We start from the raw sequence: 60948 nt of genomic DNA on the forward strand, positions 1-60948 counted from the left end.
ACTGCACTAAACTGAAGGTGCTTGTCCATGTATCAACAGGTTAGTAGTTGCAAATTTGGTCAATTAATTATAATGTGAAGAATATAATTAAATAATTGATGATGGATAGCATATGTATGTGGGGAGAGGGGAGGAGTGATAGTAGAGGATCCACACAAAATGGGTGTCTCACTGAATGGAGTGCAAGGACTCAACATTGTTGAGGAAAAGAAGATTGTGGAGAACAAGGTGAAGCAACTTCAACAGGATGGAGCCTCAGAGGAAGAAATCAAAATCTCCATGAAGGACTTAGGCATGGAAAGGTGATTTATCTATATATCAATCAATCACAATCTAATTAATTCATGTTAATTAAGGAATATACTAACAAATTAAACAACAGAGCAAATGAATATGGATGGCCAAACACATATGTGTTTACAAAAGCAATGGGAGAAATGCTAGTTGAAACTTTAAAAGAAGATATGCCAGTGGTTATTCTACGTCCTACAATCGTTACTAGCACCTACAAAGAACCTTTTCCTGGTTGGGTGGAAGGCGTAAGGTAATTAACTAATTCATTTAATAATTTTCTTTCCAAGCTAAGGCAATGAGTTTAACTGTTAAATATATGTGTTGCAGAACCATCGATAGTTTAATTGTTGCGTATGGTAAAGGAAAATTAACATGCTTCCTTGCGGACCTTAAGAAGGTGTTTGATGTGGTAAGTAGAGTGAGTAATAATTAAGGTTGATGATGTTGTTATTGCATATATATTAATGAATGAATTGAAATGCATGGAGGAGCAGATACCAGCAGACATGGTAGTGAATGCAATCCTTGCAGCGATGGTGGGTCATGCGAGCAATAATGAAGCATGTGATGAGATGATATATCATGTAGGGTCGTCGATGGCAAATCCAGTGAAATACCATGATCTGCGTGACTATGGATTCAGATATTTCAGCGCAAAACCATGCTTAGACAAGGAAGGAAATGCCATAAGAGTTGGCAAGGTTACGGTATTGGAGAGCATGGCTAGCTTCCAGAGATACTTGTTCATTCGTTACTTGGTTCCATTAAAGGGGTTAGAGCTAGCGAACTTAGCATTTTGCCACTACTTTGAGGGAACCTATGTAGACATCAACAGGAAGATCTCTATTGTTAAGCGTTTGGTTCAACTTTACAGGCCCTACTTGTTCTTCAGTGGCATGTAAGTATAAATATAATTTATTTCTTGGTTCTTATTATATATAAATATAATTGTTTATTTGATTTGGACGCACAGATTTGATGACATCAACAGAGAGAAATTGCAAATGGCAGCCAAGCAAGGTGGAGCAGAGATGGATTTGTATTATTTCGACCCAAAAGTCATCGACTGGGAGGACTACTTTATGAATGTCCACTTCCCTGGCATTGTCAAATATGTCTTCAAGTAGTGAAAGGAATATATATTATTATACTATAGACTCATTGATTGTAGTTTATGCTAAAAACAACGCCTAGGATCATCTCACCATGAATGCATTAACTAGGCCTACGGGCTTTATTCCTTAACCATGGGCCTTATGCGGGACTCTATTTCAATCAAGGTTAAACCATATACCTCTTAATATGCTGGATTCGGGTTTAAACTGTGATGAGTTCATTAAGTATTAAATATGAATTTTTAAGTGTTAGTGTGGATAAATGTGTAATGTAGATTGTTATGAAATCTAATATTGGAGTTGTCCAATCTACTTAACAAAAAAAGATCAATTATATTATTTGAATATTTATATCAATTTATATAATCAATTTTCGCTATCACAAAAACAAACTACGTCAATTTAATATGCTTAATGCTATGATGCTGAAATGAATGATTTTTAGCACATGCTAAAACGATGCGGATACATATTACAAATGACGCGTATTAGTATTGATGTAATAGGAAGAGAAATTAATCGAGTGAAAATAGCAGTTGGCAAAAATTTATATGAAACACATGAGATAATTATGTGAGCGATTAATTGAGCGAATTGGGTGATTAATTATTTTTTAATTTTTAAAAGAATTGAGTTGTTTTATTTTAAGGTTGTGTGTGGGCTTTTTTTTTTAAGGAAAAGTTTATTTGAGAAGACCTTTGGATAGTTTGAACATAGCCCATGAAACTTTTTTTACTAACTTATATCTAACTGCTCTCATAAGACCGTCTCTTATAATAATTTATTTATTATTTAAAATATTTTTTTAGATAAAAAAAATTATTTTTTTATTTTTTTAATATTTTTACTTTTATTGTTTAAATTTTTGTCAAATATATTAAAACATAAAAAATTTTATTAAAAAAATATTTTTTTAATAACTTAATAATACTTAAATAAATATTATAACTAAGAACGGATTTAGAGAGATTTCTCTCCAAACTTTAAAAAATTATATTTATATATAAGATATGTGTTTAAAAAAATAAAAAATATTGTATAATTTAGTAGTTATATATATATATATATATATAATATTTTTTATTATATGATAAATTTATGTCTTTCACTAATATTTTTTATTTAATTAATTTAATATCATATCTCAAATTTTTGTACTTTTTAAATTAGATTTTATACAATAATTTTTATATCTATTTTTTTAATTTTTTATATTAACATATTTAACATTTATATTAGTATATAAAATATTAATAATGACTTACGTAATTATGTTTTGATGATAATCACATTGTATACTTTAGATAATCTTTTCTTATAAAAAAATACTCATTTGTTTTTTAAATTTATATTGTTAAAAAAAAGATATCTTGTATTATTTTATAAAAATACTGTGTCTTTCAAATAATTAATAATTTATAATTTATTTTCAAATTTTTTAAAATTTTTAAAAAAATTAATTTAAATTAATAAGATATATGATAATTTTTTAACTAAATACACTATAAATTATTAATATTTTATAATTTTATAATATACTATTGAAATTAGGTGATGTTTATGGTGCCTAGTTGTTTTCCGTGCCTAAGTGTGGCTATACCAAATTGACCTGTAATGATACAACACACGGTGAATTGACTAATAAATTTGACGCATGTGACTATTATTGAGGCATGGTAAATTGGTAACTTTGCTAATTAAGAATGGTAATTTTGAGTGTGCGTATTTAGTCTAAACAATCAATTAAATTCTTGCAAAAATAAAAGGAGAAAATTTCTCTTTTCACTTTTGAAGAATGTTAAAATAATATTTTTTTTATTTGTAAAATATAAAAAAATTTTATAATTTAAAAAAAAAATAATCTATTTTAAACTTTTTGTGTTAACTAATGTTAACTTTATCCATTTTTCAAGAAAAATAAATTATTTTTTTAAAAAATTTTCTTTAACAAAAATTTTATTTTTTGTTATTAAATTTTTTATCAAAATATCCTTTAATAAATTATTTTTTTATTGATTAAATTATATTTTTATCAAAATCTTTTTTAAAAAAATTAATAATTAAATTATTTTTTTAAGATATTTTCCAATAATTTTTTAATTATTAAATTGTGATTTTACCAAAATTTTTGTTAACAATTATAGTTATATTTTACTATTAATTTTCTGATATCAATATATATTATTTTAACATTAAATAAAAAATTGATAAAATTATTTTTTGATATCAATATATATTAATTGTTAAACATATTAATGGTGATAAAAGATTTTTTATTTAATATTAAAATAATATATTGATATCGAAAAATTAATTGTAAAATATAAAAAAATTTTTAATTAAAATTTTGATAAAATCACAATTTAATAATTAAAAATTTATTGAAGGATATCTCAGAGAAAAATAATTTGATTATTAAATTTTTTTAAAAATATTTTGGTAAAAATACAATTTAATTAATAAAAAAATTTATTAAAAAATATTTTGATAAGTAAAATTTAATGAAAAAAATTTTTTGTTAAAGGGTATTTTTATGAAAATAATGTATTTTTTCTTGAAAAATGGATAAATTTAACACAAAAAATTTAAAATTGATTAAAAATAAAATTTTTTAAAAGTTATAAAATAGGATAATGTATTTTACAAATATAATTACTGTGTTTAGACACTTAAATACAAGTAAGAACAACAATATATACTCCACCTGTCACTATTTTATTGTTTAGTCAACCCATAGTTGATGCTAGCCACCATTACTATGGCGGTCACCAGAGTTGCAGCCTTAAAATTATTATATTTTATATTGTTGATGTGAAAAAGAATTTATATATATATATATATATATATATATATTTTGATAAACTTTTTAAAAAATTAATTCAATAATTATATGTTAATTATTTTTATAGAATAAAAAATAAAATAAAAAAAAATTCATCTAAAATTTGACCTCTTCATATTAAAATTTTTGAATTTATCTCTATATATAACCAATTATAAGATTGATATGATTTGAAGATATTATAATTGAACTTTTTCTTTTAGTATATTCAAACATGTTAATTTGGATTAAATAATGTTTGAATTATTGTAGTAAAATATTAAAAAATAAATTATATTAAATTAGATTTGAGTATTTATGTGTCAAGTGACTAACACGTATTATGTGAGATTGTCTTAAAGACAACACCTACATATAAATTAGTGGAGAGAATTTTATAAGATATACTTGAACTATATAGAAGTCTTCGCATAGAGACTTTTCTTTCAAAAAAATAGTCCACACACAACTTTCACAAAAAAAAAAAAACCAATTTTTTTTTAAAAATTAAAAATAATTAATCACCCAATTCACTCAATTAATCACTTGTGTCTCCGACAAATTTCTATCAATTACTGTTTCCACTGAGTTCATCTCTTATCCTATCACATTCACACTAACTCATGGTTTATAATATATGCCTGCGTCATTTCAGCCGGTATTTCAGCACCATAACATTGGGCTTCAATTAAAGCCACATGTTGTAGTAAAAACTAATGAGCAATGTTAGGACCAGTAACTTTTGTTATTGATAGCCATCAAATAGTCATCAATGATGAATTAATGGTATGAGATTGGTGTGATGTTTCATCTAATGACTCACATTTCTCTGCTGGTTACATGCTGACCAAAATTCAATAAAATTGCTGGCCCTTAGACTTTTCCAAAATTAATAACGATAATGAAATCTAAGGGCGCTAGTTTTAATTCCAACAATCTGTATTATATCATGGCTTATATATTATTTTAGTGGCAAAAATGCCTTTTCAGTTTTCACACAGCTTCATCTATGTATAAACTCATACAAGTGCCCCTTTTATTTCACACACTCAACTCAAGCCTTACTATTTGCAAATTTGGAGCCTTTAGTTTCTTTCCCCTTACTTCTAGCTAGGTTGGACCTTAGAGTTCGATTAGGATGCATAGGTACATACATATTTCAAATTATAATATATTTAATCATCATATTGCAGTAGAGATAATTCCATTAACTAATTCCTCATGTGAGATATATATACACAAGTTGTTGATATGTCAAGTAGATGTTTAACTAAGTCACCCACCAATATAATATTCCAAAACAATAATTTAATAAAAAAAAAACCTCATCAATGCAACATTGCAACTTATACTTTTTCTACATAATATGATAATAATTCAGAAAAGGATAGGTTTTCGATTTTCCTTTCTCGCCTTTGAACATCAAAAGTCTCACGCCTCTTTGACCATGAAAAAAAAAAAGGAGCGATGACATAGTAGAAATGTAAAATACACTGAATCGAATTTTTCCAACAGAGCAGAGGCCTAATTGGTATTTATTCTAACAACACAATTACATAGTAGACGTGCCTGATTTAATTGGTAATTAATTTAAAATACTACAAGTGGGTTACTAATTGAAACGATTCAATCAAAGAGTAGCTAGTCTATTAAGATCACTTATGCATCAATCAAATTTAACTCTTTTTCTCTTTTTAGAAAAATATGAGGAGTCAATAAAATATTTATACAATGTGTACAATAAAAATTTAGGAAGTATTAAAAATATAACTATTAGTATTATATTTTTTTATTAGCTAAAATTTTTAGGATGAGTGATATCATAACATAGTATTAGAATTTTAAATCCAAAATGTTAAGAGTTCGAAGCCAAAAATATATAGGGAATCTTCATTTGTACAATACTATTGTCTTTCTACCGGAATTTTTTTTTTTTTTACTTTTTCAACAAATGGCAATAGGACATTTGCTAACAACATTCTTAACAAATCTAGCTATGAGCATATATGATACATATATTTAGCATTTGCTACACCGATAATCATCATCATTTACGTCATTTTTGTTGTAGAATTTGGAACTGAAAAATAAAGAACCATATCTAAGTTCAATGGGTACGTCATACATGATAGGTGCCAATGTCGACATAGGACACGTGGTTTGATGTTGTGGGTTCCCCGTATTATTATTCTTCCATGGAAAATAGGGATAGTTGAAAAACATAATTGTTTTTGTAATTCTATTAAATAATAATAAACCTTTTAGAACAATCAAGAAGAGAAAGACATATGGACAATATCAAGATATAGATATGGACAAAAACCATAGGGTTGTAAGTGTTGCCGATGAATCGTATGTACGACTTAGCCACTAAGATAACAGCCGAAGTTGAATTATGGTTATGTAAAACGTGAAAATCATGTGTGTAAATAATAATACTAATAAAAAAAAGAACAACAGTATTTGTTTTTCCACAAAATAGAATGTTGTGTTTGTGATTGTGTGACATGCTAGAGAATAGTAGAGTTGACAATTGAGAGAGCCGTCATCAGTCATGCATGCCGAAATAGGCAGTCATCTATCTCTTAATTATCTTTATCATGTTGACATTCATGTCTATTATATCTATCTATATTCTGACCTCCCCGACAAAATTCTATATAATTATTATCATGTATTCACGTTTTGATTTTCAAATTTTGAATGTCCTTATTTCCCTATTAACAATCTTTGGTTGTAGATGTAAACAATATATACTCTCGATATAGAAAATATGAATTCAAATCTTAGAGTAAAAAGAAAAACAAATAAAATAAATAAATAAAAAAGAAAAAGTAATTTGGAGGTATTATACTAAAAAACAAAGAGATATTAGGCGTGATCCTAAAACATATCGATGGGCATTGCGCGTGTGGGGTGTGTGTGTTAGCTGGTCCATATATCTTATCTGGCTATTACAAATTGAACATCACTATCTGCAATCTCCATGCAATTCAACTACAATGCTACAATCATATCAATTATTGAAATGTCATTTTACAAAACGTGCGTGCTATACGTACATATTATTCTTTCCCCAGGTCGGCAACACTCATCACTCACTAGCTACTTCTTCATAACCCGCTCCAAACACGGATCAAACAACAATCATACTTCTTCTTTTTTTTTTTCTAATAAAAATAATTAATAAGTTCTAGCTAGTTGGTGTTGACAATTTCTATTCTGGTTTTTGTGGTTTTCAACAGTCTTGTATGTATGTATGTGTTGTAAATTAAAGTAGTCTCTAAATAAATAAATGTGTGAACGAGAAATATTAAGCAAGGTAGCCGTGCTAGTCATGGAAGCAAACAAAAACAGGTCACATGTCATCACTAAAAGTAATATGGATCAACTTATGAAGGGAACGCACATCGTTTATGTCGACGGATTAACAGCTCCTCATTTAATTGAAATTCTTCATCCGGCCACTATATAACACATGCTATAATTAAAACATATGCAGACACGACAACGACATTCACCGCCGCAACAATAGTACCACTGCTCACCCTTGTCTTATTACATGTCCACCTTTCTTTTCTCATCGAAACTTTCTCTGTTTTGCTGGACTATATATTACATTTATATTAATTTCTACGTACAAGTATTTTGCATTTACAAGTTTTACAAGTCTGAATGAAACCCACCCATTAAATGTGCTGTTTATATTACGTGCCTTTTTAATAGAATTTTAAATTAATTCAAATCAATTAACACACATTGGATTTAGTGAACCAGTTACATGATACACTTCGACTGGTCAAACTAACTAATGATAGAGAAGATAGAGTCGTGTGAAAATTTGATAAACAAAGAATATTTTCTACTAACTCGTTTGTTCAAGTTTTGCAGGCGAAAATCATTTCGAAGGATATAACAAGCTACAACTTTATCAGGACAATTTGGAAATGGCTAGTGCCGCCGAGAATTGAACTTCTTGTCTGGTTTGTATTGACGAGAAAGGTCAACACGAAAGAGAGACTGAGTCGGTTTGGAGTTATCAACCAAGAAGATGTTACTTGCACGTTATGTAACAAAGGAGTTGAAAATGATCACCATTTGTTTATGAGTTGCGAGTTTTCTTGGCAGATTTGGTATACTTGGCTATCATTTGTTGGTAGGCAATGGACATACCCAGGAACATTGAAGGAGCATTTCCTAAGTTGGACCGAGATATCCCATAGCAAGGAGGTGCGTAAGAATTGGATGGTGTGTTTCTGTGTGATTATTTGGAATATTTGGCTTGAAAGAAATACAATAATTTTTCAGCATAAAGAAAAACGGGTTGAAGAGATTACTCATTTGTGCTGTACAAACTATAAGGAGTGGCTAGGTGTGGATCCTTTTTGTTGTTGATGGCAATGTCGGAGATGACAAATGATAAAATTTATCGTTCTTGTGTTGCCTAGTTTCGTTCTGATAGTTTACTAATTCTGTTTGCTGTTCTTCATACGCTCCACTTGATGTGTTGAGCTACTTTGTTTAAAAAAAATTAACGTACAAATATATAACTTTCATTTTTCAAAAGATTTCATTTCTTTTTTCGAATTTCTTGCCAAATTTATTGGATCACCTTCGTGCGTTCTCTCTTTGCTTTGAAGATAATGAAACTTCAGAAATACACCCAAACGATTACATAAATACATCCAAAAGATTACAGAAATACACCCAAACGGTTACAGAAAGGATTAAAGAAATACACCCGAAGGATTTAAGAAATACACTCAAAACAGGAGGAGACAATATATTTCTTCTTGAAATCTTTTAGTGTTTTGCTGGTTAAGGATGAGGCACATGGCAGAGACAATTTAGAAGAAAAACCTAGAAGAACAGTAAAACAATACCTTGAATAATGTTTTTTCCTTTTTTCTGGTGATTTTGTATGGAGATTTGTATATTTTCTTCTTGATTTCTTCAACTCTTCGCGAGAAGTTGGAACATTTCTGCAGAATCGTAATAGTTTGTTTCGAATGTCCCTTGAATCTTGATGATTTGCGTTTTGATTGAGGAAGAAGAGGAAGAGTGAACGTGTTGTGGAAGAGGCGCCTGTTTTTTTTTTGATATATAGTTTGCGTTTTGATTGAAGAAGAAGACGAAGAATAAACGTATTGTTAAAGGGGCGTGTATTTTTTTCTTGGACTTGAAGTAACTTGTATAACTTCTAAATCAAAAAGGCTTGTACGTGTAGCACGCCTCATTACATTTTATTTGTTTTCCATAATTTTTATTATTATTCAATCAGTGTTACATTTTAGAGTTAATAGACTTATATATTATCGTCATTCGCATATATATATATATATATATATATATATTGAACTTGCTCTATATAAAAAAAACCATATACATTTACTTTTTCAAGGTATATACCTGTTAGTACAAAGAAAGTTAGACCAAGTAATTTCGACAACAAACAATTAAGGTGGATATCCAGTATCAATTAGGCGACATGATAAGTAAATAGGAAGTTTTGGCCAAGGTGCCAACTAAAGAAAAAAGTAATAATTCTGGAAGTTGAAAAGATAGGAAAGCTCATCACTATAATATGGACTAGTATGGCAAAATAGTCGAACAAAAAGAGAGAAAAAAAACCACAAATAACACGTGTTTAAAATTTGAGCTTAATGGATAAAATCAGTATGAACGTGGAGAACATTACTTGGTTCTCAAGTTGTGGTAAGAAAGTGGTTAGTAGTACTTGTAAAATAAATAATAGTAAGATCGTGGATAAGTCTACATAATTAACGAGAAAAATTGTTTAAGGTTTTTTTTTCCTCTATAAATTGGAGAATTAAAAAACTTAGAAGGAGAACTTCTATTCAAATACCACAAATTATACTCGCCGGTCTTACGAACATAATAAAAGATCATAGAATACAAGTACGAAAGTAGTGTTAGAAGTTAATTTACTTTTTGTTCGTCATTTTATTCAAGTATTTTTTTTTAGTTTGATTCTTTGGTTCAATTTCCAACTTTATTCATATTTAAGCAATTTCTTTTCTTAAGTTTCACTTTAAGTGTTGGATGTCTATTTGATTTTATTTTAATCTTTATTTTTATTGAATATCTATTTGTACAAGTTTTTTCATAATACAAGAGTTTTAGTATTTCTCTACTACATGCAAAGTTTATATCGATATTAAAATTGATAAATTTCGAATTGAGCTCTCTTCTATAAAGAGAGTCATATTTATTTTTTGAATTGAAATTATTGATACAAATTTAATTGGCATCTGTATCAACATCAAATAAATATCAAATGAAATAAATTAGTCACTTATATAAAATATATATTAAAAAATTTTAAAATTATATATATATATATATATATATATATATATATATATATTCATACAAAATATAAAATAACTGATTTTAATATACAAATAAATTTTTTAAACTAATATTTAGTGGTTGATTTAATATAACATTTCTATTCTTGCGAACTCAACATACACACCGTCCTAAAGATCAATAATGTAGGACCAAGTACGCTAATAATCAAATACCATCAACGGTAAGAGAATGCAATGCTAGCCTTAAATCAAAGATACGATCGAATCCAATCTATTACATAAAGCTAGCAAGGTTTAATCTCACATGAGCTTCCTTTTCATTTTTGTCTTCACCATGACACGAGATGAGTTGAGATATGATCGTTCATGATTTCATCTTATCTTGTCTAAATCCCATATATTATTTTCCGAATGTGGGACTAGATCTGCTGACTTTCAATACCACATGAAATAAATAATTTTTAAATATTTAATATTTATTTTAAAACTCAAACTTAGCAAATTTGACATCAAATTGAAAATAAAGTACCAAAGAATTTGCGTGTATAGTATGTATACTCACAACAGTCACAATGCAAGGGTAACACACTAATACCTACGAATATCCATTAAAACCTGTTTTCACGAATTAATTAACTAACAAGATAATTTTCCAACACTTTCTGAACATTAGAGAATAATTGAGATAATATTAAATGAATAGATTAGTTATTCTTAAATAAAAATAGTTTAGTAAATACACATTTGCGATAATAATTGATTCTATATTTCTTAACTAATGCGTAAATATCTAAAATTATAGGCAACGGAGAGGAAGATATTATATTAATATCTGCTAGGATCGAAGTACACCATTTCATTTATTTATTAATTGGATTTGACCACACAATTGGAACCTAGGGTTAAGTTAGTAGTAGTCAAGTCAGCTCATGAGTAAGATCAAACTCAATTCGTTAATAGTTTGATAAACTAAATTCGTCAATTAATGAGTCAAGTTTGAATCTGAAATTGAACTTGTAAATTAAATGAGTTAAACTTGAGTTTAGATAAATTCAACTCATTAATTTGTGAGTTGTCTCGATTATATATATATATTAATAATTTTAATTATTTAAAATTTTATATTTTTTATATATAATTTTGATATAAAATATAAGAAATTTTTTTATAATTTATTGATCGATAAACAACATATAAAATTGATCTTTTTAAATATTTTTAAAAATATATAAGTTATAATTTATTGATATAAAATTATAGATTATGTTCTTATTATTTAAGCCAACTCGTGAGCTCGACCCAATTCGTGAGCTTTTGGTGAGTCGAGTTTGAACTTAAAAATATATACTATTTGATTTGATTTGATTTAAATATTAGTTAAAAATATTTCAGTTATCTATTTTATTCATAGATTTATTACTTTAATGACTAATAAATTAATCAAATTAATTAATTAATACATATAATAAATTTGGTTTAATAAATTAAAAGAAATAAATTAAAAAATACTACCAAATTAAATTGATATAAATTATAATAAATTATATGATATTTAAATATCTAATCAAATTAATTAGTTAATATAGTTAGTTTATCATAATAACTTATATTTAATGAGTTAAAAAAAATGAATCGAATACCACTTTCAGAAGCATACTATGTCATCTCCATCATTAAGTAAAAAAACCTAATTTTTATATATTATAGATTCTCTTTAGATCAGTATAACTATTATTTTGATTTTTTTTAAGTATACTTATAGAACTAAATAATGTAGAAATGAGTATTCTAGAAAAGAATTAAATAATATATAAGAACAATAATTACATTTAAATATATTAATTTATCAATATTCTATAGAAAAAGGTTATTATAAATCGAGAATAGCATTTATAAGCTTTCATTAAACCCATTTTAATTTGTAATTAGAACATAAAGAGTAATTATATATATAGAATGCTCAAACGTGATGCATACTTCATTGATCAATATTTTAGTAAACCAAAGAAACAAACAATTAAGAAGATGATTGGTTCAAGGCTTAATAATATGTACGTGGTCTATGACAACTATATATATGATGCTTCAATTTGACCATGGGATTAGTTGAAGTCTTTCCAAAACTTACTATATACTAGTCTTGAAATAAAATAATAAAATATATAATATAAGAGTATATATAGTAATAATAAATTAAAACATAGCATATAGGATTGGAATCCTTCAATATTTTGTGGGGGATGGAATTAGCGTCCGTGAACATGTGATATTTAAAATAGAAATGAATTATATAAAAATGAGAAATGTGACCGAATTACGCCGAAGAATCTCAGCCGCTGGAGAAAAAAATAGACCCAACATATCTAGTAACTTGTTTAATTTCTGTTTTGTGGCATTTCAAATTGTCAAAATTTGCAATTATGATAGTGTACGCTACTACATTTAATTTGCTTCCAGAATTAACTCTTGCGAATTTCTAGAAATTTGACGCGGTTTGTAAGGCAGAGAACAAAATGAAAGAGTATGTAACATTTGTTTTCTCAATAAAATTTACCTAACATATATTCTTATTATTTTAAATTTTTATTTAATCAATATAAAATAATAATTAAAATTTTAAATTTTATATATTTTTAATAAAAAAATTTAAATTTACAATATTAGCACATGCTTTTAAAACAAAAGATAGATAAATCCTTCTCAATATTTAAGGGGAATGTATAGTGGTATGCATGTTTTAATAGGATCTCTAGCTCATTCATCGTAACTTGTGTAGGCGTGGAAAGTAAATGATTACTTTAAGATACAAGTTCCAATTACTGTTTTACCGAAGAAATTAGGGCATTCTTCTTCCTATATCAAGTATGACGTGTTCTATATAGGATTTGGCTCCTCTGAAGTTATTCATTTATTTTAAAGAGAAAAGTAACGCAATCTAAGCCATTGATAATATAAATGGTTCTGATCATCTTAAATAAATAAATACATTAAAAGAAGTTAAAAATAGATTTGTTAATAAGATTCCTTAAAAATTATACGACAACTGCAGTAGCTTCCAAGACCGCATGATTTTTTCCTTTTATTTCATTTTATTTCTATTTTATTTAGTTTTTTCTTTCTTTTTCTTCAACAAAAAAATTATTTTCGATTATATTTTTTCACAATATTTAATTCTCTTTTTATGTTTTATTATCATATTCTTTTATAATATTGTTATTGTTTTGGTTATCTTCTTTTTTTTATTTTTGTTTTCTATAACTTACATTTAAAATTTGGATTTGACTCTTCTAAAGTTGTTCATTTACTTTAGAGAGAAAAGTAACGCAATCTAATTTATTGATAATATAAATGGTTCTGACCATCTTAAATAAATAAATGCATTAAAAGAAGTTAAAAGTAGATTTTTTAATAAGATTTTTGGAAATTGTGCGACAACTACAGTAGCTTCGAAGACCGCGTAATTTCTTCCTTTTATTTCATCTTCTTTCTATTTTATTTAGTTTTTTTTCTTTTTCTTCAACAAAAAAATTATTTTCGGTTCTATTTTTTCACAATATTTAATTCGCTTTTTATGTTTTATTATCATATTCTCCTATGATATTGTTATTGTTTTGGTTATTTTCTTTTTTTATTTTTGTCTTCTATAACTTACATTTAAAGTTTTGTCATAAAAGAGATTAATAGTGATCACTAATAATTTTTTATCTTTTATGAATCTTGAATAATTTTTTAAAAAATCTGATAAAAAAATAAAATTAATTAATTTAAATTAGGTCAAGAAATTTTTTTTATTTTAATATAAAAAACTCATGTAAATGTACTCAATCTTTTTTAGATAAATGTACTCATTTTTTTTATTTATACTTGAAATAAGAATCTAACTGAGAATAAACTAAAGAGTGTTTAGAATAACTAATGATGTGATGTTGATTTAATAGATCTCTAATAAATTTATATTGATATACATTAAATTAAATTATTTATATGTTTATATATTTTTATGTGTTTATGATACTTATTTTATGTCTATTATTGTAGTTTAAATTTAAATGTATGACTGGTTAAAGAAAATATATTATCATCAGAATAGAGTATATTTATCTAAAAAAGATTGAGTACATTTACATGAGCTTTTTTTATATTAAAATAAAAAATAAATAAAAAAAATATTTTTTGACCTAATTTAAATTAATTAATTTTATTTTTTTATCAGATTTTTTAAAAAATTATTCAAGATTCAAAAAAATGAAAAATTATTAGTGATCACCATTAATCTCTTTCATGACAAAATTTTAGGATTTGGCTCCTTTGAAGTTGTTCATTTACTTTAAAGAGAAAAGTAACGCAATCTAAGCCATTGATAATATAAATGGTTCTGATCATCTTAAATAAATAAATGCATTAAAAGAAGTTAAAAATAGATTTTTTAATAAGATTCCTTGAAAATTGTGCGACAACTGTAGTAGCTTCCAAGACCGCATGATTTCTTCCTTTTATTTCATCTTATTTCTATTTTATTTAGTTTTTTCTTTCTTTTTCTTCAACAAAAAAAATTATTTTCGATTCTATTTTTTCACAATATATAATTCTCTTTTTATGTTTTATTATCATATTCTTTTATGATATTGTTATTGTTTTGGTTATCTTCTTTTTTTTATTTTTGTTTTCTATAACTTACATTTAAAATTTTGTCATGAAAGAGATTAATGGTGATCACTAATAATTTTTCATTTTTTTGAATCTTGAATAATTTTTTAAAAAATCTGATAAAAAAATAAAATTAATTAATTTAAATTAGGTCAAAAAATATTTTTTTTATTTATTTTTTATTTTAATATAAAAAAAGCTCATGTAAATGTACTCAATCTTTTTTAGATAAATATACTCTATTCTGATGATAATATATTTTCTTTAACCAGTCATACATTTAAATTTAAATTACAATAATAGACATAAAATAAGTATCATAAACACATAAAAATATATAAACATATAAATAATTTAATTTAATGTATATCAATATAAATTTATTAGAGATCTATTAAATCAACATCACATCATTAGTTATTCTAAACACTCTTTAGTTTGTTCTCAGTTAGATTCTTATTTCAAGTATAAATAAAAAAAATGAGTACATTTATTTAAAAAAGATTGAGTACATTTACATGAGTTTTTTTATATTAAAATAAAAAAAATTTCTTGACCTAATTTAAATTAATTAATTTTATTTTTTTATCAGATTTTTTAAAAAATTATTCAAGATTCATAAAAGATAAAAAATTATTAGTGATCACCATTAATCTCTTTTATGACAAAACTTTAAATGTAAGTTATAGAAGACAAAAATAAAAAAAAGAAGAAGATAACCAAAACAATAACAATATCATAGGAGAACATGATAATAAAACATAAAAAGCGAATTAAATATTGTGAAAAAATAGAACCGAAAATAATTTTTTTGTTGAAGAAAAAGAAAAAAAAAACTAAATAAAATAGAAAGAAGATGAAATAAAAGGAAGAAATTACACGGTCTTAGAAGCTACTGCAGTTGTCGCACAATTTCCAAGAATCTTATTAAAAAATCTACTTTTAACTTCTTTTAATGCATTTATTTATTTAAGATGGTCAGAACCATTTATATTATCAATAACTTAGATTGCGTTACTTTTCTCTCTAAAGTAAATGAACAACTTTAGAAGAGCCAAATCCTTCTATATATTGTCTATATATATTAAGTAATAAAATTAGTTAATAAAAATAAAAAAATCTTTGAGTGAATAATAGGAAAATAAAAAATGTACAGAAAATATTATATATTAATAAAAGTACTCTCATTTTATAAATTTTATTTTCCAAAATTATTCCACAATTTTAATAAAATTATTCTATAATTTTAATGGTATTTCATCGTAGTTCACCATATTTTATCAATATATAATATTTTTTATACATATATTTTTATATTTATATTTTTAGATAATTATTTATATAATTAATAAAAATAATAATTATTTTTTATAATATAGTATTGTACGATTAGATACAAATATAAAATTATTTCATACTTGCGGTGTATTAAGAGTAAATTCAACAATTAAACCTTTTACCACTTTTTAGAGTTGACCAATTTGATCCATAAAACTTTAATTTATGCCCATTATTGGTCAAAGTTTTTAATTTCTATATATCATCTTTCTTCTTTTCATTAGGGGATGAACATTAGTATATTCTTATTTTTATTATATAAAAAAATAATTATAAATAAGGGTGTTTAAATTTAAATTTATTTAAATTAAATTACTCATTCAATCAAATTTAAATTAAAAATTAATTAAAACCCTACTAATTTATAATTGGATTAGTTAAATGTATGCATGCTTTTTATGGTAAGTAGACCTTTTAGTTGGAAAATTAATATTATTTTTAGTAATAACAGATTTTTTTGTATATTAAAAAAGAAACATATCTAACAAGTTGGACAATAGGCAAATATTTTAAATTAATTGACTATTGTATGTATAGTTGAATATATATATATATATATATATATATATATATATGCTTATAAAAAAATTAATTTTATCTCTCACCATTTATATTTAAATCATTTTTAAAAAAATTGTAGGTACTATAAAAATGTTTATTAATTATTGATAAAAAAACAAAATTATGAATATTTGAAATTTTATTTTAATGAGACGGAAGAGTTTGGAGGAGTTGCATGGAAATTAATTGGGAATTGTCATGAAGAGAGAGAAAGAGAAAGCAGCCGAAAAACGAATGAAAAAGGTTGGGCCACAAGAAACAATAGAGTCACGTGGGCAAAATAATAAAAGGAAAGGGAAAGCAATGACGTAGTAGAAGAGTAGCTACTTTGTGTAGCGCACGCGTTAATTATGCCCCCTCCTCCTCCTTCTTAACCCCACTTGCCCTCTCTCTCTCTATATATATATACCTAATATGTACTCCCATCCCCCCAAATTCAACTAAAGAAAAAAACAAAGAAACAAGAAAGATGGAGATGCTGCATATCATGACTACCTCAGCCATGTCCACAGCCCTCTTCCTCTCCTTTTTTACTTTTACACTCTTTTTTTCTGCCTTTTCATTTCTTCTATTCATTTCTAGGATCAAACCATGGTGTAATTGTGATACGTGTCGCACTTACCTCAATATTTCTTGGATTGCTCATTTTCCAAACCTCTGCGACTGGTACACTCACCTTCTTCGTACTTCACCTACCGGAACTATCCACCTCCACGTCCTCAATAACACTATTACTTCCAATCCTGATAACGTCCAACACATTCTCAAAACCAAGTTTCACAATTATCCTAAAGGCGCACCTTTTTCTACTCTCCTTGGCGACCTTCTCGGCAACGGAATCTTCAACTCCGATGGCCATTCCTGGCAATTCCAGCGCAAGATGGCCAGCCTTGAGCTCGGCAGCGTCGCCATTCGCTCCTACGCCCTCCAAATTGTCAACCAAGAGATCCAAACCAGGCTGATTCCTCTCCTCCAATCGGTTTCCGACCAAGAAGATAAATTGTTGGACATTCAAGACATTTTTAGAAGATTTTCTTTTGACATCATTTGTAAATTTTCATTTGAAATGGATCCTGAATGTCTCATTTCTTCTTTGCCGGAGTCTAAACTGGCAGACAGCTTTGACCTTGCATCTAAACTTTCCGCAGAACGAGCAATGTCGCCGTCGCCGCTCATATGGAAGATGAAGCGATTATTCAATATTGGTTCGGAGAAAAAACTTAAAGAAGCCATTGGAATAGTGGATAATGTGGCTATGGACATCATAAGACAGAGGAGGAGGGAGATGTTGACTATGGCGAGTTCAAACAAATCGGACTTATTGTCTAGATTTATGGAGACCATTGAAGACGACAAATACCTGAGAGACATAGTTATCAGTTTCTTGCTGGCGGGTCGGGACACAATCGCAGCAGCGTTGACTGGATTTTTCATTCTGCTTTCGAAGAACCCGCATGTGGGGTCAACCATCCGGCAGGAGCTGGAGCGGGTGATGGAAGCCGATCAGGAATTGCCGACCTTTGAGCAAATGAGGGGCATGCATTACCTGAATGGAGCGCTTCACGAGAGCATGAGGCTGTTCCCTCCGGTTCAGTTTGATTCAAAGTATGCTCAAGAAGATGACGTCTTGCCAGATGGCACTTTTGTCAGGAGAGGGAGTCGGGTCACTTACCACCCCTATGCAATGGGTCGGATGGACACTATTTGGGGCCCCGATTCCGATCAGTTTCGACCCGAAAGGTGGTTGAATACGGATGGTGTTTTTGTTCAGCAGTGTCCCTTTAAGTACCCGGTTTTTCAAGCCGGGGTGAGAGTCTGTTTGGGAAAAGACTTGGCCTTGATGGAGATCAAGTCCATTGCCGCCGCCATGCTCCGCCGCTTTGATGTCCGGGTTGTTGGGCCTAATACGGAGCCCTGCTTCGCTCCAGGCCTTACTGCCACTGTACGGGGCGGGTTGCCGGTTCAAGTTACCCAAAGGTGTTGATCATGATGGTCATGAGATCCAAAAAAGAAAGCATCGATATTATTATGGACTTATTTATAGATACACAGATTATGTATATAATTTCGCAAATGAATTAATTAATGCCAAGCCAGCTTTTTCTTTTTAGTTTCAGTTGTAGATTTGGAAGTATATTATAGTATGCAAGAGCACATTGCATATTATTATTATATATATATTTTGGAATTATTGCCTTCTTTCTTTGGGTTGTGCAAGACTGCAAGTTCTACAAGCTTTTGGATTTGCTTCATGTTATATATAGAATTATGTTGAATGTGAGGAAGCTTTGAATTTGATAATTTGTCTTGAATTTAAATTTAGATTCCCCATGGATTGGGTATTAGAAGAAAAATATAACTGCATCTTTGCTTTGTTAAATTCGTATAATATAGTACATCAAGGGATATGTGAAAATGACATGCTTTACCTCGCACGTCACATCCATCCTATTTTGGCCTCATAATATTTTTCTTTTAATTTTTGACAACAAAGTTAACTTGTTCTCCTTTAGCATAATGACCTAATTAGTTTAGAGAAATATAGTCCAACAACAACTGATAATTCATTGTCTTTAGGACCGGAGAATCTCTATCTAAAATTGTCAACAAAATAAATAAATTACGACTGAATAGAGTTATGATGGTTTCCGCTTAATGAAATGATAGATGCTCATATTTTTATTGTCAACTTAAGATATATATTACGAATGTTGCAAACATTTGATGTTTTTCAATTGAATAAGGGTGTCGATCTAGTTGTTACTTAACTCTTTAAAGAAGAAGAAAAAACTAATAACTGAAAGTATTATTATTTTATAATTAAAATAATTGAGTATTGAAACTCCTTTTTGTGCTTAGACTGCAAATTAATTATATTTAAATCATTTGATAATTGATACCTCTCTATTTTGTTGCCATCGATCAATACAAAAACAATTTTCATCTTTCCTTTTTGTCATGTTGTAATAAAACGAGGTTCATCATTAGCGTTACACTTTTATCATATTTTAATAATATTTTCACACTGCGTATTTAATAAACAAAATTATTTTTTATTACAGTTTAAATAATCATAGGTTTATGTTGTGTGTTATTATATGTACGATATATAATTTTATTCCAACCGACCACACACCCCATAATTCATTGCCAAGTAGAGTGAGAATCATTGCATAAAAATTAATTGATAACAATATTAAAAAAGTTGTGGCTCAATGTAGAGGGGAGCCGGTTTTAATATTTGTCAAATAATAAATAATATATAATATATAAACTATAAAGTACGCCAAAGATGATAAATTAATTAATATATGTGAAAGTGTTATTGGTACCCCTAATCTCTTGTTTACATTTCCTCTAATTGAGTGAGGAAAAGGAAATACATAAATGGTACAGCCACACTTTCCTCTCCTAACTTCCTTTTCCCCTTAAAAATAAAAGATAATATTGGGATTTACGCAGTGAGGATTATAAGAATGTTATCTTGTAATGGAAGTGTGTAGTGACTAGTGAGTAAAGAATTGAGAAAGATAAGGTGCACGCATGTTTGGATGAAGAAGAAAATTAAAGGCTGATGAATGGGGTTTGAAGCACGATCACATACAATTAAGGAGATGAGAGAAATGTGCTCCTAAAATTTCTCCTAATGTTTGCCATTATCAAGACAAGCTAAGTAAACTAATAAGGTAACAATTTCTCAGCGTGCATGTAATTTAATTTTTAAAGTTATCTTCTCATCTTTCATCAATAATAACAAAAGTGTTATCTTGTTTAAATTTATAGGATTATACATTGTTCATCCATATATGTAACATTGTATTCTCCCCCCAACACATCGTTATATAGTGGTAACAATTACTTCCATGTCTTTACAATCTTTGTGTATTGTTGCATGTATCAACTATCAAAGAGTCTCGCCTTTACTTGAACAGGTTATGAAAAGTAAGAGATACAATGACAAGGATAATTTAAAAAAGAAAAAAGTGCTGCCGAAATAATAATAATAATAATAATAACTTTTGGAAGCTTGCGGGATATAGAAAATTCGAATCCATGTTCGGTGACCACACAAAGTCCCAAATCCATCCACCTTGATCAATAATGTCAAAGTGTTGGCACATGGACGAAATCTAATTAATTTGTCTTCCTCTATTATTATATCATTATTTAGTCTTCTATAACATGAAAATAGATTAATTTTCATGTGAACAATAATCCATGTGCTTGCTCTTTGTCAAAATGCGGAATTCCTTTTTTTTTTTTTTTTTTGGGATAGAGAGAGAGGAGGGGGGGGGGGGGGGTTTGTGAAAATTAAATTCGAGGCATTCGGAAACAAAGGTTTTGATGTAAGTGAAAAAAAAAGTAAAAAACCATGCATTTGAATTATATTATGTTTCTAATAATATGTATATGCATTTTTTAGTAATAGAAAAAAAAAAGTATTTCATGATCATTGGCTGTATTTGTCATTCTATTATTGGGTCTTATTCGTTTTCCCAAATGTTAAGATCACTACTGGGGTAGTGTCCCAACCACAATTAATTAAAGCTCATTAAGGGTTCACTAATTCACCTATTGGGTATGGTTTCATTTGTTAGTATTGATATAGTGGTAGGTTGAAATAAAATATGCTATTCTTGAGTATCACTTCATAGGTAGTGTTCCGGGGCTTACCTAGAACCGGACGGTGGTTGGACTTGTTTGAGGTCTAAGCGCTGGAGGAGTGTGGTCTCCGACTTGGTTTATGTCTGGGAGCCGCCTCCGAGTTGTGTGTTCCAAGAGATGGGGGGTGGTACCTGCAAAGACATTCCGATGCCTAAGTCAGCATGGGGTTAAGCAGGTTTAGAATGTATTGAAACTTAGAGATACCTGAGGGGTGTCAGGATATTTATAGTGGTGATCCAATAACCACCGTTGGAGTAGTGCCACCTTTTTAGGTGGATAACCGTTCCTTTTATCTAGGGATTGTTGGGATATGACTTCTAGAAGTGGGTTGAGAGATTTTAGGGGCAGTTACTTATTTGAATAAGTGTTATCTGCCAGCTATTTCTTGAGCCCGACTTCTTTGGAAAGAAGTCTGTGTTGAGTCCGACCTCTTTTGAAGAGGTCGGTGAATAACGAAGGCCAATCTTTGGATTGGGCCTTTTGGTGTATTTGGACCTGGGCCATACCGTTGGGTCAGGGTAGGAACAGTGCCCCTACTCGAGTCCAATCTCTTTTGCTTATGAGTTGGATTCGAGTATTGAACTTGGTCTGTAGCTGACGTGACTTTTAAAACTGACGTGATTTTAAATTTCTTAACCGCCAAGTCTAATCAAACGTCGTGTCTGTTGGAGTTTTCGCATTTACACGTGGGAGCAGTTACATTGGTAACAACGCGTTTCTTTAATGATCGCATCAATTTACCCTTATGCCCCTGGCGTGCTATAAATACTTTTCCCTCTTTAAACGACTTGTTTTTTGCCAAGTATTTTTTCTAAGACTGATTAGTACAACTCGTTCTTTCTGAGTTATTTAAGGCTTGTAGGCTTTGTATGACTGGTTTTAGCACATCGTGCTTAACCAGAAAACATTTCTTATCCTAATTTTGTACAACTCGTTCAGTTCGAGCTGTTTTGAGGATGCATGACTTGTTTTAATACAAATCACCTTTCTGAAACTTATTCTGATTTCTTACGACTTGTTTTGATACAAATCGTTTATTTCAAAACTCGTAATTATTTTTTAGTATAACCTCATATAGCTCGTTCGATGCGAGTAGTTTTAAGGTCTTACGATTTGTTTCATTTCAAATCGTTTAATTAAAACGTGGCTATTTCTTGATCTAATTTCATACAACTCATTTAAATTCGAGTTAAACTATCAGATCATCTTTATAACCATCGGACTTCGTTGCTTTATCCATTATGCCCCTGCTCGAGGTCGAGCTTTATGAAGTCGGACTCGAGCAATCAAGCAGAAAGGATTTTTGAATGAAGCCTTTTTTTGTTGAACTCATTCATTCTGAGTTTTCTAGATGACTTGTTTTTTATACAAGTCACTTTTTTGAAGCACAACTTGTTATATATCAAGTTGTTTTGCGCAATTTAAATTACTTAGATCATATGGTTATTTTTTACTTGATTTTGTTCAACTCATGGGCTTGAGTTGTTTTAAATCATCAAGCCGTATTATAACCATTGGACACCAATTTATACCTCGTCGCTTTATCCGAGCGACCATTGAAAAGGCCAGCTCGTGATTTTTGCGCTTTGTCGAGCATAAATTGGCGCCTTAGGTGAAGGGATTATATGCTTATTCCCTCCCCTTTCTAGTTTTTACAAGGTTGTCGTCCTTGTGTATGATACAACTTGTTTTATCCAAGTTGTTTTGGAGGATAGTTTTTACGTTTCGATTTTGTTCAAAAACGTTTACAATCCTTCCTTTTTAACTCGTTTCTATACGAGTCGTTTGAAGTGATTCATTTTGATACAAATTACTTTTAAAGCTTTGCTTTTAGATAGACACGACTTGTGCTTAACACAATTTCGTTGAAAATATGGTTGACTGGCATAACTCGTTTAATCCAAGTTATCCTTATGTTGTTGTGAATGCTAGAACGAGTTTTCTTGGAACAACTTGTTTTTGTAAAAGTGTTCCATTTTATACGACTAGGTCGTTTATTTTTAGAACTTGTAGAGATGAGATTGTGGGTTTGAGATTTTGTACGATCCATTTGTTATCCGTGTGGATCGAGTTGTTAGATCGTATTTATGCCTCAAGGGGCATATTTAATTAAGTTACTTTTGCGACTTGTTCTAAACACAACTTTTTCAACCCGTTTGGCTCGAGCTGTTTCGAGGTGTTTTCTTTCCAATTCGCATATGTAACTTCTTTCCACCAATTGGTTCTTCATCGCTTCATCCAGGCGATTTCTATATGATCGGCCCGTGACTTTCGCGGTTTATCGAGCTTCAATTGGTGTGTGTTAATTGTAGAAAATCAATTTTCATAAGGAATTGTTTTATCTCCTTATGTTGGAGGTGTGTTGCGACCTGGGTAGTTTTTCACCCTTGAAATTAGACACTTTGTAGTAGCCTTTTTCTAAGATTTCAGTAATCTTAGAAAAAACCTTTTTGATCTTTGTTTTGAAAAACCTTTTTCTTGGCTGACTGTCCCTTTCTTTAAGTTAAGTTTTCCTTAACAACTCGGGACAGCCTTTTGCCTTAGTGCTTTCAATAGGTTTCCTGATCTCTTTTTGGTATTCCTTATACTCAATTTTTGATTTATTGAGCTCTTATGATTTATGTTATTTTTGCGATGCGTTTCCTTTTTTCTCGGTTTTTCCGACTTGTAAGTCAGATAATTTTCGAGTTTATTATGATCGACTTTTATAACCTCTTTACACCGACTTGTACCTCGTCGTTTTATCCTGACGACCATCTAGGTCGGTTCATGGGATTTTCACGCCTTGTCGAGCTTAAGTCGGCGCGTTTCGTAGAAAGAAAGAAAAACGAGAAGGAATTTATAAGAGATAAAATATCTTTATTTATTTGCGAAGGTACTTTCACTGCTACTAAGGGTTTTTCACTATCTATGATCCCTTAGTCTCTACTATGATGCCTCGTTAAAAACCCTTCTTCAGAAAAAATCCTTTAATTTTTTGGGAAAAAATCATGAAGTTGGAAAAAGAGTATATCAGGGAGTAGAGTTCGCTTTTAGCTATAGTACCTTTTCATGTTACAAGCATGCCACGACCTTGGTAGCTCGGTGCTGTTTAAGTCGGTCACCTTGTAATAACCTTTTTCTAAGATCTCAGTAATCTTGTAGGGTCCTATCCTTTTTGTTGTCAGCTTTCATTCGCCCGAACTCAGTAGCCTGATATTTTTTCTTATCAAGATGAGGTCTTTTGCGGCGAATCTCGTAGCCATCCTTTGTTTCAAGAGCTCTTTCCTTATCTGAGTTTGCTCTCAGGTTTCTGGAAGGGGGTCACGTTCTTCTTTTCGTGCTCTAGCATCATTGTAGAATGTTGTCTTTAGTTTTTAATAATTTTGGACTTAGCTTTCATGATAAGCCAGTGCCCCTACTCGAGGTCGAGCTTCATAAAGTCGGACTCGAGTATTCAGTCATGCCATTCTTGAATCTTACTATTTGTTACTATGTGACTTTTACAAGTTATTTTAGACTCTCTTTTTGGGAGGTCGGATAACTTGTTTTATACTTGTTGTGTCAACTTAGTAAGGTTGGATACTTATCTCTTGGCTTGAGGAGGCATTCTTATAAATCGCCATCCTTTCTCAACTTGTTTTAAACAAATTGTTGTGATGTCGGGTTTACATCCTCTTCGTGTTGATGTTTGATTATGATCACGTTGTCCTTAAGTTATTTGTGCAATTCGTTTTAGGCTTTGCCCCTTGCCAGTTTGATTTAGTACAAGTGGCTTAATAAGGTCGGACCATGATTTGCATTTATAACTTCTTACGCCACTTTGGATCTCATCACTTCAAGTCAGAAAAAGTGTGCATTAAGGAGTAAGGTGCACTTTCTAGCTGTAGTATCCCTTTTGTTGTAAACATGGCACAATCTAGGTAGATTGTTTTCGAGTAAGTTGAGTATGTTGTAGTAGTTCTTTTTCAAGTCTTAAGTGACTTTGTTGGATCTTTTCATTTTGGTGTTGGCTTTTCTTCGTCCGCTTTTGGTCCGATGTCATTTTGGATCAAGACGAGGTTGTCAGTTGAGAAATTTCTTCGTATGACCTTCTCATGGCCATTTATGCTTGGGATCTGGTTCTCGAAGTTGTACCTCAAGAAAGAAGTCAGACTTTTCTTTGTAAGCTCTTAAAGGAAGTCGGATTTTTATTTGTAGACTTGAATCCTCAGAGGAGGTCAAATTATCTTCATAAGCTTGGATCTTTAGAAGAGGTCGGATTTTTCTTTCTAAGCTTGGAAAGAGGTCGGATTTTCTTTCTAAGCTTAGAGGTTTTCGATCTCATTGTAGACTCTGATCTTTAAAAGAAGTCGGAATCTCTTTCTGATATTCTTCGAGGTTTTTGACCTCATTGTAGAGTTGATCGTGAAAGAGGTCGAATTTTTTACAGACTCCAAAACGAGGTCGGATTTTTTCTTTGTCGGATCTAAAGAGGTCGGATTCTTCTGAGCAATGAGGTTTTAGACTTCATTGTAGAGTCTAACCTTTAAAAGAGGTCGGACTTTCTTCATGGGATCTAAAAGAGGTCGGATTTTCTTTGTGAGCTCCCAACTCATCCGACCTTGTTGTAAAGTCTAACCTTTAAAAGAGGTCGGACTTTTCTTCATGAGCTCTCTAAAAGAGGTCGAATTTTCTTTGGTGAGCTCCCAACTCATCCGACCTTATTGTAAAGTCTGACCTTTAAAAGAGGTCGGACTTTTATTCGTGAGCTCTCTAAAAGAGGTCGGATTTTCTTTGTGTTATTCACTGTTGTAATTGACAGGTGAATCCACTGAAGAAAAAACTGGATTCATCACTCCATTGTCGGATTGGGTTGCGTTCAAATTAGCTGATGCTGTGTATTTGGAACATGCAACTGTTCCATTTCATGAGTGGGTATCATGGATTTTTCCGAGATTGTAAGTTGGCAAAGATGTCATTGTCCATCCTATTTCACGAAGAGGTTGGGATTAGTCACGTTCCCTTTTCCTCTTTTTTTTTTTATTTTTTTTCACGTAACTTCTTTTGCCAATTGAATTTTCTGAATTGAAAATTCTTTTATTCAATTGGCTTTCGAGTTCATTTTTTTCAAGTAACTTCTTTTGCCAATTGAATTTTCTGAATTGAAAATTTTTTTATTCAATTGGCTTTCGAGTTCGTATTTTTTTTTTCACGTAACTTCTTTTGCCAATTGAATTTTCTGAATTGAAAATTCTTTTATTCAATTGGCTTTCGAGTTCATCTTGGTTTGCTTTCTACAATGGCCTTGGGATGGTGCTTTCTTCTCTTTTAATCCAATTTAACTGTAGAAGTAGAATCATCATCCCTATTTGATATCCTCTGTCCATTGGGAGAAGTTTTTACGGGATTTCTGGTATCCATAGAAACTGTATTCCAACTTCTTTTTAACATGCTTGCATCTTATTCATGTCGAGTGGTTGTCTGACTATGTTATTGATCATCCGCCATTATCAAGAGTTGAGCTCCAGGTCCCCGGCAACGGCGCCAATGTTCCGGGGCTTACCTAGAACCGGACGGTGGTTGGACTTGTTTGAGGCCCAAGCGCTGGAGGAGTGTGGTCTCCGACTTGGTTTATGTCTGGGAGCCGCCTCCGAGTTGTGTGTTCCAAGAGATGGGAGGTGGTACCTGCAAAGACACTCCGATGCCTAAGTCAGCATGGGGTTAAGCAGGTTTAGAATGTATTGGAACTTAGAGATACCTGAGGGGTGTCAGGATATTTATAGTGGTGATCCAATAACCACCGTTGGCGTAGTGCCACCTTTTTAGGTGGATAACCGTCCCTTTTATCTAGGGATTGTTGGGATATGACTTCTAGAAGTGGGTTGAGAGATTTTAGGGGCAGTTACTTATTTGAATAAGTGTTATCTGCCAGCTATTTCTTGAGCCCGACTTCTTTGGAAAGAAGTCTGTGTTGAGTCCGACCTCTTTTGAAGAGGTCGGTGAATAATGAAGGCCAATCTTTGGATTGGGCCTTTTGGTGTATTTGGACCTGGGCCATACCGTTGGGTCAGGGTAGGAACAGTGCCCCTACTCGAGTCCAATCTCTTTTGCTTATGAGTTGGATTCGAGTATTGAACTTGGTCTGTAGCTGACGTGACTTTTAAAACTGACGTGATTTTAAATTTCTTAACCGCCAAGTCTAATCAAACGTCGCGTCTGTTGGGGTTTTCGCATTTACACGTGGGAGCAGTTACATTGGTAACAGTGCGTTTCTTTAATGATCGCGTCAATTTACCCTTAAGCCCCTGGCGAGCTATAAATACTTTTCCCTCTTTAAACGACTTGTTTTTGGCCAAGTCTTTTTTCTAAGACTGATTGGTACAACTCGTTTTTTCTGAGTTATTTAAGGCTTGTAGGCTTTGTATGACTGGTTTTAGCACATCGTGCTTAACCAGAAAATATTTCTTATCCTAATTTTGTACAACTCGTTCAGTTCGAGCTGTTTTGAGGATGCATGACTTGTTTTAATACAAATCACCTTTCTGAAACTTATTCTGATTTCTTACGACTTGTTTTGATACAAATCGTTTATTTCAAAACTCGTAATTATTTTTTAGTATAACCTCATCTAGCTCGTTCGATGCGAGTAGTTTTAAGGTCTTACGATTTGTTTCATTTCAAATCGTTTAATTAAAACGTGGCTATTTCTTGATCTAATTTCATACAACTCATTTAAATTCGAGCTGTTTTTTAGGACTTCACAACTTGTTTCAAGTACAAATTGTTTATTTTGAGTCCTTTTAAACGATCAGATCATCTTTATAACTATCGGACTTCGTTGCTTTATCCATTATGCCCCTGCTCGAGGTCGAGCTTTATGAAGTCGGACTCGAGCAATCAAGCAGAAAGGATTTTCGAATGAAGCCTTTTTTTTGTTGAACTCATTCATTCTGAGTTTTCTAGATGACTTGTTTTTTATACAAGTCACTTTTTTGAAGCACAACTCGTTATATATCAAGTTGTTTTGCGCAATTTAAATTACTTAGATCATATGGTTATTTTTTACTCGATTTTGTTCAACTCATGGGCTTGAGTTGTTTTAAATCATCAAGCCGTATTATAACCATTGGACACCAATTTATACCTCGTCGCTTTATCCGAGCGACCATTGAAAAGGCCAGCTCGTGATTTTTGCACTTTGTCGAGCATAAATTGGCGCCTTAGGTGAAGGGATTATATGCTTATTCCCTCCCCTTTCTAGTTTTTACAAGGTTGTTGTCCTTGTGTATGATACAACTTGTTTTATCCAAGTTGTTTTGGAGGATAGATTTTACGTTTCGATTTTGTTCAAAAACGTTTACAATCCTTCCTTTTTAACTCGTTTCTATACGAGTCGTTTGAAGTGATTCATTTTGAGACAAATCACTTTTAAAGCTTTGCTTTTAGATAGATACGACTTGTGCTTAACACAATTTCGTTGAAAATATGGTTGACTGGCATAACTCGTTTAATCAAAGTTATCCTTATGTTGTTGTGAATGCTAGAACGAGTTTTCTTGGAACAACTTGTTTTTGTAAAAGTGTTCCATTTTATACGAATATGTCGTTTATTTTTAGAACTTGTAGAGATGAGATTGTGGGCTTGAGATTTTGTACGATCCATTTGTTATCCGTGTGGATCGAGTTGTTAGATCGTATTTATGCCTCAAGGGGCATATTTAGTTAAGTTACTTTTGCGACTTGTTCTAAACACAACTTTTTCAACCCGTTTGGCCCGAGCTGTTTCGAGGTGTTTTCTTTCCAATTCGCATATGTAACTTCTTTCCACCAATTGGTTCTTCGTCGCTTCATCCAGGCGATTTCTATATGATCGGCCCGTGACTTTCGCGGTTTATCGAGCTTCAATTGGTGTGTGTTAATTGTAGAAAATCAATTTTCATAAGGAATTGTTTTATCTCCTTATGTTGGAGGTGTGTTGCGACCTGGGTAGTTTTTCACCCTTGAAATTAGACACTTTGTAGTAGCCCTTTTCTAAGATTTCAGTAATCTTAGAAAAAACCTTTTTGATCTTTGTTTTGAAAAACCTTTTTCTTGGGTGACTGTCCCTTTCTTTAAGTTAAGTTTTCCTTAACAACTCGGGACAGCCTTTTGCTTTAGTGCTTTCAATAGGTTTCCTGATCTCTTTTTGGTATTCCTTATAGTCAATTTTTGATTTATTGAGCTCTTATGATTTAGGTTATTTTTGCGATGCGTTTCCTTTTTTCTCGGTTTTTCCGACTTGTAAGTCAGATAATTTTCGAGTTTATTACGATCGACTTTTATAACCTCTTTACACCGACTTGTACCTCGTCGTTTTATCCTGACGACCATCTAGGTCGGTTCATGGGATTTTTACGCCTTGTTGAGTTTAAGTCGGCGCGTTTCGTAGAAAGAAAGAAAAACGAGAAGGAATTTATAAGAGATAAAAGATCTTTATTTATTTGCGAAGGTACTTTCACTGCTACTAAGGGTTTTTCACTATCTATGATCCCTTAGTCTCTACTATGATGTCTCGTTAAAAACCCTTCTTCAAAAAAAATCCTTTAATTTTTTAGGAAAAAATCATGAAGTTGGAAAAAGAGTATATCAGGGAGTAGAGTTCGCTTTTAGCTATAGTACCTTTTCATGTTACAAGCATGCCACGACCTTGGTAGCTCGGTGCTGTTTAAGTCGGTCACCTTGTAATAACCTTTTCCTAAGATCCCAGTAATCTTGTAGGGTCCTATCCTTTTTGTTGTCAGCTTTCATTCGCCTGAACTCAGTAGCCTGATATTTTTTCTTATTCAATTTATATTTGAGTATATTAGGCTTGCTATAGGATTATTTTCCTGAGCGTCAGTCATGGTTCATTTTGGACTGTGATAGGAACTTACCCCTCTCTAGAAGTACGTTACTGACTTACTGTTACCCTAAATAAATGTCTTATTGTACGAACACTTGTTTAGCATCAGAATATTTTTACAGGTGACTTCACCCGCCGATCTACCAACGCTCGGGATAATATCTCCGTAAAACTTGTGCCTAAATCCAGAAACATTTTCGATCAACCTGTTGCTCTTAACCCAAAGTCCATCTGATACACAACTCTAGCGAGCAACCGAAAACTTATTATTTGCATAAGGAAAAGTATAGGGTACCAACATATTATTTGCCAACTTCTTGCCAATAATGATTAATTATTATATTTTAAACACATATATAAAAAGACACATCCAAAAAATATATTTATAAAAACATTTCTATTAAACATAGTCATGAAAAAGGCATTTTTATTAGACACATCCACAAAGACATTTCCATTAAATACAATTATAAATAAGAGTTGGCAGAAGTTGGCAAAAATGCTGTTGGTAACGTAGCGGAGTTGACGCCTTTGAAATTTGAATAGTTATATAAATAGTATATGTGAAAGATGCATAAGAACAATATTTGAATAGGTTAATATATATACAGCAAACAACAATTATTTAAGCTTTTGTTGGTCATAAAACGTGCGACAACAGGCATATGTTGTTTTCACGTTTGAACACACCACTTTAGGAATTAATCCAATTTGGCATTGTTTATTATCTTAGTGGATTCATGTAACATAAATCTATATAACAAATAATTAGAGTGTTAATAAGTTTAGGGCGTGAAACAACACTCAAACTTATTCATCGAGTCATTTACTCATTTTATTAAAAGAAATTAAGGTAGAGAAGAAAATTAAGGATGATTAACATTTAACAAGAACACATGAGTTCGACACCGTTGCAGGTTGGCAGTGGCATCTCTAAGCATTATATATGTTAAATCTAGCATTCCTGCTTTTTGGTGTAAGACTGTATATCATCAGCTTATGTTGTTCTATAAAATACTCTGTATGTATCATGGATTCATGTTTCTTTTCTTTCTTTTATATTTTTTTGGGCTCAAATGAAAAGAAATACAAATTGTCGATGAACCATTCAGATGACGAAATTCACCAACAAAAAAATGAAATTAAAGAAATCAGTATTGAAGACATTGTGACCTAAAGTTCACAAAAGATATTTAGCATTAATACAAAAATATGAACTCAACTATGGATAACTTTAACTATTAACTATTAGATAAAAATTTAGTCAAATCAATCAAATCATTTAACGGCTTTTAAAATTATTGATTACGCTCTCTGATCCAGTCCCACAGATGAATGGAGGAGGGGATGGTTTCTTCTTTATGAATATGAGTGTTGCAGATGGTATCGACCGGTGACTATGACAGCGCCCAACGCGTGGCGCGATCATTGTGTGTTTCAAATAAAATAAAGATGAGACACCGGCTCGCGTTCCTCGTGTCTTGATTCTGCTCGGCATTAAATCTTACACTTGTACACACAAGATCATTTTTGTGCTCTTTAATTTGGTTTATAAATAAGTTGTGAATGGTTAATTGTTATTTAGAAAGTTACATCGTTTGTTAACTACTCCAACACCATCTGTATTTCAAATAAAATAAACACCAGGCACCGGCTCGCGGTCCTCGTGTCTGCCTGCCTTAAAATATTGATTCTGCTCTGCGATCCGATCTTATCCCACACTTGCCTTCAAGCAGTAATTAATGGAGGAGGGGCTGTTTCTCACGGCGGTTGGACTACTGATGCTGGCGGTGGGGGGATGGAAGCTGCTCAACTGGCTCTTCCTGAGGCCTAAGAAGCTTGAAACCCTTCTCAGGGAGCAAGGCTTCCATGGCAACCCCTACTCCCTCTTCTCCAACAACAACAACAACTCCTCTTCTTATAACATGAAGCCAATGACTTTCTCTGATGACAAGGACATAGCTCCACGTGTCTATTCTACAGCCGATCATGCTATCATCAAATTTGGTTCGCTCCTACTCCTACCTATATTATTCACATTTATTGCATATATCGTATCATACGGAAGAAACAGAGAGTTAATAATGATGTGATGGACAGGGAAGAATTCATTTTACTGGGAAGGTCAGACACTGAAGGTCAACATCACAAACCCAGAGCATATTAAACAAGTTTTTACCAATAACAGTTACTTCAAGAAAGAGAAGCCTAAGCTGGGGCGTGTGGCCAAGTTATTGGGCTCTGGACTTCCAAATTATGAGGACCAACAATGGCACACACATCGAAAGATCATCAACCCTGCTTTCCATATGGAGAAATTGAAAGTTAGTTTAATTTGCTTTTATTCAAACATGTATATATATGTATATATGTTAAGCATTACTGAGTGTGCTACTAACTATGTCTATAGCTTCTAACATCAACAATGGTCCAATGCTGCCATGATGTGATTCATAAATGGGAGGAGATGCTGTCTTCAGAGGGTAAATGCGACATTGATGTGGAGCCTTTCATCCAGAATCTGGCTTGCGATGTTATTTCCAGAACAGCCTTTGGAAGCAGTTACCAAGAAGGAAAAAGAATATTTGAACTCCTTACTAAGCAAGCTAGACTTATAATGAGACTAAAATATATTCACATTCCAGGATGGTGGTAAGACATATAACTAACCATTTTAATTAAGTTCAAATCTTTCTATTTAGGTACTCATCATGTATCTTGCAGGTTGCTTCCTACTAGTGTTAATAGGGGTATGGTTAAAATTGATAGAGAGATGCAAGCATCACTTGAAGCTATCATCAGGAAAAGAGAGAAAGCAATGAAGGATGGTGAGGAGGTTAACAAGAGTGACTTATTAGGGATACTTTTGGAATCAAACAGCAAAGAAATAAAAGAATATGGAATGAGTAATCGAGAGATAGTGGAAGAATGCAACACATTTTACATGGCAGGACAAGAAACCACGGCTGTTTTGATAGTATGGACAATGGTGATGCTAAGTAGGTATCCAGAATGGCAATCACGTGCGAGGGAAGAAGTCTTCCAAGTCTTTGGAAACCGAAAGCCAGACAGTGATGGCCTCAATCGCCTTAAAACCGTAAGCATGTATCCATAATTTGTTTTACTTGCTATAATTGTATTAGTGTTGAGGTGTTGATATTGTTTGGCATATCTATATATATATATAGGTATCAATGATCTTAAATGAGGTGTTAAGGCTATACCCACCAACCCTGTTTTTCAGTCGAACACTCAACAAAGATATAAAGATGCAAAACCTATCACTACCTGCTGGAGTTAAAATTTCATTACCAATACTTTTGATCCACCATGATCGTGAGCTATGGGGTGATGATGCAAGAGAGTTCAAACCAGAAAGATTTTCAGAAGGAATTGCTAAAGCGACTAAAGGTCAGGTCTCATATTTTCCATTTGGATGGGGGCCTAGAATGTGCATTGGCCAAAATTTCTCCTTAATGGAAGCCAAGATATTCTTCACATTGCTTTTACAACGCTTCACATTTGAGCTCTCCCCTGCATATACACATGCTCCAGTCAATTTCCTTAATCTTAAACCAATGCGTGGAGCTCAAATCGTCTTACATAAATTGTAGTTTCAATTATTGCACAAGAGGAAAAGCTTCTTCCAAATTTAAGTAACGTGCAAAATAAATTCCATGCATCTTTCGTTATTTTCTTTTCTTTGTAAAAGAGACCCACTTGTGATGTTTCATAGATCATGGAGGTAACAGAGGACCACTTTTCTTTCTTTCTTTTATTCTTCAGGAATATCATATTTTAGAATGATGACCAATTTCTTATAGCTATTTTGATAGGTGCATAGTCCGAAATTTTAAAATTTTTCCATATCCAAAATAAATTGAACTTTTAACGCTTAACTAAGAGAATGAATCTTTTCTATTCGATTTTATTATGCGTTAAAGCACGACTCATATATATATAAATTTGTATGGAGTGCTTGGATAAAGAATTCCGATTGTTGCTATATCTTTTAGATAAGGGTTTTTCAATTTTTATTATGTTTTATATATTAAGATTTTATTTTGAGAGAATTTATTTAATTATAATGTTTTTCAAGATGAGTAGAAAACAGTGAGATGGTTAATGTAATAATTTTTTAATATATATGTTGCTTTCTGATATGTATTTTTTTTAAGTTTTATATTAAACAGCTAAGCAAGCACGATACTAAATAATACTTTATAGTTGCCAGCTCCGATGTTAATCTGGATCGGATTCTCGAATCCAATCCAAATGACAAACCTTATCACGGGTGGTGCTTCTCTCACTCTAGCGGGATTTCCTGCATACACAAGGTTTCGAAAGTAATACCTCACTGCTTATCACTCGAACCAACCCTATCATCATTGGTAGCACAATAGTTAAATTATTGATACTCTAATCTTTTGGATTAAGGTGCGGTAACACTAAATTTAAATGGGTTGCGGTGGCATGCCGCTATATTCGGCAAATATAATATGACATTTAAAAAGGAAACTTTTGCATTTTATACACTAGTCATTTGCGCTTTGATATATAAACAATTTCGTCATATATCGATTGTTTGAAAGGATTCCATTGAAGGCTGAAGCCTGATACGCTTCTAGGCTAAATTGATAACGATAAACATTTCATATACACATTTCACATCATGCATGCATGTATCAAGAATAAAAGAATTGGTTACAACAGTGCCACCGAGCGCATCCCTGTGCACATTTAGTTCCTAGGTGTTTTGTTGAAATATTTACAATCTAAGTTCTAAAATCCAAGAGGTACATTCCTGGAGAAGTTGGAATTTCTGACGAAAAGCTATGTTGAAGAAAACCTGCATCTTTGAGCGAAATTCAGTAACGTCTTCCTTGCACCTAAATGAGCCAGCACAAGCACACTGCTCAGACAAATGTGCAGCTTTGACCTGGTTGCACCTGAGGCACACCAGATCTTGAAGGTGGTAAAGCCGCTCTCTTTGTCGTACGATCTGAAGAAGCGCATTCTCCATCACCTCGCGGTCATAAGGCTGGCCACACTGTGGCACCGCACAACGCCACTCCTGAGTCAATAAAGCCGAGTCACGGCACAAGTCCAAGTCTCTGCAGTCATTACAATAGCTGTCCCAAGGGAGGGGGGAACACAACAAAAGAGTTATATATATGTGAATAAGGGAAGCATCGATATTTCTTCGTAAAGGAAAAGAAAAAAGGTTAGAACTAACATATATAAAGACAAACTGAATCAGGTTATGAGAAAAACGTAAAAATGACTTTAACTTTCTTCAATTCCTCTCTTTGCATTAAACCCTTGAGCAAAAAAATTACACAACCCACCAACTTACTCCTAAAAATGGATCTTCTAAAGATAAATGTTTCACATGATCTTGTGTGAAATCATTTTATTTTTTTATGTCACATGTCTTCTCTATGTCCTACCTTCTAAATCATAATGAAAGATAAAGTATAATAAAACTATATGGAACCCCGTAGAAATTTATATAAAATAAAAAAGCAAGATATGAATGGTGACCAAATTATATGATGATTTTCATTTGACAAATTTAATAGTTTTGAGTTTGGACACTAATTAATACTTCATTCATTCTTTTTTTTTTTTTTATCACTTAGCATTAAGAAACTTAGAATCACTAATGAAGAGATAGAATAGTAGAATATTTTTCAATACTATTATAAATTAAAAGCATAATGATACTTCAACAATAAATAATGCAAAGAAAAATGAGTGACAAATAATAAGGTGCTGAGGGAATACAAACACGAGATAGAAATCTATTGATATTCTGAAAACTTGCGGGAAAAAAATTGTATTGTTGCGTAATAGAAATCTATGTATTTCTTTGATTTTTCTGTTTCTTTTAGTAATGATAGGATCACTAAATGATTCATTTTTGTTTATTCATTTAGTATTTGAGACTTATCACCTCATTATCTTGTTACCCACACTTCATCCTATTGTGATCATTCGTAAGTAAATACACAGGAAATGATTTATGCAAACATTTCTTATTTAATTTCCTTCTTTACCTGCAAATGACATTGGATAGGATGAAGGAATGACATGGATCACGAAACTCAGCTTCCGGAGCAAACTCCCTAACACGAACATATTTTAACAAATTCTTTCTCATGACCTGTGAAGGGTACAATGAGACTATCAATTTGCAGACCAAGAATATACATAGAGAAAAAGATCAACAGCCCATGGAAAACGAAGCCATTCCAATTTCATTATACATGGATAGCTGCAGCACATCAATTTAACTTTATCTTCTTTTCTCCCCCCCCCCCCCCCCCCCCCCCCCCTTCTTGGACTCAGGAAATATGCGAAATCATCCTATTGAACAATACCAGACCTTTAACAAATATAACTCGGGAAAACAATTATTACCAACACATCATGCTGCACACTTTGGTCGAGGGCCAACACAGCACAGACATGCTTGATAAATTCCAAGGATGCATCCCCTCTATGTTGATCACCCACAATTTGAGGAAGGCCAGATGATGTACTTGGGTCATCTTCTGATTTGCTTGCCCCTTTCATGTGAAGAACAATATCACGAACAATTCGCAAAAGATTGTCCGTGAAGTAAGAGCTAATCTGTGGAATAGAAGGCAAAATAATATAACAACTAATATTTTGAATCAAAATATCAGACAACTTCAGTCCCTACTCCTCAAAGCTCTGTAATTGTTTTACCTGTTCTTTGATATATTCTATCATTTCTGATTCCAAAGCCTCTGCAGCTCCAATGTTAATCGATGGGGTGCAGGAATCACCATTCAGCATTGATTCCCTGATTCCTGCTTGCTTTTGTGCATAGCTCCAAGGAATATACAAGAATTGAGAAACAATGACAATGAAATGATCCTACAGGGAGACATAATATAACTAAACAAATTAGAGATGAAGAATACAAATATAGCTTCAATATTAAAGGCTAACCAATTAGAATTCAATAAATCAATTCTCCATAGTAGCAATTCTTTGCCTTCAAACTTATATTTAAAGTAAGATTCATGGAAGGCAACTTGCCTGGATTTTCTTTGGCAAGTACTCAGCAATATTCCAGCTTGATATAATGTCAACTTGAGATTCATCTGATTTTGCTGGTATTCCGCCATAGTTATACTACAGGAGGAAAAGAACAATAACTAGGCAATGATGCTGATTTGAATTAAATAACATAAGAGTGAAACAATTGCAAGACTGCACAACTACATGCACTTCAAATTGCACAAAATTACATTATGATTCACAAGTAATACTTAGATGCATTACCAACAACCAATAGGGGGAGGACTAAACAATTAACAAAATGCATGATGATCAAACCTGATCCATGAATAGCAATGACCGCCAAAACTGAAGTGGTTCCAACTCAATCCATTCAAATAAGTCTCTACAAAATCAGCAAGACATAGTAAGAGCTTGTGGACAATATTGTTGTTCAGTAAAATATTGTAGATTTTTCACTTTTAAAGAAGTCAACAAAAATCTCCTAAAAGTAAATAGGTTTAAATGTGATTATCCCAACATTTTTCAGCCAACATCACAGCGTTAGAACTGGTGCTGCGACAGTGGGAAAATTTTCTCTTGTTTGGGAAGTCACGGCACCAGAAGTTTCCTTTTGTTCGTGCAGTCGTGATGCCATGGTGCTAGAACCAGCACCTTGACGCCATATTTTTTGAAGTTTGGATGCGCAACACCACGAAAGTTGGCTGATTATTGGCCGGAGAAAGTTGGCTCCATAACAGGACTGGGAAGAAAAATATTTATCTTATGGCTTTTACAAGACAGACCTAGACTGTATAGTTCTTAACAAACTGTCACAGTAAGCCTTGGCTGCAGCAAGATCATATTTCCCTGTGTCGATAATAATCTTTGAGAAGTTTGCAAATACAATTGTTGCACCCAACTTGCGGAACTCTGCCAACAACAGTGCAAACACTTTTTGCATGACCTATAATACCAAGCAATAAAAAGACATTATAAAGAAAAAAGTAGTAAGAGATTTAAACTTAAATATTCAAGTCACAATGAAATGAACTGACAAAAGGCCAACAAGCATAAAACCAAAATAATGGAAAACCTATTTTAAAGGTGGGAACAAGTTGTAACATCTCAGGGGTTATCCAATTCACTAAACCTTCTTATTTGCCCTGTCAAGTTGGCTATACATTTTGGAAAGATTAAAAATATTAAGATAAGGAGGAAAAGAAGATGAATGTTGTTACCTTGTGAAGTAGCTGGTGAAGAGCTGGATCGTGAAGTTTTGACTGAGGGCTGCAATATGGGAAGGAATTTAGTAGCTATACGTGTAAAAAAGAGGTGAGCAGGAGACAAGTAAACACAGTAAAAACCTGCAAAGCCATCGATACAGATGTTGCAACATTGCATCCGCATATGTGTTTTGAGATGTAACTGCATCTGCAAGGCACCGCTGAATCAATTGTTTCAGGACTCGAAAGGCATGTGTACATGAGGCAGCCTCATCAAAGCCACTCTGATCAATAGCGGGATTAGCTCCAGAATTAAATTCATTATCGAATCCTAATAAAGCGCCTCCTTCCATTTCATTGACTTGGTTGCTTTTTAAAAGGGCATCCACAGCTAGGTGGTGTATCTGTAACATAAACAAATAAAAATATTTATAAACGTCACCAAGTTGTATGTACTTCAATCAATTAGTGAACATAACTCTGTTAATATCAAACCTTTAACTCAACAGTAACTTTTCTGTAAGCTCCAGGATATGTAAGAACAGGTTGGTGGACCTATATCCAGATAGCACAGCAGTCAATTTCAAAAGAACCAAAATGAGCATGCTCATTAATAAAATAATCACAGCATTAGCGTGGAGAAACTATTCCTACGTACAATCTTTCCCAGCAAACTTTTTAAGTAACCACAATTGAAACCTGATCATTTTGTCATGGAGAGTGGCTGCTTGATTCATTGTTAAGTTGTTTTTAAAACTTGCAGATGCTCCCCCGACAATATAGCAGATTTAACAAATTAAAATGAATACAACTGGTTATTATATCATAAATAGCAGTTACTTCATCCTCCCCCCCCCCCCCCCCCAACCCACCTCCCCTCACTCCGCAAAAATTAAAAGGAAAAAAAATGTAGCAGTATAGTCAACATTTAAAGTCTCATTCTGGAATGAAAAATAGGTGTCTGAGGTACTTGGAAACAAGTTTGTTCCTGAATAGTAATCATAATGATCCCTGAAGAACACAAGGTTAAATCTCGGAAAAAGTGAAAAGAAAAAACATTGAAGCTTTAACAAGTTAAATATCTATGGACCTACCTCGTCAAGAAAACAGGTCTCTTCATCATTAATGCCACCTAAATCAGGAAGACCGCCATCCGATATCCAAAGTACCTATATAAGTATGAATAAAATTTCATAAGACAAATGGGGCTATGCCTAGTTATTAATTTATGAGAAAAAAGAGAGGGGGGGGGGGGGGGGAGGGAATAATATTTTCCTTTAAAGAAACACAAACAACCGACACCTATCTGGACATAAACATTTATAAAATCATCAAGTGCAGGGAGGGACATCAAACAATAGAATCAAGGATGAACCAGTAAGTCATGAAGTTTCAGTTTGCAGATAACATTCATATACATAAACTTAAAATCGGAACCTGTTGACTATCACGCAAAGCTCTTGAGAAGAAGGTATCTGCTGTAAATATAAGCCAGTCAAGTTCAAAATTCCCAAGTGGTACCTGCAAAAGAAATTCATATGCATATAAAAACAAAATGCAATTGTGAAAGTTGCAAAACAGAACTTCTCAATAAATTACTTCCACTTGAAGAACAATTAACCAATCAACAGGTTAACAATGGGCATCAAGTTTTATTGAGTTTTTACTTGTGACTTAATTAACAAATTTAGATTGGTCAAGTATTCCTAAACTGGCAATGAGCAATAAAAATGAATCATCTATTTCTTTTGTAATTTTTCCAAATATGCCAAGGATTTCTAGTGCTTACATGGGCATATCTTGAGAGAGCAATTCTCTCATTTAGCCATTGGCCTGATGCAGCACAACGTTGCATTCCAATTTTTCCAGCAACTTGTTGCCATCCAAGAATCTACAAGGAGCCAAAATTAATTAGCATGTTGGAAACTAAATTATAGGTAGCAAGATAAAAGAATTCAAGTTAAGACAACCACCTTGGTGAAGACATTGTTGAATACTTCTTTTAAACCAATATTTTACACACACACACACACACACACACAAGAGCTTTAAATGCAAACACCCATGAAAAGAACCAAGTTTACCTGATATTGACTATCACGGGCATTACAAGGAATACTCAGGCATGGAAAATCATCTAGCGATCGAATACCCAATTTCAGAAGTTGAACATTTGGGCATTCAATGATAGCAACCATAGGTCCATGATATTCATTCCTATGATAAACAGTATCAGAGAAGACAAAAGATAATTCAGTATAGAGACAGGTAGTGGAAAAAATGAATTTTGATATTTTATAAATATGAGGCGTTTACAACAAACATCATAAATTTTATGGTAGAGTAGTATAGCTTCAAAACCTTATTAAGGTAGAAGAAATTAAGCATCTCTAAATTTCAAATGCTAATCACTCTTAGTGTTCTTTCAAACATTAATATAAATTGTGTACACAAATGTTATACCACTGCACTAACATTTAATGACACTAATATAACATTGTAGACACAAATGTTATACCACCACACCAACTTTCAAACCCTAAACCTAGTCCCCTGAGATCATAATGTGGCTCTATCACAAACCAACTTCCTTGTTGGTTACCAAAGCTCAATTAAGGTCATGGCTTTTATTATTGGATATTAGGTTTATGGTCAAGATGCAAGACATCACTTGCATGTAAATTATATTAGAAGGAAATTGAGAATGACTTGTTCCAGAATTTTCGTAACAGATTATGGGAAAAGGAAAAGTTTGTACGGAGTTCAGATACTAATTACTATACTCTGAGAGACCAAATGAAGAAAGAAACGTCAATATCAACTGATGGCAGTCATGGAAAGGAGATTTATCAATAGGGTTGCCACTTGAGAGTTTTGGCACTGCGGTCAACTATAATTGAGATACTTATATACTAATTATAATGCATTCCATAAAGAAAAAATTACATTGTATCCCGTTAATTTTATTTGCACTAAGCAGCTAAAGGAATATTTAGAGAACAAGGAAGCATCGTGAAAAAGGGCAGCCTAATTCTGGTTCTTTCTTTAAAATAAGATATGAGAAGAAACCTGCGATCATTTATTGCTCTTTGCATCAAAGTTTCAGCATCCTTGACATGTGAAACATAGTCCACCTGAACATAAGATATAATTATAACAAAAAACATGGAAATGGATAAGTATTCATACACTTATATGGAGAAATGCCAAAAGATGGAAATAGTTAACTCCTATTAACATCATCCAGAGATATAACGGCCGACACCACAGTTCCTGAGAGACTCATGTCAGCAATTTAGTCCCTCAATGAATCAAAGTGTCATTGTTTTACGCCTCAATAGATTTTCAGCACCAAATTAGTTCTTCAGCATTGTAAAGTATTATCAATATCAATTTAGACCATCAAGCAAGCAAAATGTCATCAAATTAGTCCCAAAATTAGAACTCATTTCTTAGTTTGACAAAGAACAACTAATTTAATGACTTTTGTGAATGAGGAAGTGCCCTCCAACCTTAGATAAATTTTTCTAGATTAAGTTTTCTGGTTTTGAGAGTAGGAAAGAGGCAAAAGCTACAAAGCAATGTATTGTGTGCCATTGTTCCGAGTATTTGGTTGGAGAGCCATTTATACACCTTCAATGACAGATTTTCAGACAAGAAAGTTTTATAGGATAAGCTTAGATATTAGGATCTATTTGGTGTAAAGCTCATGATCTTTTTAGGAGACTTCCCCTCTTAGAAATATTGAATAATTGGAAAGTGACACTTCATTCATAGTCTTTTCTTTTGTGGCCTTTATAAGGAAATTCTTTATCTGCCCATCTTCTTGTATTATTCTTAGTCTTGAATTAATATTATTCTTTTATCACCAAAAGAAGTGGTGACACCTATATCTTTGAAGGATTGAAGCACCATTTTAAGCAATAGTCAAAAGAACATCTACATATTAGATATTAAGATCTACTAAAAGGGAACAAAATTATGATCAGACAAGTGTTGTTCATCTACCTTAAAACTAATGCTATTCCGGGGAGGTGGCTGAATAGACAAAGCTTGGCATGCATCGTGAAACTGTCTTTCAAGATAAGCCAGTGATAAATCCTTGTTTTGATATGAATTAACTACCACAACTGTTATTGATTTTGATGCTGGAAAATATCCAACGTATATAGCCCGTCCCTCAGAGATACTGAAGTCCATTAAAAAAAATGTTAAATATAAACACTACTATAATTTGCAAAGTAATGAAAATGCATGAAATTTATTTTTGAATAAAATATAATCCAGCTTTTAGCCAACAGTTTAGTGACGAAAATTGTTGAGAAGATATCTTGGTAAGTATTGAATCTCCACTTACCTATGATACAAGTAAAAAAAGGATATCAATTGTTCGAGATAAGAACATTCGGTTGTGGTCTTCATGTGCAATTCACTCAAATTCCATGAGTCTTGTAGACTTCTTTGTTTGGCACTTTTATCCACCTTACATACACAACCAAGCTGGACTATAGCATTAAACTCCAGTGGCACCTTAGTTTCATATATTCCCTGACCCAAAAATAAAAAAAGAGGAATCTTTTAAGTTGAGTTCAGTACTTGAATATAATTGCATATTTGCAACAGTCACTTAATCCTATATGCGGACCTCAACATCAGGATCTGCTAGAAGAGCTGCAAGTTTTTTGCTTGCTTCCTTAAATTGAACTTCGTCAATTGAAACCTGCAAAATTTCCAAAGCACAATTAATACCTTGCTTTGAAGGAAAAATAAAAGAACAAGAAGAAAATGTTTTTTAATATATATATATATATATATATATATATATATATAAGAAAATCACTAGTACCTCATACAGATTATAACTTTGCTTTCCATGAGGAAGTGTCTTCTTGACGCTTTTGCCAAGAAATTCTTCAGTAACTGGTGATCTTGAGTTGAGGTAAAAGACTCTAGGAACCGAAACAGGAATCTTTAGCATAATCCCATCAACAACTACCCAGGCAAAAAATTGGCCAATCTGTGAGCTCTGAAGTAGTTGTATTATCTGAACCACAGGAAAATTAGATAAGGAAATCAAGAGACCATAGACTTATTTTAAAACCAATTGGTCTTTACAGAATTTAATTGCACTTACCTGCCAATGGTACCGCTTCAGGGCTACTTCATTCGTTCTAAAATATGAACTGACATTTGTTCTACCAGTTGTACCATTCATTTGTTCAGGAACACCATTCATCCTATCAGCTTTCTTTGAATTCTCCAATCTGAAAAAGTCAACTCGCTTCCTTAATCAATAATAATGGGAAGCTCACAAAAATAAAACCACAGAGATGAACATTCAGATATTAAGCAGGACTTAGGAGTTAACCCCTACAAAGTGGCCAATGGGTAGGGTACAAGAATGACAGGGTCTCACCAGCGAAGTCAGAGAACTTTTTTTTTTTTTTTTGGCCCTTTTGCTGGTGCTGGAACTAAGTATAAGAAAATTTTTAGGCATTCATAATGATACAAATTTCATTTCCCCAAAGTTTAGGATATCTTAGCAATTACTAAATTCTGAAGAGATATACATAAGACTTTCTTCAAACAAAATCCAAAGACAAGTAATTGCCCAACATATGGGAGCATGAACCTCCACAATTTGGCTGTGACCCCTTTTGGGCATTCATTTGTGCTGTCGTAGTTAACTGTCACAATCATAGTGGTGGGTAACATCAATGAACCCAACACAGAAAACAAATCATTTTTGGTAGAAGATCCAAACAATCCATCATTGACTTCTGGTGCTTGATCTTAGAAGAACCACTCCAAAATATAATCATAGATATTGATATAAATGGACTTCAATACTAAGATTGCAATGAGAACTTTACCTTCGCTTTTTTCTCTTTTCCAGGATACTTTTCCACTTTCTCTTCTTTATTTCAAGCCATCCTTGATAATCAACATTTCTGTCAACATTTTCAGATGATATTTCCTTTTGTTGAGAAAGTGAAAGTGACTCGTCCTTGCTGCTATTATCAATATGTTGTTGCTCAGAATTTCCATGACCACTGAGCTTAATTGAATTCCCTTCATTATTAGCTTTATAATGCCGTATAATTGGTCTAGGACCAATTGGCAAATTCCTGGCCTTGTTTCCAAAATCCTCCAAGTCAATCACAGTCTCTTCATCAGCCATAAGGCTGACACCATTAGAATCACTATTCCTTTTTGAGCGATCATCCCTTTTAAATGAGTTAAAGACATCAACTAATTTTCGTTGACGAAACTTGTCCTCTTTTTCACGAACTTTCTTATGCAACCAATCCGGATGAGCTACCCGAGGAACAGGATTTGCAATCTGTAAGTATTAAACCCCTCAGAGAACATACAAAAAATACAAGAATCAATTACTTCAATATGCCAAAAGGAAAACTTAAAACCTTTTGCATGGCAGCGGGAATTGTGACAATTTTTTGAATCGCTGAAGAAAGCCGCTGCTTGTAGTAGGACCAGTCAACTATGGACCGAATGCCAACATCTGATGAGGCCTTGCACCATCTTCGAACATAGTACTTCATTACTTCTGCAAACATTATGCAAATGCTTCCTTGTTTAAAATGCAAAGAATAGAATTGTAATTTGTTAATCATAAAAACAGGAAATTTTACCAGCTTTTGTTTCAAATATTGCAACAGGAATAGCACGCTCACTTACAGGTGTTCCCTGCAGAGACGATGAGTTTTTCCTTATCACTAAGCAATTAACTAGCAAAATATTGTGGGTGGATGCAAAAGAGATAATTTTTTATTGTACCTTAGGTTCACTTGCTACTATGTACTGACATCGAAGACCTTTATCTTTGACCATTGTATCACCAAGAAAGTCAGCAAGACGTTTGGCAGTGGTGACAGCACAAGATTTTTGCTCACCATAATCAGCTAATGACTTGCTCATGGTACTTGATTCTGAGATGTAATCAAGCAACTCACTGTCTGTAATATCCTTCCCTTGGTTCTGTATGTCAGAAAGCAATGACAAAATAAGGAAACAAAGGTTATATCAAATCCTGACAAATATATCCTCAACAAACTAATTTAAACAAACAAATCCCAAGGCTCTTAATACAAAAATCAAATTAGACAGTAAACCATGGATCGTTAGCATACATCAAGAAGATCAAGCCAGCGATTTGCCACAGAAGCAACAGCTGAATAGCATTCATCTAAGGTTGAGCCATGGAGAAACTTGTCAAATAGCTCAGCCTGTGACAAGAATATGTGTTAAAGAAGAAATAAAGTCATAAAATCATTCTAAACATAAAGAGAACTTTCACAAAATTATCACATGAACCAAGTCAGTGATTAGGCAGCTGCCAAGTTTCGAAATGATAATAGGTAAGTTACAGTATTTGTATTTTAAAAAAAATAATATCAGGAAAGAAATAAGCAAATGGCTGAATAGAAATTGCCAAAATAAATATAACTTGTCTTCCACTTTCAACTTTCACTTGAATATGTGTTCCATCAAGAAGAAAGTAGGAACAGATATCCTCAATCCTAATGATTTATCCATATCAAATACTATGATGCTTTGTGCTTGAAGCTAACGATCTTAACCAATATTACCTGGAAAACTTTTATTAGTTTCAGTTCACCTCTTCGCTTGATCTCAAAACCTTTAAGCTCTGCAAGGGTTCCATCATCATTAAAAACAGCATATCGTTTTTTAATTAAAATTCCTTCTTCTTTGGAAGCAGGAAGAATCATTGCCTACATCAAAGCAAACCATATATAAGTCATTCACAAATAGTGGAGCACGGGAGAATATTCAAATCATAAACTACAGTTCTAGTTTACCTTGTATGGTCCATCCACCTCAAATTCTATAGAGCATTCGCTACGAGTAGTATATGTTTTCCTTATTGGATCTGTGAGTGTCTACCAGAAAATTGGAAATATAACATATGAAGTACTTAACTTTTAAAATAAATAGAAGTAAAGAAAACAGTAGATTGCAAATCTATTAACTGCAAAGCACCAAATCTAAGCACATGTAGCATATTGCGAATTTAGTTATTTTTTACATAAAAGAATTCCAAGCTTACCTGGTACTGATCATTTGTATTATTGATTGCCACATCAACATTTAGCATAACACAAGGGTATGAGATTGTCAACTTCCTTTTCGAATCTCTACAATGCAATAAGTATGAAAAAGATTCTTCAGAATTCTAACTACCAAGATTCTAAACCGTCAAAAGTAGGCAGAGAAAATTAAGTTTTGGAAGAGAGACAAAGAAGGGTAAAGATTAAAAAGGTGAAGCTGAATGAATTGCCTACACCCTAACAAACAATCACCGAAATCTGGCCTACAAATTTTAGCACAGTCAACAATTTCTGAAGTATTCCTCAACAAGAACAAGTGAACAATTGTACCTTGTCCCAGTAACAGGATCAGCTTCCTGGATCTAATAATGGCATAATGTTCTATCAAAAATCATGTTCATGTTTAAACCGTTAAGTCTCTTTTAATGATTTGCATATGGTTTCTTTAGGTCCCCCCTACCTTTAGCTACAAGATTTCACCAAACATATTCAAACCACCTAATTCTACCATCTGTTCTACAAGTGGCAGTACCCCAAATCTCTTTCTAATGCATCCATTCCCGATTATATCTTGTCTACTCAACCCATTCATTTATTGCAACATTCCATCCATGCTAGCCCAAGACCTAGTCTCATACACATTGTCAATATGCAGTTAAGATTTATTTTTACCCTTAAGCTTCAGTCGTACTTTCTATTGCAAATAACAGCCAAAGCACTCTCCAATTTTACCACTCAGTTTGGATGCTATAGTTTAATCCTCTAGAGTTGCCATACACATCCAAAGCTTGTCTCCACAGCTCTAGTAATTCATTTATTTATTCATTTTATCTTGATTCTCCTAATAGGACTATATGCTCCATGGCACCCATCTTGAATGTGCTTTAGTGAGCATATCCAAGACCAAGGTGAAAAGATAGAAATGATCGTTAGTGCAGTCCTAAGTACTCTAAAAACAGAAAGCAGAACCAAAGATTACAGGTATATTATATTTCAAGTACGGTTATAGTCATTTAAATAAATAACCACACAAATCATGAATAAAACATACTTTGTTTTAAAAGTAAAATTTTCTGGAAAAGACCCAGGAAGTGCACACCAGATACCATCAGTATCTAGTTCAAGTGGTTTCCCTATTTTTTCTACCAGCAAGCGGGCATTCTGAATTATTTTTGCTCCTGTATATGTGACTACTCCAGCCATTTCCATGGAGTACCATCTAGCACCCCTATAAAATAAATATGGATACACAAGATGATTAAAAGAAGAATAATAGATCTTATTGAATAGATCCCGTGTATGAAATTTTCAAAAAACACAGAGATCAATATACTCACTTGCGCATAACATATCCATAAAAGGAATTAAGTATACACTTGTGAGCAAGTTGCAATGAATCATAAAGCACAACCATGTCCTGGATCACAAAATAATCAAACAAAATGAAACCCAACATAAAAATGTATTGACCATATTAACCTGACCATGAACAAGCCTATAAATATAATCCATACTTGTGCTTCCTGGATCTTCATAGGATTTCCACTCCCCTTGGCTTCTGACAGTTTTCCTTTCCAAACCTTGTTAAGACCTTTATATTCATATCTTCTATCTCGGAAACTTGAACCATGAACCAGATAGCACAAAACCAAGGCTTAGAAGTTATAACAGAAAGCAACCAACCAATGGAGCAACTAGCAAGGAAAATTGAGGAGATTATGTTTGAAGTTGAAGTTTAATGTGACAATATTAAATTTATGAACTTATATTACCAAATATGTTCTGCAGATTATACACCATAAGGGCATATTATCTATCATCAACTAAATACTGCAAAGGTTAACTTACTACTCAATCAATATACAATTATCTTAACTCACCTGCGAACAGTGTCAACATAAAATGGATTTTCACGCATGCAGATTCCTGCTTCACGGAGTTCTGTAACTGGTTTGTTAAGAACACGCTTGTATGCCTGTGAATGCCATCTTGATTAAGTATGGCCTCTATTATGAAACAAAGTTGTTAAAAAAACAATACCAACCTTCTGGCAGTATTTCTTTAAACGGTCTTTCAGCCTTGATTGTTGCTCTGCCTTGGGCAGGTCAAGAAAAGATTTTGATAACCTCACGTTAGAACCATCAACAAAATCGGACTCAATCTGCTTCTTTATATGATAATAGTCACTGAAAGATTTCAAATAGATATTTCAGTCAGTTATGCACAAATAAATCTGCAATATGCTAATGATAGCAAGCACTAACCAAAAAGAGACGCACACCTTTTCTTTGCCATGAATGTTTCTCCACGCCAAACCCACTCAAGTTTGCGTAGACATGTCTTTCCAGGACGGTTGAAATCACATGCAGTGCAAACCTCATCTGAAACAATTGACGGTGGCTACAAATAGGAAAGAAACGTCACATAAGGCACCAGCATGCATCATAACTTCAGATTTCAGAAAGATAAATCCCAATAACACAGCATAAGCAGCACAAACATTCTTAAATTTTCTTCCAAATTTTTACTTGGAAGTTGATAAAATCAAGAAGATATCATTTCTAACAGAAGTGATAATCCACATGAATCTGGCCAGAAAAAGCTAAGAAATCATTGTGACATTGTGGTGAGATGCATGGCCACTTTTGCAGGTTCCTCCTACTATTCAATTTTTTAAGTAAAATTGGAGAAAACGTTGATATTCCAGAGTTACCAAACTTATCCATATGCATTATGCACAGGAAGTCTCATGAGTACATAAGACCTCAAAAAGACAAACATAATTATTTAATTCTGTTTTCCTCTCATAGCTTAAATTCTTCAAGTTATAGTGGATAAAGATGTACTTATGAGTTAAAAAAGCTCGTATAATTGCATTTCCAGCTACCGAGTATTATTATAATATTGTGGAACGCATACCTGAAGTCGATTTGTCAAAATTATGTTTGGATACATAGCAGCTACATCTAGATGATAAATGAGGGGGCATTCTTCACGTATTGGAACATCTCGTAATTTTGAAAGCTGCATTGACAGGGAGAAACTGGTTATGATAATCTTTTTATTGGTGTCATAAATAAAAATTTTAATTTTCAGGATTACAACATATTCAAGAAATAAACTAATTATTATCCACCATGATGGCATGTGAATGACATAACTGTTTTTGAAAATATTAGAAACCAAACAATTACAACTTTAGACATCATTACAGGCCAGTAAGTAGTAATGAAAATTTTTGGCCTGTCAAAAAACACAGTTAGTACCTTTTCCATGATGGCATTCTTTACTTCATCATAATTAGAGACAGATTCCAAATCCATTTTACCCTCTACTCTTATAGCATACTGTAGATCTCTATCAAGATTGTTGATCAATTGCTGGAACACCACCAGTCAGCAGTTAGTGAAACAAATCTGCAGAACTAACATGATAACATAGATACACGCACATACATTACAAATAACCAGAACTGAGTAGATAAAAATGGTTTTTAATGTTTGCATCTCTGGCCTCACAAATCAATCCACTTTCCCTATTTTGCAGGAAGTGAGAAAATAACCATGCAGGGAATAAATAACATCTAGATATGAAAATTCTTATTGAATGGCATGTATAATACGGAAAGGAGTAAATAGTCAAGAATCAATAATTAAAAATGTAGTAAACAACAAACCTCATAGGCAGATGACTCAAGTGTAAAACTAGTTGGAATATCAGACCTGAAAACACCACTTTCTAGGCATTCTACATGGCCACCTATGTATGTCTCACTCTCAAGAAGATGATTGTTATAAAACTTCTCTGGGTCGGATTGGTGTTTGTTAGGAGATATAACATTCGCTTTGTATGCCTGAAACAGATGCAAATAATTAAAAGGGAAACAAGTAACCAGGATATGGAAAAAAAAAAAGAATCAATTTCACTGAACATGTGCATAAGAGCCCACCTGAACCATGAGCAACATTTCACAGAGGGTCCCACTGCCTTTGCGCAAGACTTCATCTGGTGACATGGGTATAATAGTAGCAAGGGAGAAAATAAAGGGATGAACATAAGTTGTATATAAGTAATAAGTTGCCACTGCATCAGAAACAGAATAGGAAGCCATTGTCTGCAGTAACAATTCAAAACAAACAAAATAAATAAATGAATAAAAAGAAAAATCAGGAAGCCATCATTGGCAATAACAATTAAAATTAACAAAAATCAATAAAATTATCAACATATTTCAGGACAAGCCGGAAGCATAAATTTTCAGATTGAGAACTCCAATCACAAACTATGGCATACCATAAAAAAACAGGGACAAAAAATAATAGTCCCTTCCAACTAGAACTAAGACTGCACAGTTGCTTTGAACATGGAAAAAAAAATGGCACGGCACTTAAGAAACTTCCCCATCCATCTTTTCTTGATAATGTAGATCTCACAATTAAACAGGCAACAATCGATATACTACACATCCATGAATTTGGTATAAAGATATGCAAACCCCACGGTTCAGATATTCACCAGAATCCAAAAGACCCAAGAAATAAGAAGAGCTTTATTTCTCCTAGAAAATTAGCATATTGTAGAAGTCCCCCTTTGAACAAAACCCAGAAAACTAATTCTAATTCAAAACCTACTGTCTTACATTTTTATTAACCAAATAATAACATTTATCTATCTTAAATAAAAAAGATCACAATTATACTACACTTCCTTCAATGGAAATTAAACAGTTGGGACAAGGCAACCAAGTGAACATCTAGTTTGTTCACAATCATTAGAGTCTGCAAAGAGGCAAAAAAGACATTAGTCAGTATCAAAACCAATCATACCTGAGGCTTTTCCTTTGCAAAGCAAACCATATCCTCAGGGTTCACCTCCAAGGGATCATAACCCAACTTTGCTTTTGTAACCGCCTAAATAAATTTAGGGAAAAAAAAGAAGTCAGGCAAAAAAGGATAAAAATTCTAGGAAGCTGACAGTTCAATTCAATGTAAAAATAACCATTCATTTTCACATTTGACAAATATCAAACTTAGATTAAGTAGCTAATAAGTTAAATAAATTACATTATTCAAATTGATAGCCAACCCCACCAAGTGGGAAAAGGCATTATTGTTCTTGTATGTAAATAGCACATCCTCCATCAGTAACTAGAAAAAACTATTTATAATTCTCTTATCTAGTAGTTGAGAATTAATCGTAAATTTCCAGCCTACTAATTTACTGTGAAGTCATTGATGATTCCATTTGAGAGGACTTCAACTTAAATAAGGTCTTCAATGAAAACTGCCATTAGCATTATTCAGTATTCATGAGATTATAGCCGGTGGAGAGAAGTTAGATCTTTCAAATTTCAAAGATAAAATCAATGTGAACCTAAAACTTTCATATTAAACATGTATTAATGCTGAAAACTGATTAGACCATTATCCAATTGCGAACGCAGCAAAAAATATGGTTAACTAGAAAAGTACATGGAAGAATTTAATTGAAAGATAGTGTAATAAAGCTTTCATACTACGTCAAAATTGAACTCTTAAAAATATTACTAATTTACTAAAAAGGACAAAACAATATGCAAAAAGATTGAGAACTTAGGAATACAAACTTTTTACCTTTAGGCCTTGGCTTCCTTGAGGGAGATAACTGTCCCGTTTAACCCAAGCAAAACAATCTAAATGACAAGCATATTTAGCACGACATTCCCCTTGATTCTTGTCACACTGAAACCCCAATTCCTGCAAGATTAAATAATAAAGTTGAAAAAGAAATATTCTATTAACAAGTTTGAATGAGAAATCATCTGAAATAGGTTTAATTATTCTGCATACCCTATAGCTCACTCAACTTTCAATTAGCTTCCTATAATTTAAAGTTTGTAATTTAGTCCCAATATTGTACAAAAAAATTGAAACTGATTCCTATAATTTATACATCTCTAATTAAATGGTATACTACGTAAATACTTTTCAATTAGGTTCTTATCTTTCAAAATGTTGTGATCAAGTCCCTATACAATAAACTTTTTAGCAGAAAACAGCAATTTCTCATCCAAAATAGAAACACTTGATCACATTTTTAAACTAGAGGCATATATTTGAAAAATGTTTGTATAGCATAGGCACTTGATTAGAAATGTTTAAACCATGGAGAACTATTTGAAAATATGCAATACAAAAATTAGATACGAAGTTTCAAACTATAAGCATCTAATTAAAATTTAAGTGAAACTACAAAGACCTTGAAAAGTAATTTAACCTCTAAAATAATATTCTTCAGAATAAGATGCGAACTTGAATCCATTAAACAACACAAACACAACTTCTCCCAGAACTTCCAAGATGGGGAAAAATCCGTTTATTAACTACGGCATAAATAAGAAAGTCATAACTATTGCAGTCAAAAGCAAAAAAATTGCCTCAAAGACTACAAGAAGCAAGAATCATTCTCCAAGGTGAGCTATTAACAACAATTGGCATAAATTATAGTACTGTCAAAAAGAAACTTGTGACATACCTCACTCATTTTGAACCCATGATGTTCTGCCCTTTTCTCAAGGAATGGCCAATCAAAAAAATCACCATTATACGTCACATAAATACCAGGTTTCACCTCTTGCATGTGAGAAAACCATAATCTAAGAAGTTCAATCTGCAAGAGCAATAAAATTCATTCATATGAAAAGGAAAACAGATGATGATAAACCTGAACAAAATAGAAACTATCATAATAAAACATAAGGGAAATATTTTAAGTAATTAGTAAGCAAATGACGTAAAATAACACATTATTCATGAATTGATGTAAACCTTTACCTCATTTTGAACATTTGTAACCTTAAAACAGCCTTCAAACTCTGGTTTAGGAGTGTACTCTAAATCCTCTATGTCATCACCAACACACTGCAAATCAAAGCACCATAATTATATAACAATTTTTTATGGTTATCAGCAAGATAACAGTTCAATCTTTCTGATACATTCGATGGATGCACAACTTCTGGATCAATTAACAACTACAGTTGGTGCACAAGGGTTATATAGTTTACTATAATTCAACTTGCCAGATCGTGTATGATTCATTGGCTATGCCTATGCTATTTACTCTAACCTCTAGTTATATATCTCAAATATAGAATCAAAGACCCACAGTATATTCAATAGCTCGATGCAAACTAATCAACCTGATGTGCACCTAAAAACCTAAAATACAGGATGTTTGGGAACTCAAACCATTTGCAGATTAATAATCTAAATAACAAGAATCTGTTAAGAGAAGAAAGAGAAATAAAAAAATATTTATCATGAGACTGCTGATAAGAGGTTTTTGATGAAACAAGTTCAGTTATTTGCTTCGTAATAATATATGACAACAGTAAGAGAGAGATTGATCAAACATCAGTGTAACTAATTTAGATTTACCTCTCTATTTGTGATTAAATACCCTTGTCCATCTACCATGTATGAAATCATCATAATCAAATCATAGTCAGCGTCAGGAAATTTGAGTGGAAGTTTTGTGGTCTCAATGTCAAATGCACAAACACGAACTTCGGCGCGCTGCAGAAGATCTGTTCTCTTCTCAAGTGTAACCCCAGTACTGGACACGCAAACATCATACCACTGGCCAGAGCGTATATCTGGGTCACATGTGAATTTGAGTGTCATAGTAACTAATAATACCAATTATATATATTAAATCATTGGAATAACTATCAAAAAGTACCATTGTCAATGGCAAAGCGAACATGATAAGGAACATCATATTCACGGAGATCAATTATGCAATCTATAAAGTCCTGTGGTTTTTGTTCTCTGTCATGCAAGAAACAAGTAAAGGATCAGACAAGATAACAAAAGAGAAGTTATCTTTGAAAAACCAATCAACGTTAAAATATATCATTGCATGGTTAAAGTAAGTCAGGTATGATAATTCAGTCCAACAATTCCATGTCTCATTAAACTTCAATATACCTTCTTTCAGTCAATATGGACTCATAGGCTTCTGCAGCATCAGACTTTGCCTGATTTCTTTCAACAACATGCATCAGGTCACTCTTTACAGTCATCAATTGTTGCACGGTATCAAATGATAGCTTTAGATAAGGTTTTCTTAAGCCAGACAAATGATTTTTCTGGGAGAGTAATGGAATTAAATCAGAATTTGTTTATGAGGAGAAGCAAAGCAAGCATAGTAATATTGAACTAAAGCCAAAATGAATAGTTCGAAGAAACATAAATGCTAGATTTCTTTTTCAGAAAACACTGTAAAATTCACAAACAGTAGCAAGATACTAAGGCCATTGACTTGACCTTCAAAACTACGGAAATAATTAAAATTCAAGAAAACAGATCATAAAAAAAAATGTGAAATGCAGATTTGTAAAGTTGATTAAACTGAAGCAGATGAGAGATGCATAAATTGCTTACAAGATCCAGGTCTTCTTTCTCTATAATTTCAATGTCTGCAATCTGAGTTTCATAACGGCGCCTCAGGTATGCTTCAACATCCATCTCCATTTTATTCTATTACAGTTATGCAAACCATAAATGGCACCAACATCATGATGCTTATTAGCAGAAGTTGAAAGCAATGAGCATGATAATTGATGAACACATATACACATGATTAAACCCTGATAATTTGCAGTCTGTACAATCATGCATGCGATTGTGCTTGCTCACCTTTGTAGCTGCGTAGAAATAAGGACGAAATCTGTATTTAGTCTTGAAGGAAGATCCATCCTGCAAGCATACTCCATTCAGTGAACAATTTACCTAACCAGGTTACTATTTGCGTGGAAAGAGAATCACGAGAAGCATTTTATACAAGCAATACGGCAATACCTGTGTAACAAAGTAAAGATCGACGCAACTGTAGACTTTGTGGGTCTCTTCATCCTCACAAGAAGACTACAAAATATAGTAAAGCAACTATCAGTCCCTTGGAATAGCATCTTAGAGAAAAACCAACTTGCTGCAACTGCATAAAATCGTTAGTGAAAATAAAAAACAAGAAAGTCAAGTGTAACCAATATGAGGTAGTGGAAAATCGGTGATGGTAGCAACAAAACCACACATTTCAAGCAACGGGAAAAAAAATAAACGAACGCGGGAAAATGAAGTGGCTTACAGATGCAAAATTGAGCAACCATCCAAGACGCTTTTCGCCCTCAGAGAAGAGATCGAACCCTAATCTGGCCTCAAGTTCTTCCTCTGCACTGCAAATCAGCTTCTGCTTCTTCGACCTCCTGGGGTTGTCCCTCCGGTCGCGTCTCCGGGCATCGCCGTTCATTGGTGGCAGGAGATCGGCGAGTTTTCTGGCGAAGTTGGGAAGTTATGCGAAGTTGAAGAGAAAAACGAAGGAAGAAAATCCTGTTCTCTGATCTTAGGTGGAGGCTGAAGCTAGAACTAGTGTGCGTTTTCCCGCGCTTTTTCCCGTGGGAGAGATAGTGACAAAATGACATAAATACCCCCACTAAATAACAAGCCCAACAATAAATCAATAATACTCCGAGCTGTTTGCAAATTGGGCCATATGGTGGGCCAGGTTGATCCAATCTAATTGATCGGCCCAATCCAGTATTGGTTCAGTTATTATTGTTATGGTAATGGTGGTGGAGTTGAAGGAAGAGAAGAAGAAGAAGAAGGAGAGAAAACCGAAAAATATGAGGACAGTGTACAGCAAGGATGGGAATCTCACAAATTTACGGTTTTGCCACTGTTCCCAAGTTCGCACCCTCAACCCGAAATCCTCATTCCTCGTTTCTCTCATTCAAGTTCCAAACTTTACCCTCTCCATCACAACAAAAACTTTTCCCTTTCGATCTTCCTCCATTCTCTGCGGAATCAACCGTCGATGTGTGAATAATAATTATCGTCGTTGGGTGATTCGAGCATCAATGGCATCTTCCACGTCATCCCCAACACAGAGAGAGCGATTCTCTGTGCTGTTTGTGTGCCTCGGCAACATATGCAGAAGCCCAGCTGCGGAAGGAGTATTCCAGGACTTGGTTAAGAAAAGGGGTCTCGATTCAAAGTTCAACATCGATTCTTGTGGCACCATCGATTATCACGAGGTAGGTTAAACTTTTAAAACAAATCTATATTTTAGTGTACTATAGGATAGATTCGCGAGGGTGATACAGTGAAAAAATATTATGGCATTTCACTATACTTTTGTTTTAGCTGTCGTTACTTTATGTTGTGAATTCGTCATGTTATTTAAGATAAAGGGAGAAAATTTAATATTTGGGAATGTTTATTGATCTCGAAGGGGAATGAAGCGGATCCGAGAATGAGGGAAGCATCAAAGAAGCGTGGGATTCAGATAACTTCAATTTCGAGGCCGATCAAGCCATCTGATTTCGTTGATTTTGATCTTATTCTAGCTATGGACATGCAAAACAGAGGTAGGTAGCTTGGCCTATTAGATAATGGCATCTGATAGACTGATACAGTGTTAGTAATCTAGTATAGTGCCCGTTCTTGAAAATTGGTACTTTATCCAGCTACATTGATTCAACATCTAATAATATTTCAAATTTTTCATCGTGACATAAAAAGAAATGGAGGGAGTAAATAGGTTAGTAATTTCCATTTGGATTGAGGAAGTGAACTGTGATTGAAGCCAATTCTCTCTAAGTATTATGTCTCACCATGTTTGGATTACTTTAACATTACATTTTCTACATATACATCAATTGGTCAATTCAAGTTCTAGCTTCTAATTTATCAGCATGTTCCATTATGATGCAACATTGTGATGTTAAATGTGACATCCAGACGTGACATGTTACTGCAGTCCACCTTTTATGTTTTCGTGTTTGTTTTTCGGCTATACATAGTAATGGGGTTTGTTCTTTGCTCAGAGGACATATTGGAGTCTTTCAATAGTTGGAGAGCCAGATATAAGTTACCAGATGATGCACATAAAAAGGTTGGTACTACGAAATTTCACTTGTCTTTGGGGAATTCATATTCATATTGTTTCTTCTGTCAACTTTTGGTTTATTTAGTGCGAATATGATGATGCAGGTTAAGTTGATGTGCTCCTATTGTAAGAAGCATGATGAAAGTGAAGTCCCGGATCCTTATTATGGTGGACCGCAAGGGTTTGAGAAGGTATTCATGTTCTGCTATTCATTGCCATCTGATCCATTTATATAACTTAATGAGGAAACTCTAGTTAGAAAATAACAATAAATTGTTTGGTAAACTCAACTAAATGATTGAGAAAGAAGACCAAGCATTATACTGTCATGTCTAGTTAAACTGGTTTGAGAGCTGAAATTATATTGTGAATACTCTTATTTTGTTCAATCAAGCCTAATTAAATATATTTCTTCTATGGTTGGTGCCTTGAGAGTTGAGACATTCTTTCCAGTGTCATATGGTTATCTTTCATTTGTTATTTTCTAACTAGAGTTTCCTCATTAAGTGCAAATTGTTTTATCCTTTGTGCTTAGAACATTTTGGTATGGGTCAATTTTCTACATGCATCTTTCTTACAACTATTACTAAGATTTCTTAAAGTGAGAGCAGTGAGCTATACTTTTTATTCAGGAAATAATACATTTTTTTTTCCTTTTCACATATAATTATTGTTTGGCCATATTGGAAATCCACTTAACGAAACAGGTACTATTGTAAGAAAATATTTACCCTTGGTTAATGCTGTGCTTTTATATCATTATTATGTGGCATTGCAGGTATTAGATTTGCTTGAAGATGCTTGCGGATCATTGCTGGAAAATATTTTGGCTGAAAATGAACATGTACGACAATCCTAATACGTTTTACGTGGTCAATAGGTCCAGTTTTGGTGAAAAACATGTTTGTTTTTATATCATTGTCAAAATTACCATTTATTTTGGTGGTTTTAGTTAGTGGCTTTTTTCCTAAACCCCCAATTTCAATGAATGTAAACCCATTGTCACCCATAAAATATATACAATTCTTTTGTTCATCTTGTGCACCAGATACTAAAGCTAGCACCGAATGTTAGCATTTCTCAAGTTAGGGAAGATACCAACTTCTTGTATTAACTTCCAATCCTAAGTGAGTAAGCTAAATTGCAATATTATTGTCAATGATACTGTTACGGCCCGGCCCAGAACCAGCTTTGGGCCGACCCGACCCATGTAACACCCGACCCGGGCACGCGCCCTACAACCGACCCGGACACACTTCCTGTACGGACCGCACACGTGCTGCAGGACAGCGTCCTTGGGAATATGGGCCTGTCACGTAAGGGGCCCACTACTGACATGTATATAAGGGGAAGATTGGCTCTTCCCCCGAGGTACGTCACTTTCTACATCACTCCCCCTGCTTGTACGATTTCTGACTTGAGCGTCGGAGTGTCTTTGCAGGTGGCACCCCCCCTCGTCCGTTCACCAACTCAAGTGCTCGCCAGCTCGGCAAACCCTCGATCAGCGCATCCAGGACTAAGACACCCTCATCTATCCACCTTTGCATCTTCTGTCCACCCGACCTGTTCAGAAGCCGACTAACGAACATTGGCGCCGTCTGTGGGGACGTCTAAATGGAAGTTGTACTGGGTCTTGGCGACCAAGGCCGGGCTGCCGGAGCGGAGGGGGCAGCCTCCGTCGCCTCGCAAGGGGGGCGGCGAAGGTCCCCCCATCGACGCACGGGGACACGACCATTCGGAGGAACAGGCGGCGATAGCGCCATAATAATGCAAGAGCTGCGCCACCGAGTCCAGAACCTGGAGCGGCAGCTTGCCGACAGGGAGCGGGACGGACGTTCTACCGATCCGAGCTATACCCTGTCTCCCGGAAGCGAGGAGGAAGACTCTTACCGAAGCCGCCCGCGGACGGAGGCAGAGAGTTCGCGGGAGGAGTCACCCATAATAAGGAGACGAAAGGACACGATCATCTACTCCCGAGGCAGACCGACCCATCGAGCGACAAGAGGTCGCGAAGACGGAAGAACACGACAACCTGTGATAATGGGCGCCACCCCGTTCCACCGATCTATCCTCGAGGTCCGGCTGCCGAAACACTTCGACAAGCCAACGGACATGAGGTACGACGGAACTCAAGACCCTCTAGAACACCTGACGGCCTTCGAGGCCAGGATGAATCTAGAGGGAGTAGGCGACGAAGTGAGATGCTGTGCCTTCCCGGTGACCTTAGCAGGACCAGCGATCAAATGGTTTAACGGCCTCCCTCAAGGTTCTATCTACAATTTCTCAGACATCAGCCGCGCATTCCTGGCTCAATTCACAACGCGAATAGCAAAGGCCAAGCATCCTATCAACCTTCTCGGGGTAACCCAAAGACAGGGATAGCCGACCAGGAGGTACTTAGATCGGTTCAACGACGAATGCTTGGAAATCGACGGCTTAACCGATTCGGTGGCCAGTCTCTGCCTAACGAACGGCCTCCTTAACGAGAACTTCCGAAAGCACCTTACAACGAAACCGGTTTGGACGATGCATGAAATCCAAACGGTGGCCAAAGAATACATAAACGATGAAGAAGTCAGCCGAGTCGTGGCTGCCAATAAGCGGCAGTCCGGTTACGGCCAGGCTCGTCAGTTCGGTGGCGACGGGGAGAGGGCGAAAGAAAAGGCCAGGGAGGAGGCGCCAAACAAAGCACCTAGACCGTTCCCTCGAGTGGGGAAATTTACTAACTACACTCCACTCACCTCCCATCATGGAAGTCTACCAACAAATTGCGGAGAAAGGAATTCTCCCGAAGCCCCGACCACTCAAGGACCGCACAGGCGGAAACAAGAACCTTTATTATGATTACCATAAGGGACATGGCCACCAAACGCAGGACTGTTTCGACTTGAAGGATGCATTAGAGCAAGCGATAAGGGAAGGAAAGCTGGCAGCGTTCTCCCATCTCATCAGGGAGCCGAGAAGGCGTTATCGCGACCAGGACGAGGAAGGCAAGACACGCCCGGTCAAGCGGCGACAAGAGCCTGAAGACAGAGACCACGGCCTCACGGTGAT

General features: G+C 33.4%; 5 protein-coding genes across 6 annotated transcripts in view; 4 read left to right on the top strand and 1 right to left on the bottom strand.

The window, feature by feature from the left end:
* LOC130970410 (fatty acyl-CoA reductase 3-like) overlaps positions 1 to 1658 on the top strand; it is a 2563-nt gene extending 905 nt beyond the window's left edge. Inside the window, exons 4-9 of the mRNA XM_057896492.1 lie at positions 1 to 39; positions 110 to 302; positions 383 to 544; positions 622 to 703; positions 789 to 1192; positions 1268 to 1658. The exon at positions 1 to 39 is cut by the window's left edge and continues 62 nt beyond it. Coding sequence (XP_057752475.1) covers positions 1 to 39; positions 110 to 302; positions 383 to 544; positions 622 to 703; positions 789 to 1192; positions 1268 to 1421 — 1034 coding nt within the window. The 3' untranslated portion in view covers positions 1422 to 1658. The remainder of the gene's footprint in view (positions 40 to 109; positions 303 to 382; positions 545 to 621; positions 704 to 788; positions 1193 to 1267) is intronic.
* A 15888-nt stretch (positions 1659 to 17546) lies between these two features.
* Positions 17547 to 19310, top strand: LOC130970388 (cytochrome P450 94C1-like). The gene has a single exon (XM_057896461.1). The coding sequence runs from the start codon at positions 17581 to 17583 to the stop codon at positions 19093 to 19095; it is 1515 nt and encodes a 504-aa protein (XP_057752444.1). The 5' UTR covers positions 17547 to 17580; the 3' UTR covers positions 19096 to 19310.
* A 12879-nt stretch (positions 19311 to 32189) lies between these two features.
* LOC130967706 (11-oxo-beta-amyrin 30-oxidase-like) lies at positions 32190 to 34389 on the top strand. Of its 2 annotated transcripts, none has more exons than XM_057892689.1 (5): positions 32190 to 32624; positions 32718 to 32941; positions 33028 to 33269; positions 33342 to 33714; positions 33806 to 34389. In XM_057892689.1, the coding sequence occupies exons 1-5, from the start codon at positions 32360 to 32362 to the stop codon at positions 34229 to 34231; spliced, it is 1530 nt and encodes a 509-aa protein (XP_057748672.1). In that variant the 5' UTR covers positions 32190 to 32359; the 3' UTR covers positions 34232 to 34389. The 2 variants fall into 2 exon arrangements, with proteins under 2 accessions (XP_057748672.1, XP_057748673.1); XM_057892690.1 differs by having other exon boundaries at positions 33862 to 34136.
* Positions 34390 to 34853: 464 nt separating this feature from the next.
* Positions 34854 to 56375, bottom strand: LOC130967705 (DNA polymerase epsilon catalytic subunit A-like). The gene is made up of 49 exons (XM_057892688.1): positions 56095 to 56375; positions 55809 to 55874; positions 55647 to 55706; positions 55392 to 55487; positions 54936 to 55096; positions 54688 to 54776; positions 54384 to 54601; positions 53778 to 53864; positions 53479 to 53613; positions 52578 to 52700; positions 51792 to 51875; positions 50915 to 51079; positions 50642 to 50818; positions 50232 to 50345; positions 49885 to 49989; positions 49247 to 49365; positions 49010 to 49151; positions 48846 to 48940; positions 48480 to 48585; positions 48303 to 48382; positions 48017 to 48193; positions 46965 to 47052; positions 46717 to 46797; positions 46486 to 46629; positions 46027 to 46122; positions 45674 to 45874; positions 45529 to 45583; positions 45301 to 45443; positions 44749 to 45218; positions 44010 to 44139; positions 43722 to 43919; positions 43521 to 43595; positions 43233 to 43423; positions 42884 to 43064; positions 41945 to 42009; positions 40960 to 41092; positions 40665 to 40766; positions 40313 to 40396; positions 39970 to 40044; positions 39371 to 39430; positions 39017 to 39279; positions 38891 to 38939; positions 38456 to 38616; positions 37989 to 38055; positions 37689 to 37784; positions 37353 to 37523; positions 37041 to 37253; positions 36677 to 36783; positions 34854 to 35749 (listed from the first exon to the last, which is right to left on the bottom strand). The coding sequence occupies exons 1-49, from the start codon at positions 56254 to 56256 to the stop codon at positions 35386 to 35388; spliced, it is 6624 nt and encodes a 2207-aa protein (XP_057748671.1). The 5' UTR covers positions 56257 to 56375; the 3' UTR covers positions 34854 to 35385.
* Positions 56376 to 56569: 194 nt separating this feature from the next.
* On the top strand, positions 56570 to 58979 carry LOC130968038 (uncharacterized). The gene is made up of 5 exons (XM_057893117.1): positions 56570 to 57040; positions 57238 to 57373; positions 57833 to 57900; positions 57999 to 58085; positions 58673 to 58979. Exons 1-5 carry the CDS (start codon positions 56573 to 56575, stop codon positions 58751 to 58753), a joined length of 840 nt encoding a protein of 279 aa, XP_057749100.1. The 5' UTR covers positions 56570 to 56572; the 3' UTR covers positions 58754 to 58979.
* The last annotated feature ends 1969 nt before the right edge of the window (positions 58980 to 60948 follow it).

The sequence above is a fragment of the Arachis stenosperma genome, chromosome 3, assembly GCF_014773155.1.
Source record: "Arachis stenosperma cultivar V10309 chromosome 3, arast.V10309.gnm1.PFL2, whole genome shotgun sequence".
Lineage (NCBI taxonomy): Eukaryota > Viridiplantae > Streptophyta > Magnoliopsida > Fabales > Fabaceae > Arachis > Arachis stenosperma.

What these genes read in the sequence shown, in the direction of transcription:
- LOC130970388 (XM_057896461.1), top strand. Translation starts at nt 17,581, where the DNA reads ATGGAGATGCTGCATATCATGACTACCTCAGCCATGTCCACAGCCCTC.
- LOC130967706 (XM_057892689.1), top strand. Translation starts at nt 32,360, where the DNA reads ATGGAGGAGGGGCTGTTTCTCACGGCGGTTGGACTACTGATGCTGGCG. An exon ending in ATTCACATTCCAGGATGGTG is followed by an intron (nt 33,270 to 33,341) that starts GTAAGACATATA and finishes TGTATCTTGCAG; the next exon opens with GTTGCTTCCTACTAGTGTTA. An exon ending in GCCTCAATCGCCTTAAAACC is followed by an intron (nt 33,715 to 33,805) that starts GTAAGCATGTAT and finishes ATATATATATAG; the next exon opens with GTATCAATGATCTTAAATGA.
- LOC130967705 (XM_057892688.1), bottom strand. Translation starts at nt 56,256, where the DNA reads ATGAACGGCGATGCCCGGAGACGCGACCGGAGGGACAACCCCAGGAGG. An exon ending in TTACAAATGTTCAAAATGAG is followed by an intron (nt 53,614 to 53,777) that starts GTAAAGGTTTAC and finishes TTGCTCTTGCAG; the next exon opens with ATTGAACTTCTTAGATTATG. An exon ending in TTTTTTTACTTGTATCATAG is followed by an intron (nt 43,065 to 43,232) that starts GTAAGTGGAGAT and finishes AATGGACTTCAG; the next exon opens with TATCTCTGAGGGACGGGCTA.
- LOC130968038 (XM_057893117.1), top strand. Translation starts at nt 56,573, where the DNA reads ATGGTGGTGGAGTTGAAGGAAGAGAAGAAGAAGAAGAAGGAGAGAAAA. An exon ending in GCACCATCGATTATCACGAG is followed by an intron (nt 57,041 to 57,237) that starts GTAGGTTAAACT and finishes TTGATCTCGAAG; the next exon opens with GGGAATGAAGCGGATCCGAG. An exon ending in CAGATGATGCACATAAAAAG is followed by an intron (nt 57,901 to 57,998) that starts GTTGGTACTACG and finishes ATGATGATGCAG; the next exon opens with GTTAAGTTGATGTGCTCCTA.